Source organism: Vipera berus (genome assembly GCF_964194415.1).
Source record: "Vipera berus genome assembly, chromosome: 5".
NCBI classification, from domain to species: Eukaryota; Metazoa; Chordata; class Lepidosauria; order Squamata; family Viperidae; genus Vipera; species Vipera berus.
The window spans coordinates 35,261,311-35,333,399 of NC_138207.1; the positions used below are offsets into that span (position 1 = coordinate 35,261,311).

Genomic DNA, 72,089 nt, shown 5'->3' on the forward strand with positions numbered 1-72,089 from the left:
TGTATACTTTAGTTTGTTGTCTAAACCATGTGCAGGTATTTCTGTCTTGTCTTCAATGCTGAGCGTGCATCTTTCCATGGCTCTTTGCACTACTCATAGCTTTTGTATCCATTGTGAGTTTAGTGTCGATTTTCACTGGCATATGTTAGAGTAGATAGCACACGCTGAAAACCTTTCTCTTCAGGCATAGGAAAATGAAAGTATAGATTTAATTATGAACGAATAAGGTAAAATACAATGTATTTTCATCTAGATTGTTTTGTTAGCACATAATTCAATAGAATTAGGAAAATTACAAAATATTTTAAAGTTGTTGATTTAAACTAGTTTTTCTGTTGGCTTTCATCTGTATAATTTTTGCCTGTATAGTGAACGTTGATTGGATGAGTTGAGAGACAGAAGGGAAGATCAAGACATGTATAGCATAGGATGAGATCCTGAAATAGTGAGATGGACATGAAATTTTTAAATAACCAAAGACAATAAATGAAGCTACATATAAGTGGGATGGAAGCAAGGGTGGTTTTAAACAACAGAAAGGTATAAATAAAGTGGTGTTTTTTTTGTAAACTAGACTTAGATTTTGTTTTAATTGTCTACTTTTAATTTGTCTTCTTTTCCTCTTTCTTCTTCCAAAAAGAAATAGTGGAATTAAAAAATTAATTTATAACTATGTAATAATTGTAAATATTTCCAATTTATTTGTGTATGTTAGTCTTTTGAAGTAAGTCATTAAAAAGCAAAAAGTAAGATATTAAAAGCAGGAAAGAAAAAGTCTCATGGCATCTTATGTTTTAACCCATCTTTTGCCATATAAAAGCTTATGTAATAGTAAATTTGGTTAGTCTTTAAAGTAGGGATGTTCTTTATACAGTAATAACAGTTTATAGTGGTTGGCCACTAGAGGGGAATCTTAGCCTTTGCAGTTTCAGAATGAATATTCAGTATACTTCAGCAACCTTACCTTTACTACTTTTTTTAAAAAAAGTCTTCTTCTTTTTAACATAAAACCTATTTTATACAATGCATTTGAGCCAGGAAGCGTTAAGGAAAATTGAAATATACTTAACACAAAACAGTCAAACTAGTCATGACTTTCCCTGGTCTGTAATTTTTGTATTGTTAACTTTATTTCTGCTATAGTTTGCATTTTTAAAAAAGTCTACATAAAAACTCCTGTATAGATCTAGCACCAACATTCACAAATATACTGTTGTTTTTATGTGCATTTCTCCTAAATCATACATTTTAGAAATACATTGTTAAAGATATTAACTGAATTTAAATTATTTTCACCAATATAAAGTTTATTGGAATCTTTGTGAACTGTGAACATTAAAAACAAAATACATTATATCATATATTAGAAGTGCAAATTAAAATTTTGGGGAGATTGATATTCAGTCTTCTAAGTAGAAAAGAACTTTCTCTGTTTGGGACAGTATGGAAATTGCTAATTCCATCCCTTTTTTTCTTTTCTATAGCTTGATAGGCTTTAAAACAGAAAACCTCCATCATGTAGACAATTGTCTTGAACATGAATGAATGACTTTTCAGTGACATCAAACTACAACCTCTGGTACAAAGGGGCTGCTAATTGTTACTATGTGCTGAGTGCCATTTTCATATACCTAAATAGGGCTAGACCAGCGGTTCCCAATCTTTTCTATACCCCGCACCCCTAGAATGCTTCTGATATATTCTTGCATCCCTTATAAAAGTTCAAAATAACAGCAGTGAATTTGAAGTGTTCTCTCTTGGTCCAATCGGCAACGGCCAGTTTGACAGCTTGGAGCTGTCAACGGGTTGCCTGTTGTGATTCAGGGTCAGCCTGTGGGTTCGGCAGTTGGGTCGGACGACTCAGAGGAGGAGGGGGGGTGTTGAAGAGCTTGCTGAGGGGGTTGAAGAGCTTGCTGATGAGAGCCCTTAGCCAGGCCCCTCCCACCTGGTCATGACGGAGACCCAGCTGTGTGAGCCTGACAGCGTGGATGAAGATGACCCACAGCTGGCCCTGTTCAAGGACGCCCGACGCAGGAGGCAGTCAATCAGGAGTAAACAGAGGAAGGCAATGGGGCACCTCGGAAGGAGGCAGAGAGAAGCCATGCCCTGAACTGTATAAAAGGGGAATGCGTGGGAGGGCTGGTTTGCTGAAGGCAACCGCTTGAATAGTTCCTGTTTCATAGCTCCTGTTTCATGGTTGGTGTCTTGTTTTGCTCTGTTTTATGTTAATAAATTTGGCAGGCTTAATTCCAGCCTCTTGCCGTTTGTAAAGGGGTTGTCCCTGCCTTTTCTGCAGGGCCGGTAGCAGGCTGGTACAGAACATTGCCGCGCCTGCGCAGTAACTGGCGGCCGCTTTCACAGCTAAGAGCTGTCAAGCTGCTGCGTGTGCGTATTAGCACTAGGCAGCTTTTAACAGCTGTCAGCTGTCAAAAGCTGTCGCGTGTGTACTGTCAGTGATTTTACCTCACAACCATTACATTTTAACATAGTATAACATTCAACACATAACAGAATTATGCATATACACTATAATTTTGAAAACCCAAATTTTCGCATCCCTGGAATATCGTCTCACACGCCTGGTTGGGAACCCTTGGGCTAGACTAACTTAATTCTGAATAGGCTTTCTTTCCTGACGTTGTTATAAAGTTTTGTTAGACAGTAAAGTTCTCCCTTTAGGATTCCCTCCTCTTATTGAATCGGGAATAGGCTTGTCAATGAGGCTTTTGTAGTGGAATATTGGTTTGTTTTGTGGCATTGCAGTTTATCACAATGTGGATATAAACATAAGAGTGTCATTTGACTAGGGGGATCTTGTTGCACTAGACATGGATAGGGTATGCCTAGTGCAACAAGAGTTAAGGTAAGATAAGAATTAGAGTAATATAACAAGATAAATTATGAGTCTGATTTATATATCACTCAAAATTGAAATCAGATAAAAGTATATAATTTACTGTAATCCAGGCTATATATTTTTGATTGTAACATAACTGTTACAGTCCAAAATATCTGTATTACATCCAGAAATGCCAACTTTGCAACCAATATTTTTCATCCATAACTATGGCACCCTAAGGATACCTGCATACATGCAAATGCTTCTCTGGGACCTGTAACACAGCAGGGATTGCTTTTTCCTTCCAGTAACAGGTTGCTGGGAAATACTAAACATGGCCTTGAGAATTCCAATGTTTGTTACAAATGTTTCTGGATGTGGTTGGAAAGAGGTCTAGAAATGCCAGCACAAATACATCACACTTGCTGAGCATGCACACACAACTAATTACAAGCTTCAATTATATGGGATGTATCTAAAATGAGATGGGCTGTCTCAACTGCAACTTGCAAACCGTTCCGTTTTGCGGCAAAACAATCCAGGACAAGCTGATCAGCAGAGCTTAGAGAGGACTCATTAACACAATTTTGGGGAAGGAAAGAAACAGAAGGACAGTTTAACATCTTCCAGTTGATGTTATGTTATGTAACATCTTCTAGGAGTTGAAGTCCACGAGTCATAAAAGAGCCAAGGTTGCCTATGCCTGGCCTATTGGCTTTTGAAAGCCAATCGGAATTGCTGCTGAGCATGCCAAAAGACGGGCCAGCAAACATGGCACAGGCAAGTTGTCTGCAGTGAAGGCAGGAACTTTGCACCCCTCCCTGCTGCCCAACTACACCATCTCAATTAGGTAAGTAAGATATTATTTGCAAATAGGATGGCAATAAACAATTTAGGCTGCATTTACATCAGGGCTTTTCAACCTTTTCAGAAATTGTACCACTTTTAGAACATGACAATATTCCAGCACCACCAGTGCTTAACAAGGTGTCAAAAACTTGATGACTAAAAAAAAGGGGGGGTGTATTTTGGGTTTCATTGGTTAGATTCATTTATTGTTATAGAAATGGCTAGTTAATATTATAGAAAAGCAAAAAGTTGAGGTTCAATCTTAATGCTTCCTTCTACTCCTGTAACAGAGGAAGTCAGAAGTCAGTGCCTTTTTTTCCCTTCTCCCCCTCACTTTTCCCTTTTTCTCTCATCCTTCGCTTGCAAAAGCCCCCCCATTCACTCACACTTTGCTCACAAAAGCCTCCAGTCGCTCTCACTCACTCCTCCGTTTCTTTCAAAGGCACCTCATTCAGTCTCTCCCCCACTCACTCTGTCTCTTTCAAAGGCCTCTTGCTCACTCACTTACTGCCCCGTCGCTTCCAAACGCCATTTGCTTGTTCACTCACTCACTTACTGCCCCGTCGCTTCCAAACGCCATTTGCTCGTTCACACACTCACTTACTGCCCCATCGGTTCCAAATGCTTCCAAACGCCACTTGCTCGCTCACTCACTTACTGCATTTGGAAGCAACGGAGCAGTAAGTGAACAAGTGCCGGTGCCGGAGGCCATCAGCTGTTTGGCACCGGAGACCACTGCCACGGGGAACACAGCTCTGGGTCGGGGTTCAAAGCAGCTCCGGGTGGGGGCTCAGCACGGGCCACAGCGTGGCAACTGTGGGGAGGGGAATTCCCACAGCGGCTGTGGTGAGGGGAATCCCCGTGGCATGTGGCCCCCGACCCGCAGGGGCGGGAGTACAAAGGACGGGCGGTAACGCCGTAGTAAGACACTGGCATTGCTCCCAGTGACAGCACCTCTGAGTTCCGGTGCTTTTTTTTTTAAAGCACTTGTTATAATAAATGAATTATAGTTTGATGGGTTGTTTTCTGAATGCTGTTAGTTACCTAACTGCCACAAATCTGATAAATAACCACATTTGGAACTTTTTATGCAGTTACATTTTTCTTAAAATGCATATTACGTTTAGCACAAATGGACTAGACTGCATATCTACAGGGATAGAATGAACATGTAATATTCCTGCAAAAGAATCAGCATTTTTACTTAAAAAAACAACAATACATAAAGATTAGCATTAAAGAAAGACTACTGCTAAAAATTCTTCCAAATTTTATTTATAGAAACATCTAATTGTAGTATTGTCAAAACGATGCTAAAATGCCAGTAAAGAGTGAATAGAAATCACAGCTATTTTTAATTGCCAGCACCATTTTATCTTAAAACATACACTAAATTATGGTTTCTGGGTATATACAAGCTACTTAAATTACAAAATGTAGCATTACCAGATTTTTAAAAAATATTGTACTGTATGATGAAAACATTTTGAAATGAAACTGTTCATTTTTAAATTATGAATTTATCAAGTTAGATTATTCATAAGATTTCCCCCCATGAATCTAAGTACCAAGATTAAAAGATTATTGTTTGAAACACAACTTTTGTTATCTCTTTACAAAGAAAGTAGAAAACAGTTATGTTGCTATAATGTAAAAAAGAAGTTTCACTTTATAAAATGTATTCCCTAGTCTATAAAAGTACTAATGGGACTACAAAATTAAGCATTATGTTAAATTGTCTTTTGGTCATATGCAACCAAACAGTAAACACAATGGTTGTTGTTTTTTTCAGCACAAATTATTTCAACAGATAGATGCTAAAGAAGTGAAATAAAGATGTAAAATCTTTTTTCTTCATGTCTATATCTTCTATATTTTCTTTTGAATCCTTTTCTAGCATCTGGCACAACCTGTAATTAGTATTCAAAGTACACATAAAGTGCTAAAAGTGCAAAAACAGTTTTTCTTTCAATATAATCTACGGGTTGTTTTGTATATGGCATGGTGACTTTTAACAAAAATTGCTTCCATATGCTTGGGATTCTAGAAAGCTGCTGCAATATTGTAAATGGAGTCTTATGTAGCTTCTGTATAGGTTGATCCACACTGGTCATGTACAAGATACTTTTTAAAATGCTGGTGCTCCTCAACAAGTCACAGATTACAGGCATTGAGATTGTCCACATGTTCCAATGAGTAACTTTGAAATAATACTGCCCTATTTTGAACAATCTTTACTCAATCTATAGTATAAATGAAACACATAGCTTGAGATCAAGTGTATCCAGAACCTGATGTGCAAAAAACATTTGAATCAAACATCTTTTTCTTTTTTCTGATGGTTGCTTTTTTTACTCTTTAAAAATAACTGATTACAAGAATGGATTTGTGAAATGAAGAAATGCTTTCTGCTATGACATTGACTGGGTTATTAATATTTGCTTTCATGTTTCAACCTTTTCACTAGAATGTTAAGTAATCAGAATATATGCATTCAGTTACTCAAGCAATATCTGTTTTACATCTATTATGCAACTAATCATGTTGACCATAAAGAAAACAGCTTTTATACTGCTGGGTTAATGGTGGGATATGGCATTAAAATTAATCTAGAATGAATCTTGGCAAAAGTAAAATAATTTCAAGCTATATGCACTTGCACTTCGGCACACAAGACTTCGACAATATCAAATGTCCTCACAGACTTTTAACAATGCAAAATGAAATACTTTACTCCTCCTCTGTTTAGAATGGTCTTCTGCGACATGCATCATAGTAACTAGTGGTATTAAAGGGTAAAAACATGTCCTTTTTAACAAAATGGACAAATTTCTCTAAAGGACACATCATCTTCCCAAAATGCTTGTTAAAATCCCGGCAGAAGGACGTTTGGAATGTAACATCAACCCCATTGTAAAGGATACGAATAAAGTTTTCGTTATATTTCTTTTCATCTTTCCATAACTCAAAGACTAGTCTAGCAGCAAACCTTGGAAACCTGGCCCCAGTGATGCCTAAGGCACTAAGAACAGGTGACAAGGTAACATCATGAGCAGAGTAAAGAGCAAATAGTTCTTCTTTCTTGCCTTCTGCAATCCTTAGCATCCGATTGATTGTTTGGTTAAGGATTGGATGTGTGGCTAGTAGTGCATACAAATAATAATATTTCTTTTTCTGCCTCTCCTTTTCATCTTCAAGTTGATGTTTCTTGATTACTTTAAAGTGCTCAATGTCTATGCAACCATTCTTAGTACAGGGAAAACTGGCATTATGGCAGAAGTGGCACAACATAGAATCAATGGGATTAGAAGCTCTTAACTGTCGGGTGGGAATGCCAACTATTCTGGCCATATCTGCATATGCCTTTTCCAAATCTATTTTTTTCACACGGAGGCTATACTGGCGACGTTGCTCTTCCTCCAAGTAATGGTTTCTTCTCTGGCATTCACAGTGTCCAGAACAAAAAATTGTGCTCCATTGGTTCCTAAAATTAATTTTCTTCCAATCAAAGTCTGGTAGAAAAGAATAGAGTAATGCTAGTCCACTTTGTAGAGTTCGACTCTTTCCGGTGGTCTCCAAATACAAATGTTTATTTGTCCAATCAATTGGTAGCAAGTTATGCTTCTTTATATATATATTACGTAACACTTGTCCATTTTGTAGGTGTTGTACAATTCCTTTAAAAAGAAAGAAACAAGGTAAGCTTTCTTTCAAGTAAAATCTAGGAGAGGCTGGCCATGTACATTTATTGACATTTGCTCCCTCTTATCTAAAGCAGCATAAAATAAGGTTAATAATTTACATAATAATAAGTCCTAAAGAGATATAAAATGAACACCAGAAGTCTCTTTAAATTATTAGAGGTGCTAGATGAGGCTTCATGGTAAAGTGAAGCAAAGCAATGCAGATGCTTCCTTTATAAAAAGTAGTACACAACACAAATGTATGAGGAGATTTTAAATCACACAGCCAGTGTGGCATAGTATTTAAGGTGCTGGAAACCAGGAAACTAAGAAACTGTCTAGCCCCATCTTAGTCATAAAAGCCAGCTGAGTGATTTTGTTGACAGTCACTCTTTCTTAGCCCCACCTAGCTCATAGGGCTGTTGTAGAGAAAACAGGAGGAAGGAGTATTAGATATGTTTGCCACTCTTGGGTACTTAAAAATTAAATAAAAATCTAATAAATAAATACGGCTGTGTGGCAAAATAAGATTTATTTAATCAGCAATGTCATAATTTCTTTCTTTCTTTTAAGATAAATATATTATTTTCCTGTCAATATCCTCCCATTTCTCCCCACAACCCATGAAAATTATTATACAGAAGTTGTTTCCCATCAAATGAGCATGACCTATCACAACTTCTAAATAATGCATAAAAACATAATGTAGACCAATGTTTTTGAAAACATTTCACAGGAAACTGAGAAATTCCCAGAACCCCTGATCAAGAGACAAAGCTCTGGAAATAGAAAATTAACCGTATAACAAACTTTGTGCTAAATGAAGCCTTTCCATAACAAAAAGGCTGCTTAAGCACTACTGCTCAAAGGGAAGTTCCTCTGAAACTGACTGACTTTGCTTGGCAGAATGGCAGGCATGGATCAGAATAGTCATGGTGGGTGTTTTGATAGAGAATGCTACATTTGCCAGAGAATGCCGTCATGATTGTGGCCATCATTGTTGCCTTTTCCTTTGTACCTTACAAAAATTGCTATTGGGCCCTCTGGGCTGCATATGAATGAACCCACCCAGCCCTTAAGCCCATGCAGTTTTTGTAAAATCCTAGGGAATATATGTTTTTGTTTGCAGATTCATCAACAAAATTCCTACATAGAATGGTTATCAAAATATCCAGCACTGTTTCTTTTTTCTTCTGTTTTATATAGCAACATTTTCTTTTCCTTTCTCTCTTTTTAATTTGTCCTACTATCCCTCTGACTCGTTAATCTTCCTTTATTTTATTTTTTTACATTTCTACATTTATTTCTGCCTCCTTTATAACAAAGGGTGCAATTAACATTTATGTAGACTTTAGTAGAATGCAAGTAATGTAATGGGTACAGCACGGAGACGGCATTGGTCGCGCTGGTGAATGATCTCTGGTGGGCTCGGGACAGGGGTTGTTCCTCTGTCCTAGTCCTATTAGATCTCTCAGCGGCTTTTGATACCATCGACCATGGTATCTTACTGTGGCGCCTCAGGGGGTTGGGAGTGGGTGGCACTGGCTTGCAGTGGTTCTCTTCCTACCTCCTGGGTCGTTCGCAGTCGGTGCTGGCAGGAGGGCAGAGGTCGGCCTCGAGGCCTCTTGTTTGTGGAATCCCACAGGGGTCGGTCGTCTCCCCTCTCCTGTTCAACATCTATATGAAACCGCTGGGTGAGATCATTCGTGGTTTTGGAGTGGAGTATCATCAGTATGCTGATGATAGCCAGCTTTTCATCTCTACCCCAAACCACCCCAGTGATGCCCTCGATGTGATGTCCCGTTGCCTGGAGGCGGTTCGGGTCTGGATGGGGAGGAACAGGCTTCGGCTTAATCCCGACAAGACTGAGTGGTTGTACGTACCGGCATCTCGGGAAATTCAGTTTATTCCATCTAATTATGGGGGGTGAGGTGTTAGCCCCCATAGATAGGGCTCGCAACTTGGGTATCCTCCTTGACTCACAGCTCAGTCTGGAAGACCACGTAGGAGCTGTGGCCAGGGGGGCTTTTGCCCAGGTTCGCCTGGTGCACCAGTTGCGGCCCTCTCTGGACCAGGATGCCCTGCGTACAGTCACCCATGCGCTCGTGACCTCTCGGATAGACTACTGCAATGCTCTCTACATGGGGCTGCCCTTGAGGACCACTCAGAGGCTTCAACTGGTGCAGAATGCGGCCGCGCAAGTTGTGATGGGGGTTTCCCGATACTCCCATGTAACACCTCTTCTCCGCGAGCTGCATTGGCTTCCAGTTGCCCTCCGGGTGAGATTCAAGGTGCTAGTGATGACCTACAAAGCCCTAAATGGCATGGGTCCGGATTACTTACAGGAGCACCTGCTGCCGGTGTCAACTTCCCTTCGTCCTGTGCGCTCCCACAGAGAGGGCCTCCTCAGGGTGCCGTCGGTCAGGGACTGCTGGCTGGCGGCCCCCAGGGGGAGAGCATTCTTTGTGGGCGTGCCAGCCCTTTGGAATCAATTGCCTGTTGAGCTCCAGATGGCTCCTGACCTTCGCTCTTTCCACCGTGATCTGAAGACCTGGTTGTTTGAACAGGCCGACCTGGACTAAGGATTTGGGTTTATTTTTAACTATTTATTGTTAGGGCTAAATTAATTTAATTTTACTTTTAACTTTTGTATGTTGTATTTTATTGCCCTGTACACCACCCTGAGTCTTTTGGGAGAAGGGTGGTATAGAAATTCAATAAATAATTATTATTATTATTATTATTATTATTATTATTATTATTATTATTATTATTATTATTATTATTATTATTTCAACATAGGATGTTTTGCATGAGCGACCAGCAGAGGTAAAAACTCCTTTGAAATTAGCGCAACAAAAATTAACAAGCACCAAACCCACGATTTATTATTCTGAAGAATAACAAAATGGACCTGCTGGTTGCATAACCATATAATCAGCACTTAGACATAAATAATACTTTAGTAAATATTGAAAGTAATTTAATTTGACAAACTATGAAAATAAAATTCAATTATCTTATTTCTTCACAAATTACTTCAGTACTCAGCTCTAAAGGCAATTCTGTTTAGAAAATACAGTCCAGGCTTCCAGTTTGCGCGCGTGGCACTTCCGGACGTGCAAGAAGAGTCCACTCCCTGCCATCCAATCTTTCTTTTTTGGTGGACCCTGAAAAGGGTCAAAAATTGCCCTGGAGGGGCGACTACCATGAGGAGGCCCTCCCTGTGATCGCGGAAGGGCGGCAGCCCTCCGCTTGAATTCAGAGCGGTTCCTTTGGCCCAAAGAAGAGTCCGGCCATGAAGATGGCCGAAATCTAAGCCGCTCCCTGCCAAAAGCCAAAAGCACCATCTAGCACTAAGAAGCAATCTGGGGGACCTGGGTGAGACTTTACCTTTCTTATTCCCCTAACCATTTTCCTGTGGGACTTTTCTGAAAATTTCCTCCCCCATTTTTTGAAATAATGGCAATTATTTACTTGGGGAACAAATTTTAAAGTCTTAAAGCCTTAAAAGAAAATCAAGTAATTCAGCAAAGAAATTAAGCAATTTTATCTATATTTACTAAAAAGCTCCTGGTTTTTTTTGGTGGGGATCTACTACCCTATTTTCTCTTTAAGATGTGAATTAAGGAAAAAAATATAGACTAATGCTATAAAAGTTTTATATTAATTTGGGAAAAAAATTACATCACATTCTATATGTTATTGATGACATCTTGTGGCAAAACTTGCTACAGCAAGTAATTTTTTTTTCTACTGTGAGAGCTGACTGAATAACAGAGCTGTCCTTGACATCATTTTTAAAGATAAGTGTGGGCACTGAAAACAATGCTTTTGGAGGTAGATAATCTTTGACTCTTATTACAATAGCCTCCATGGAAGATTTAGCTGCAAACAACAACAAAATGGATTATTATATTCCACCACTTAACTACATATAGAATATATTAGGTATATTGATATAGACAGAAACTCATCTTGTATTTAACTTTTAAAGGAAATTAGAATTATTAGAATTGATATATATTATAGAATTTAGAAAGATATAATATAATATATTCTGGTATAAGTGGTGAATTGTTAATATATAATATATTTTTATATATATAATATACGTTATTGGAAAAAATAAGAATGTTTCGAAATGAACAATGTAAGTTTTGTAGACAGGATAATTACTCTTTATTGAAATAGGGAAATGTGGGTTACCCAAAAAATATCCTTTCTTCTATTTATTATAGTCTACTCTAGATTATTTTATTGCAATTAGGTAAAACCTAAAAGCAGGATATTGATATGTATTAGTGAAAATATATTGAAAATTCTTTTAATTGACTAGGTCACAATTAGAAATGTATTAACTTGATTAATTTGACTATGTTATAACTAAGGGAAGTGGAGAGGATTTTTTGTTGATGTAACCTGAGCTATGTACAAATAACTTCTTATTTGATATTGTTTACTTTTGATTACCCAACCGCCGTATTGCTTCACAAATATTTGAATGTAAATAGTATAAAATTAATAAAACTTATAGAAAATACAGTCCACAGAAACAAAAAGACTCACCAAACCCACAATATATTAATCAAAGTAATTATATAAGAATACATTTATAAAAAATATGATATAAATTACTGATGGAAACCCAAGTTCTAAGATCAATCTGATCTTTTATCTGATAATAAATCAGGCCAAAACAACATATTACAAAGCAGGCCAGACTAGTGCTTCCTGTTTATTATTTATTTATATTTATACCAAGCGCACCTAGGGGAAAGGAAAGAGATAATACTGACTATTTGTAAACTATAGTCCAATAGAAACAGATCATTATTTTAAAATACTTTGCTAAGAAGACTATAACTGCATTCAAAATTAAGGGACCCTCACCAAAGTCTAATATTTTAAAATCATGTAAAATTGATACTGTTTTCTTTCCTCTTAAGTCCCTTTTTCCTTTAGTGTTGTATTTTTAGATTACAAACCAAATGTTAGGTTTGTCTTCTTTAATTTGTAACTAGGTAAAGGTAAAGGTTCCCCCGCACATGTGTGCTAGTCGTTTCCGACTCTAGGGGTCAGTGCTCATCTCCGTTTCAAAGCCAAAGAGCCAGTGCTTGTCCGAGGACGTCTCCGTGGTCATGTGGCTGGCATGACTAGACGCCAAAGGCGCACAGAACGCTGTTACCTTCCCACCGTAGTGGTCCCTATTTTTCTACTTGCATTTTTACGTACTTTAGAACTGTTAGGTTGGCAGAAGCTGGGACGAGTAACAGGCGCTCACTCTGTTACGTGGCACTCAGGATTCGGCCCGCCAAACTGCCGACCTTCTGATCGACAAGCTCAGCGTCCTAACCCACTGAGCCACTGCGTTCCTAATTTCTAACTACAACAGGAACTTTTTCAAATGATGAACCACATATAAAATGGATTACAAATGGGAATCATGCTAGTTTTAAAGAGTTATTCAGACAAGGGAGGAAAAATGTTAATTTCTTACAGAAACTATATTATGCTGTGGATAGTCATTATTCCCCCTGAAAAGAAATTCAAAATATTTATGAAGTCTTTTGAGAAACTCTAATTAAGAAAAAAAAATCAAAGCATCACCAGTATATTGATTTTAATTAGAAATGAAAATAAACCATTTGTCATAGTTACCTGTCTGTGTAAGCTCTCCCATTTCACACAGTGTGTGGCTTGGGTAACGAGGTAGGCTGCTCAAAGATCCATCCATTTGGGCTTCTGATCCTTTAGACATATGGCTAATAAAAGCTTCAAGCAAAGGATGGGATGGCTTTCTAAAAGAGATTAACCAAAACCGCTATTTAAGGGTATAAAAAAAATGTAAAGATTAATGTGTTCTAATTAAGAGTCTTCACAGAAATTTATGACAAAAGGATACTTCCTACTCAGAAAAAAATACTGTATATGAAAATGAAATACAGAGCTATGTAGATGAACACCTCTGTCTGAAAAACAGATGTTTTTCTGAGAGTAAAAAAGGCAAGACAGTAAGTCAAAAGGTCAACCCTATGAATCTGTTTACATAGCCTTTTGTAATTAACACACATAAATAGCACACAAAACTATTAGAATTATTTATACATCACAATTCACCTTGGTTTGTACACAGAATTAGCCCTAAATTATGTACAAATACCAAAGGTGAGGTCTACTCATCGCACTAAGGTATACAGCATTTTGTTTTGAATTAATGCAATATGTGAGCTCAGTGTAAAAGTGTTTCTTCAAATAATGTTGATGTGCTTACATTGTAGAATTGGATAGTTGTATGAATATTACTTAATGGGAACAATAAAAGATATTCAAATTCCAGGTTTTGAATTGTCGGTAGGTTTGTTGAAGAATTTTGTTTGGATTATTCTTTTAAATTAGTTGGCCTAATACTTTGCAATGCAGTTTTCAGATTATTTATATCTGTATTTAAATGTATTAAATTTGTTTGGCAGTCATCTCGCCACAACTTAAGCACAACTTAAAGTGGGGCAAGACCTGGTTTGTGTGTATGAGAGGCTGCACAAGAGTGCAAGGAGGCATGACTGCAGGACTTGGAGTCTTATATCAGCAACTTGTGTCCTTCCCTGCTGGCTTCTCCCCTGACTCTGGGCAGCTTACAAAAGTTAAAAGGAATAAAACAATACAAATATATATAGCAATAAAATTATAAGATGGTAAAAAGATGGGGAGGGAGGGAATAAGGTGTGCAGGGAATGAGGTTAAAATATTAATATGCATATATTATAAGCAGTTCAAAAGAATGCTTCTATTAGCCTTTATCTTTAAAACGGGGGGGATACTGCAGATGTCCCCAATCTTTTGGGCACCAGGGACCGTTTCCCTGAAGAAAGGTTTTTTCACAGACCGGACAGTGCGTGGTTTTGTGTGATGCCTGCTTCCCATGGATGGGGCTTTGCTTGTTTGTGCGGCTCGGTTGCTGCCATGCTGCGGCCTGGAACCGGTTCACGGATTGGGGGTTGGAGACCCCTGGAATACTGCCTTTCTTTTAAAAAAAATTAACAAAACAAAACAACTTAAAGTGGAGCAAGGCCTGGTTTGTGTGTATGAGAGGCTGCACAAGAGTACAAGGAGACATGACTGCAGAAGGACTTGGCGAGTTTTATACCAGCAACTTGTGTCTTTCCCTGCTGGCTTCTCCACTGACTTTCTAGGGAAGCCAGCAGACAAGGTTGCAAATGATGATTATCTGATTGCAGGGTTTTGCAACTGGTTGTAAATGCAAGATGGTTGCCAAGCAACCAGATTGCGACCACATGACCATAGGAATCCAGAGACAGCTGGAATTCTGAAGACCGGTTGTAACTATTCATTCAGTGCTGCTGTAACTTTGAAAAGTTGCTAAATGAATGGTCACAGGTCAAGAACTACCTGGACTGCTTCTAAAGAAGGCAGAGAAAGTGATTTTAGAAGACAGAAGTAAAAATCTCTAGCAAAGCAATACTCATATAAGGGCCTGAGCTAGGACCACAAAAGTAAGTTGAGAAAACATCTCAAACAAGCTCATCACTAGTTCACACAAGGATAAATGTATGGAGAGGGTAAACTCATTCAGACTTGTAAGATTCTGCTATTATATCTGTTATAATAAAAGTAGTATTGTTGTACATGGCATTGATTTCTTAAGTCCCTCAACTGACAGCATCTTAGACAACTACGTTGGCATTGTGAATAGCACTTTATAAATTTAAGTAGATTAATTATTCCTTACAACAATAAAACACTATATGTAAATAAAATATATGTGGGTTGCTGATATGCAGGCTGGTCTTGAACTTTATAGAAAGAAAAAACAAATAATTTCTATGTATCTTTCTTGGAAATTTTATATACTTATATATTTTTGATATAGTGGTTAAGGCACCAGGCTAGAAACAAGGAGACTGTAAGTTCAAATCCTATCCTATCCTAGCTGGGTGTCTTTGGGCCAGTCACTCTTGCTTATCCCAACCACCTCACAGGGTATTATTGTGAGGAAAATAGTAGGAGAAAAGTATGTTTGATATGTTTACACTCTTGAGTTATTTGTAAAAATAAAAGACAGTATACAAATAAATAAATATCTTGTATTACACAAATACAAAGAAAGGTAAAGGTAAAGATAAAGGTTTCCCTTGTCCAAACTTGTCTGACTCTAGAGGGTAGTGTTCATCTCTGGTTTTTAGCCAAGGGAGTCAGCGTTGTCTGAAGACATTTCCGTGATGATGTGGCCAGCATGACTATACGCCGAGGTGCATGGAATATGGTTACCGGTATCTTCCCACCAAAGTGGTCCCTATTTATCTACTCACATTTGCATGCAGTTGAACTGCAAACTTGGCAGGAGCTGAGCAAAGAATGGGAGCTCACACTGTCGCGTGGCACTTAGGGTCTCAAATCTGTGTTGTCAGCTTTCCAGCTGACAAGCTCAGCATTTTTAACTGCTGAGCCATCTCTCTCTCACACACACACACCCATAGAAATACAGTAATTTTCATTATTTCCATTAATCTAATATAGACATAAATTTATTGATACTATTTATTGATACTATAAATAACTTTAATAGCACTTTTTCAGGTTTTGGACATTTTATGTAATGAAGTATCATTTATTTGAGGTTACTGACTATAAAAACTTTGATGAATTTATTTTTTAATCTATTAATTAAAGAAGAGCAACAAAATGATCAGGGGACTGGAGACTAAAACATATAAAGAACGGTAGCAGTGTTCCAATATCTTAGGGGTTGCCACAAATAAGAGGGAGTCAAGCTATTCTCCAAAGCGCCTGAAGTCAGGATAAGAAGAAATGGATGGAAACTAACCAAAGAGAGAAGCAACTTAGAAATAAGAAGAAATTTCCTGACAGTTAGTACAATTAATCAGTGGAGCAACTTGCCTCCAGGAGTTGTGAATGCTCCAATGCTGGAAGTTTTTAAGAGACTGGACCATTTGTCTGAAATGATATAGGGCAGTGATGGTGAACCTTTTAGAGACTGAGTGCCCAAACTGCAACCCAAAACCCACATGTATCGTTGGGTGCTGGGTGGGCGTGGCCCATTGGGTGGGTGTGGCCAATTGGGTGCATGTGGCCCATTGGGTGGGCATGGCTGAGGTGGTAACGGCAGACTGGGTGGGACTAAAAAGTTCAAACGATCAATTCCAACTTTGCGAGATCTTTTTTTCCCCCATGAGAAGTTGAAATTGATTGATTGAACTTCTTTTTTTTGCACAAGGTGGCAGAGGCCTAAAGTGAAAAGGTTTTATAAAACCCAGCTGAAGGCCTAGGACTGGGGCAATGACGCACATGCCCACAGAGAGGGCTCTGCGTGCCACCTGTGGCACACGTGCCATAGGTTCGCCACCACAGGTATAGGGTTTCCTGCCTAAGCAGAGGATTGGACTAGAAGACCTCCAAGGTCCCTTCGAACTTCATTATTCTATTCTATTCTATTCTATTCTATTCTATTCTATTCTATTCTATTCTATTCTATTCTATTCTATTCTATTCTAATTTGTAGGGAATTTTAAAAATATTTTAAAAAGGAAAAGTAAACTTTGTTTTAAAATAAAATAGGAACAGTGATATAGTTCTAGCACTATATCTTAGTGCTATATCTAACATTCCAAAAGTTAATCTGATAATTTTAAAATGAATTTAATTTCCATGCGACATTATATTAAAATTTTGAAATTACAAGAAGCATTTAAAATAAGTCAGTCCAGTGTTGTCTTGTCTGATCTTTTAAAATTACTTGTACCACAAGGTGGTGCCAAACTGCTTTCATTTCACTTCAGATACTATTATCACATAATTACAGAGAATTTAAAACAAAGTATTTACTTAACTGAAAAGTGGTTTCAGTTTTGCTTTATTGCTATCTTAGCCAAGAACTCATGCATATTAAGCATCCATAAAATATTACCACAAAAATAAGTGTTTCTAATACTCGAAGAAACACATACGTTAGTCTTACTACAATGGATCCTAAATGCTAAAAGAACAGTATTTTGCAATCGTATATGACATATTGGGCTCCTGGCAATTAAAAATTAATACTTATAAAATGTGTCAGAGTTGCCAAAGATTTTCACTATAACAGATTACAGTAACATTTTTTGACATATTGTTTATTCATTTCATTTATAAGCCACCCAACTTTTATATGTCACTTTAGTTTTACAACTAAAAAACCTATCCTATAAAAATACAATAAAATATGCATTGAAGAACATATGCTCTAATGATTCACCCTCCTGTAGGCAAAGCTTCTCTATGGCTGAACAATTGCTTAATGCAGACATGTCAAACACAAGGCCCGGGGGCCAGATCCGGCCCGCGAAGTGGTTTCATGTGGCCCGCGAAGCCACCCTGGAAACAGTGAGGGAATGGCCCCCACTGCCTTGGCCCTGGCCCAGAGACCCTCCTTCTGCCAGAGACCCTCAGATCTGTCCCACTCCTGCCCAGGCCCCCATAGACACCCTTGATGCGAACGATGTAGAGTTGGCCATGCCCACCCAGTAGGCCATACGCACTCTAGCCACGCCTACCCAGTAGGCCACGCCCACCCAGGCCATACCCACCCGGCCCCGAGGGCAACCGCAATGCTGATGCGGCCCTTAATGAAATTGAGTTTGACACCCCTGGCTTAATGTGTCGTCTAAGACAGAGGTCCCCAACCTTTTGAGCACCAGGAATGGGTCTGTGGAGGTTTTTCTGCGGACCAGAGAGGGTGTGGATTCATGTACTGCCTGCATCCCGCTGATGGGGCTTTGCTAGTTTGCGCGGACCGGTTTTGTGGCATGCCGCAGCCCAGTGCTGGTCCACGGACAGGGGGTTGAGGACCCCTGCTATAAGACAGCTGATAGAAGGGCAGGCTGGAGAAGGCCCAATGACACAGGTAGTCCTCAGTTTGCAACCATTAATTTAATGATCATCCAAAGTTACAACAGCACTGAAAAAGTGGCTTATGTCCACTACAATGGCCATGTGATCAAAATTCAGGTGCTTGGCAATTTGCATGTATTTATGATAGTACCTAGGGTCAGATAATCACTATTTAGGATCTTCCCAGGCACTTCTTTTTTTTGTAAATATTTTATTAATTTCAAGTTTTACAATTATAAGTACTTAATAAACAACTCGGTATCTGGGTTCCTTTATCATTCAGTGGTATATATTAACTTTCACTCAAAATATCCAATACTATATCATCCAATATTTCCCTGATCCTCTCTTCTTCCAATAATAATCATTTTCCCCATTATGCAAGTATAATTCTTATTAATACCTATACAATTAAATATAAACATCTTCATCATGTTTCTAATGTTATACATAGTGCCAATAATATCAGTTTATATCTTCTCTAGCCAAAACATATTTCAAATGTATTTGCAATCAGAGTTCCCTTATTCAATCCATATCCTGTTTTTTTTTCTTTTTTCCAATTTTAATTTCCCATCAATATTCAAAATAACTTTATCAGTTATCATTTTTCTCATAATTAATTACATTTGGGTAACTAAAAGCTTCCCTTATACCGACAGCTTATGATAAGAAAAGTCAACGGGGCAGGCTGGATTCACTTAATGACTTCATGAGTCACTTAACTATCTTAGCGATTCACTTAAATGACCATGACAAAAAGTCATAAGATTGGGTGTGATTCATTTAACAACTGCCTTCCATGGCAACAGAAATTTAATCCTAATTGTGATTGTAAGTCAAAGACTACCTGTATTTAGAGTAGCATGTGGCTTTACGTAATTTGCAGGGAAGCATCTTGAAATATTTCTAACAGACCAATAGAACCTGATAATTTGACCAAGTTTACTTTGTAATTCTATATCCCCAATTTACTACTTAGTCACCACTACAATTGTATTGTCCAGGTAAGGATCATGGAAACTATTAATTGGAGATTGATGATACTATGCACAATGAAAAAAGTATTTTGTTAGTATCCTTGAGCTTCCAGAAAGACTCTTCAATTTTAAATTCCATAACTTTGAAAGATAAGGTGGAAGTTATTAAATATGCAATCTGAGCCTTTCTTTCATAAATATATAACTTGATATGTAACCAGGGTTACCTACTTAAGTGCCCCTAAATTGAATCTGACTCCTGACATCTATGTAGATAAGTAACCTCCATCCTGATATATCTCCAGCAGAAATCTGGAGTCATTCCATTTATCATTTTGATCCTTTTATTCACTAGCTAACCTTCTTTCTACTTCTTACAACTTTGCCAAACATAAAATTTTGCTTTTTTGGTACATAATTCTTTGCATTACATGCCTATAGTATATGAAGTTCTGTTTTTTGATGAAATCCATTTCAAGTCCTTATTTAAACCAAGATGGATTGACTGATGCCTCTTGAAGTCCACTGTATTTCAGTAATTATTTCCAAGGTCATAATTCAAAGGCAACTATCTTCTCTCTCTCTCTCTCTCTCTCTCTCTCTCTCTCTCTCTCTCTTTTATTCACTGTTCAGTTCTTAAAGCCATTCATTACTGGCAAAAATAGTGTTTAAACTTTTCTGGCTATGTTGTCATAGAAATAGATAACATGATCTTGTCTAAGTTCATTAATATTTTCCTCCCTAGAATTAAACTTCTTTTTTACTTCTCTAGCATACTATGCATCTTCATTTATTTTTGAGGGCAAGAAAACAAAACTATATATTATTTCAGTTCACTTCATCACAGTCAATTGTCATCTATGGTATTTAGCATCCTTACCAATTGAGAAGTTTGGGAACTCCACAGATGTATGCATGCTTGAACATCTTTGGTCTATATGAGCTATATGTAACCTTGAAACTCCCAACAATCCTAGGCAACCCAGAACAATCAAAATGTGGTAATTACAATACACATTTAAAATATGACAAGAACAACAGACTGAATGAAATAAAACAATGGGTCTTTCTCTCCCTTACCAAAGTCCTAGAAGAATATAATAACCAATCCAAGGTCATGTCAGATCTTTCTCATTCCTCCACCAGGTGGTCTCAAAATGCATCTCCCCACAAATGTTTTAAATAGTCCATCCACCTCATGTACCAAACCTAGAGCTGTAATCCCTGCTTTCTACCCTGTCCTTCTGCTACAACATACATTAATTAAAAGTTGATATAAGTTATCCAACCAATTCTGTATTACTAACCAACTAAACCCCTTCATCAGTATCCACTAGGAGCACATCTTCCACCACGAAATCAGGAAATCTCCACCCTAGTAATCTTTCTCCCACAAAACCTGCTCTCATTCCAGGATGGAGTTAAGCTTTCTCCATTTCCTCATTCTCTGCCTCTCATTCAAATCCTTGCTATACTGTAATTTCTAGAATGCATCTCCAAGGCTGTCAGTGTTTATCATATGTGCCAGGTTCTCCACATGGTTAAAAAAATCCTTTCCCAGAATTTTGGAAATTACTAGCTATTGTATAAACAATTATTGGTGGTAGTGGATTGAACTCAAAAAAATAAAGAAATTTCCACATACTCCACCAATGAATCCAATCCATAACTCTAGGAATTTTATTTTAAGGAAACTGGAAGAAGACAGCAACTTCCTTTATCATTACCAATGTTTGGAGAGGTAGGAGTGGTGCCAAACAAAGGAGAAAGTATATATAAAAACGTTCATGAGTAAACAAAGAAAACACTACCATTTATGAATATTCAAACTCACTTCATATACAATACTTTTAGAATGGTTAAATGTTTCATAAACTGTAAGTTATATGGACAGCAACTCATCTAATCTTACACAATTGCACTGTGAGAATAGCAACTGCATAGGGATAACAGCTAAATTAGGAGATATAAACTCAATATTGTTTCATACTCGTTGAAAAACTAATTTTAACTAGGACAAAAGAACTTTGTATAAATAACAGTTACACTGTAAGTCTCTACAATGTGGTTTGCTGACTTTGGCTTTGTTACTTTTCAACTTTAGAGAAGAAATAAAATGGTGATTTAATTAATATTATCATAGAATACCTTCGACAACTTTGGACATTTTTCTAGTTCTATTATACCAGATATTTTTAGAACTGTGGCTGTCAGGTCTTATAAAATTTCCAAATGGCTTTGAATTATCTCTCTTCAATTATTATTTCATTCCCTAGAGTAAGTTCATTAAAAATCCAATCAGTGCAATTAACAACTTATTCATCACTTATCTTATTACAAAATGTAATTGCTTACTAGAGCCAATTCAATTTACTTCTATTCAGTAAGGCTATTCTCGAAAAATTTATTATGCACAGCTCACTTCAGCACAGTAGCATTCTATTTGAGAAAATGTGTTTATCACAAAAGATTACTGAGTTCTGGTTCTCTCTTAAATGATTTTACTTTACAATTGTATGAAAAAGTTGAGATACTTCTGAATACTGACTCACTGACTGAGACAGAAACTGACACAATATTTACATGTTACAGCATTAAACACAACATACTTCAAATTTAAATGCATTCTATCTATGAAAAGTTATTTACAGATTCAAAATAAGAAAACAGTATAAATAGGCCAGGTACAATGTTTAGATTTTCTTTCAATCAGTACTTGGTATTATCTCCTTTGACATGAATAGCAGCTTCTAAAATTATTATACAATCAGATAAGAATCTGCCTATTCTTGCCCTGAATCCTTTTATCCAGCCTCTTTATAACTTCAAATTAAAACATCCACTGAAATGAATATTTTCTACAGAATTGGCATACTATACTATCTTAAAAATAAAAAAGCCTAGTAGAATGAATGAAATGAGTAAACAAATTAGTAAATGATTGGCTTCTGTCATCTTAAAATAATCTTAAATCAATCTTTACTCTTTAATGTGTTATTATTTTGGCAACTATTCATCCATCAAACTTCAGTGTGATAATGCAACACCCTTTTCACCATTTATGAAAATATAAGATTTAGAATTGATAATATTGATATTATTTTCTTTTCCTCTTCAGCACTACGTCTTTAAATTGTAAGTTTAATGGTAAGATTGTCTCTACTTGTGTATAAGATAATCAGAATATAACATCAGTATAAAATGATTAAGTACTAATAAATCCACCCACTCATCAACACATGCTTTTAGCACTGATTGGAGGAAGACCAGAAAGGCAGCTTTCTACAACTGTGAGTCACCTCTGTTGAAAATTCTACCAATTTTGGAAGAAGTGGAAGAAAGGACATTAAAGACAGAGAATGGAAGATAAGGAATATAAGCTATCAATATTGTGTGAATGAATATGCAGGACACTACAAAAGTAAAGCGTGAAAGAATCCTTTTAGAGAAAGTTTGTGGGGGTGTGCTTAAACTGATGACAATCTACTCCAAAATGATTATGAATTTTGATCAGGCACTAACATTATTTGTGCAGAAATAAAATATACAAAGCATTAGTATAATACAGCAATGTTACCTGTTAGGCATTAATGTACAGTCAATGTCTGGCCGTTTTGTTCTGGGAATGGCATACAGAGGATATCGGTCTCCATGGCGAATTAGTACATGAACAGATATCAGTTTAAAATAGTGAGGTGCGTGACCTATAAGAAAAAGAGCAAGAATAGACTCATAATGGGAATCCCTTTTATAATTCCAATTGAACTCTAACAATTTATAATACATTTACACCTTTAGTTAAACATACAACATTGGCACTGAACAATTTTAAAAGTTGTCTGAAAGGTGCTTTTTCAAGAGACAACTGGACTTCCTTGTTTTTCTTTGAAGACGTTTCACTTCTCATCCAAGAAGTTTCTTCAACTCTGACTGGATGGTGGGGAATGGAAGGATTTATATTCCTTACAGATACAGCTGGTCACTTGCATTCTTTTAGAGTCGTTGAGACCAGCTGAAGGTTTATTTGTGTCCTCAGGTTCACCTGGGTAGTGCATAGGTGTGGATCCTTCTTGGAACTGCTGAAAGGCTCTGTTGTAAACTGGAGATAGATGATGTCTTATCCCTCCCCCTCAGTTGAGAGAAAATTGTTCAATTTGCTCAAAGAAAAACAAGAAAACTCCAGTTGTCTCTTGAAAAAGCATGGATGACTAAGAATCTCCATAGACAATTTTAACAGTTCAGATTCAGATTGTTTTCCACTAAAGATGACTAAAGGTGAATTATAAAACTGTTTGTTTGAGAGACAGATGGCACACACAAAAAATGAAGTGACCCAGTAAGTATTTAGCTAGATCAAGAACTCCCCAACTAAAATCTTCTGAGTAGGTTTAACAGCACAATAAAGAAATGACTGCTGCAATCTTATACACACTTACTGGAAATAATTCTTTCTAAATTCAGTCAGTAGGATTTGGGACCTTTCCTTACTTGTTTTTAGCCTTTACGTGAACGTGAACTGGCATCTTTCTTTTGCTGTCAAGTCCCTATAAAATTGCCTTCATCTTTTTCCCAACCTATTCCTCAGTTTTACTTAGTATTTTTCCTCCTAAGGCAGCCAACAAGCCATGACAAGGGCCTTTCAGCTCAGAATACAAGAGAGTTATTTCAAACCAGGTTCTCCTCCTAAAATGCTCAGGTCTCTAAGCTGATCCCAAATACAGCTGACAAGTATTTGTGGTGGGAAGACATTAGAGTTTTATTTATATATGAGAATAATGATCTGTATTAGATGATTATATATATAGAATTGGAAATGTTCATTGTTCTAACAGCATATTTATACTTTTAAGTTTTTCTGTTGCATTTATTTTCACTTATTTCTATAAACATCTGTTATGCGGTTTTTTGGATAATGCTTGAATTCTTTTGCTTTTTCTGTTATTATTTTAAAAACAATAAAAACTATTTTAAAAATGTATCCATGGTGGGACTTTATATGGTTAAGTAGGAGAGAGACAACTTTTTCTCTGTGGTTTCAAGCACAATGACTCCAGGATGCCTTTCAGCTTCATCAACTTTGATTATCTTATAAAAAGCAGCTAATAAGGGGACTGTGACTGAAATGGCACACATTTCATGCAAGCCCTACTTCTCCATATTCTATCTCAGCTGCGCTTCAGGGTGTCAATAATTTGGGCTGATGCAGGTCATTGCTCTGGATGAAAAGCTCCTTTCCCCTGCCATCTTCTGACTTTTGCACCAGGCAGCTGGTGCCCAGGAAAAAAGAGGGGGTTGGGTGAAGGGAGGAAGGGGGGAATTCTGACAAGCCAATGGATAGAGCTATTGATTGGTTGCCTGGTGATGTTGAGAAGGTCTTCTGGCTGTAAGCCAGAACTGAGGCAATTGATACTGATGAAGGGACAGCAAAACTCATTTTTCTTTTCTACTGGTCCTGACATTTTAACTGATTTAGGGGGAAGAACCCTGATTCAAACTTAGGGAATCACAATGGAAAAGGTTTGGGGTAATCGAAGAACCTATTTCCCATAACTGTTTAAAATATTAAACTGCTTCTGTATGAAGTACAGATCTAACAGAGACTACTGCTGTACTACATAAAAATAATAGCACTATTTTTTAAAATACATTTTCTAATTCTTGGTCAGATTCAGAAGCTGCATGCTTTTCTATAAAAACTATTAATTCTACCTACAGCCTCTAAGGGTTTTAAATGCAAGGCATGACTAGATCAGTCCTGTGGGGGAGGGAGAAAACTATATTTGAACAGCTGTTCCAGTTAAGCTAAGCTAGTAGGTAATGTTTGAGGGTTGCCTTTATTTTTATATTAAATGCTGCTTTCTGTTTGGAATTCGAGAGCATTCTATTAGCAATGTTTCAGAATGGCAACAGAATTAAGCAAATAAAAATAAAAGAGCAGTCAACAACACAATCACATAGTTACCTTCCATACTGCGTTCAGGGATGCTGGGAACATTACAATAAAACTGGGCTTCATAAATAGGATCGATAGCAGGTGGCTCTGTTAGTGGATTAGGCATTATTCTCTTTCGATTCTTGGAATGCAGACCATCATCTTTAATTGGCTTAACAGGAATCAAATGTACTAAACATACAATATAAATAACCAACATGCATTGTGAATTGATACTGATTAGTCTAAGGCTAAATTATTTATTTGCATAATTCAAAATACATAAATAAATATGGAAACAGGAAATAGTATAAAATCTATTTCTACACCACATTAATTAGTGATTTCTTAGTAGGTGGTGGTATGTAATGCAATGATATAATTTTGCTGATGGAGTAGTACTCATCAGCAAAACAATTTCTTCCTTTTTTATTATACACTGCTTTTGATCTTCATAACAGATTTGGTTTAAGTGCAGACAATGTATGATATATAGTACCTAAACAAAATTCTATTGACAAAGAAACCGCTAAAATAAAATCACAAGGTTTCAATTAAATGCATAATCAATCAATAAATAAATAAATAAACTAACATTGCTATTTTATTATAGTGAATTATGTTTTCTTAAAAAATATAGTTTTCAATGAGAATGCATCTCAGCTTCCATAAATATATTTAAATTCCATTCTGCCTACAAAAGAAACTCCTTTGAAATAAATGATTTTTCCAGGATTATTTTAAATGCATACAGCATATTCTATACACAACATAATATGAAGTAAGAGACAAGAAAAAATAAACAGTTTAGGCTACAGTTTAGCCTAATAAATATTCCTCTTTAAATTTTAAAACTATTACTACTGAAAACAGCATTTTGTTACAGATTTTACATTTATCCTAATTTTGCCCCACCTTACATTATGGGTACAATATGTGCACTACTGCTTTCAGCATAATCACTTCTGAAAAGTAAAAGAAACAATATAAAATAAAGGTAGAATCTCTCGAGTTGTACTAAATGTGTCCATCTCTTTTTTATCCGTTCAGAAGGCTCTAAACTTTTTGTTTTAATTTAGAACAATTATTAGAATATCAAACAATACAATTAACACTAAAGTAACTAAAAGAAGATCCAGAAGAAAAATAATATTTACCAAAAAATATCCAACATAGAAGCAAACCCATTCCTTTTTTTCTTTCGACTTTAAAACTTTGAATAGATATTTTTCCCCCCTGAATATTAGCCTTAAACACAGTAGGTTCTTTCAGTTTTGCGCAACCAAATTATTTCAAAGCACTTTTATAAACTTGAGAAACCACACAGCACACTTTTTTTTAAAGGATCCATGGTAAATTTTCATTGGCTTTAAACATAAAATAGATATACTAGAAAAATTCTGCCAAGAATGCAGATGGAAATTTTAACTCTTTCATTCTTCAGTAATTATTTAGAAAAAATGATGCTAAAATATTTTCTAGCAAGATTATTTCTCCTTTGTGTAAACAGAGAAAAGAGCTCTAATTCCGGACTTCCTCTTTTGCTAATCTATGAAACTGAGCAATATCACAGAAAGCTTTGCTGAGACTGTTATACTGAGCATGATAAAAGAGAGTAGGAAATTTTCTGGAATGGGCTATGTGGAAGTATGCCAATCTGGCATCATAAATTAGATTTATTTGATTGGAATAAATCAGCTTTTCCCCCAAATTGGTACTTTTCATGTTTGGAAGGTGTAAAGTTGGGGAACACAGGGCTAAAAAAAGCTTCACTCCCTTTATTGACTACTCACCTCACTGAATCATTGCTCATATTCTTTCCATAAAACTGACACAACTGAAATATGGGTTTTTAGACAAGTAGTTTTGTTTCTAGCAGGGGGACAATATCTTAAGAATTACCTAAATTGTTACATGTCAAATTTCTGTTACTAGCATTGTCCTATAAATGAGAAAATATTCCACAGAAAGAATATGCTAAGTACAACAGAAGAGATAAGGAACAACAGTAGCAACAACAATGATATGGAGTGAGAAGAAAAAGCTTGGAAATATAACACAGAGGCAGGCAAATATATGGTAGATTTATGCATTCTAACATCTACACTTAAATTTCACAGATTTTTCTTACAGTAAAAATCCAGGAAATCTATTATTGGTTATTTTAATATGTGTTTCTTGAGGTGTTACTCATCAAGAATTCTTTCCCACAAAATTAAAGTCAGGTAGTGTTGTTATATTTTATATTAAGTCTATTCATGAAAATATAACAATCCAGAAGCAGGAATCTCAGTCCTCAACATGTAGTAACAAGAAAAACAACAACAGGAAACTGCCACTCCAGCTATTCCTTTTAATTACCTCTATAATATTTGTCCAAGGGTCTATACCATGGGTAGGCAACCTTGGCTCAGGAATTCTGGGAGTTGAAGTCCACAAGTCATAAAAGAGCCAAGGTTGCCTACCCCTGGTCTATACTGATTGTACATTGTACAATGACACAAGTTAACAATCACAGGGTTTCTGTTTCCATACTTCAAATTGTCCTTTTCAATAACCTTATGTATGTAAAAATGAAACAGACCAGTAAGAAGATGGAAAAATAATTATATAGCTTTAACTAAGTCCAAGACTCTCATTAAATATTTGAAAAACTTAAGAATAATGAATCTACTGCAACAATATTGTAAATTGTAATATTTTGTACTTTGAGAGCTAATATTATATTTCTGCTTTCCCTAGCCTAGTTCAAGAAAAGAGTACTAGTTCTTGATTAAATTGGATTTAAAAACCCTCCAAAACACTGGCTTTTAAGAGTGAATTATTACCCATCGGACCACAGCTGTGTTTCATTTATGAATCCAACAGTAAGTTCATAATATTGATTTTTGTCCCAGAACAGACCTGTCTGAAATGGCCTAAGGTAAACAGCATTAGGTTTGATTTTTAAGGGCCTTCAACTATAACATATTTCGCAGTATTTTCAAAGAAACAATACCTGCAACCTTGTCAGCTGCAATGTTGTCTAAGGGTGATTTTTCCCCCTCAAGGGAGGTGCTGTGTATCCCTCAAGAGAATATGCACATTGTACGTGCATAAATTCCACACTCCTTCCAGAATAAGAAATGTTACAGAGCACAAAAAGAAATAAGAAATAGTAAATCAAAGAAAGGAAACATAGCTAAATCTAGCTTACAATTACCCTATTATCTTTCTATAATATAACTTTCTAGCCTTGAAAATCTTTACTTCCTCTACATCCCATATATTTCATAAACTGCTTTGTGTTCTTTAAAATTCTCACCTTTGTCTTTGAGGATAGAATATCTATCAAATCACAACTTTCTAGGTTGGTTTAGACTTATTCACTCTTCCTTACGTTTTAGTTTTGAGAGTTTTGTCCTCATTAATTTTCTCTATATAATCAAAGTACCCCCATGCTGTGAAAACCGAGTTTATTTCAGAAAATCCAAAAATAAAAAATTATAGTAACAAAGTGTCTGTTTCAGTACCAATAATGTTTCTTCAGATTTACTTTTTCCTCTATGAAAATCATCATATATACCACCCAGAAGGATTACAAACCTAAAACAGTATATAATCTATCATCTTATAATGACAAAGAGCTCCTTTCTTTATACAACATATATAAGTCACCCTTTGTCAAGAGTTATACATAACTCTTCTGTTTGCAAGGATGGTGTGTATTTTAAATACATTTACAATAACTTAAATAAAAAACACATATATACAATAGAATTCAATCATGGTATTTAATCTAATGTGGGCTGCTTAACATTAATATTAACAGACATTTAAACATAAGTTTGGAGGCAGAATTTTTCATCTGCTAAACTAATTCATTAGATTCTTAGAATCTTATTCATAGATTCACATTCCCATGTTATAAGAGTATTTTGCTATGGGTAATAGTTATTGCTAGTTATTCTGAAACACTATTTTCCTCTTGCCTTGAACAGAGCTCTGCAATATGCCATGCCACTGAAGTATATTTGTTGGGTACAATGGTAAAATCAGGCAGATACTCATATAATAGTTGCATATTGTGTATCCAACCCACATTTTACCATCTTCACTATACACTTTTCCTATGGTCCATTGAACACCACTTTATCAAAAAAAAAGAGACCCAAATTTTTTGTACAACTTTTTCTTGATAAATTCATACTGGCTTCTGCCAAACAATGCATTCTTTTCTAAATGCTTAATAGCCTGTACCAGAAGTTTGCAAAGGACTGATATTAAGCTGACATCTTTTTTTATTCAGGTCCTTTTTATTCTTCTCTTTTTGAAGATAGGAACATGCACCCTACACCAATCATTTGGCACTATATGGTTTCTCAAATCACAATGGTATCTACTAAGTTCTTCAAGTTTTTCAGACATAACTGATCTATTCCTGAATGCTTAAATTTATTATGGTAGTAAGACTGTCCTCACTATCTATTAACTTTGGGTCACCACTCCCTCTTTCTGTCAATTGAGCTTTTCCATGTTATCATCTTCTCCAAATAGCAAACACTCTAAGTACTCAGAAATAGATCAGTTGACCCACCAACCTCATTATTAATGGCATAGCCAAGAGAAACTCTTTTTTTGCATTTACTTTCTTTTGTTGAGCTTCGGTTTTGCCAACTTTCTACAGATATTAGCTATCAGTTTTATATGTAGAATTTTGTATGTACCTTGCACATTGAAATTAGATCTCTATTTTAATTTGATTCCAATTTTCCATTTTACGTACTTTGAAGCACAGTATGTGAGATTCTTCCAAGTTCCAACTGTTTTACCTCTTCAATCTGATCCACTAGATTGATTAGGATTAGGTCCATTTTAACCTTTTGGAAAATAAAACAGTCTGAAAGAACACTGAGAAATTTTGGGGACCATGCAGCGTGGGCCGAGTTGGTTTTCCAACAGTTGTCTTTTGGTATTTAAGTCCTCAAATATAACAATTAACTTAGGGCCTGAAAAGCATCACCACCACCAGCAGCAGCCACCATAAATGGTTGCAGCAGCCCACCCATTGTCATGTTGGGAACTTTCAACCGATCACCTTTATGACTGGTTGCAACATTCTGCAGTCATGTGGCTACAATCTGAGACTTTTTTTTACCAGTTTCCGGCATTCAAATAAATAGATTCACTTAATGATCATCACATTTGTTTAATGACCACCATGTTCGTTTAAGAAACACAGCACTTCCAGTCATGTGTGTGCCTCGACTCATAACCATAACAACTTATGATCAGATTTCTGGTCCCAATTGCAGTCATAAGTCAAGGGCTATCTACATACACTATTTAGCAAAATTTTAATAGAATAGTTCACTGTTATACCAAAGATTAGGGAAGTGGAACCCTAATCCTTCAAAGGTTTGTGGTTTAAATTTCAATCTAGAAAAAGCTTGTCAATAACAATGACTGATCAGTAAAAGTAATATTTGCTTGATTTGTTTATATTATAGAAATATAAACCAGTTTATTTGACCAATCTCAGCCCCGTCCGGCGGAGCAGGAAAAAATGCAGCCGGAACGAGTGCCGAGTCCACAGGAAGAGTTTATTGTAAAGCAAACAGCAGTCCAAAGGAAAACGAAGTCAGCGTTGGCTGCTACCCGCAACCAACGCTGCTAAATACCCACCCAAGGCAGACACCCAGACCCCACCCAAACACGCCTACATCCGCCCATCCCCTATTTACACCCCGCCCTTTCCCGTCAGTGTCTTTTGCCCGAACCCTGACACCCGACGCTCTCCGCCCGCCAGGTAAGCTCCCACCCAACCCTGAAACCACAACCCTGCGACCCACCACCTTCCTTCACCACACCCATTTCCCACCCAAGTATGGCCCCCACCCGACCCCGGTCCTCGGACACCTCTCCACCCCCCACGGGCCCTGGTATTGCCACATTTCCAGCCACGCTGGCAGGCTCAATGGGCATAGCCCCTTGCCATGCGCTCCAAGGAATGGGAGCCAGCAGCTGCCCCTCAGCAGGCCTGCCGACGCCGTGCTCTCCAGTCTGCACCATGTTCAGTTTCATTGCGGCGCAGACGAGTCCATTCCCTGACGAAGAGACCACTGAGCCTGCCGGTACCGGGCGGGGCCCGGCAGAGCTGTCCTGCGCATGCGCGCGCCGACCAGCTGACGAGGAAGCTCCGGGATGTCGTAGGGAAAGCGTAAGTGCCAGCCGGCGCGGGGAAGGCACGCTCACGGCGAGACGAGAAGGGTCCGTGTCCGTGGTGAGCTGGGAGAGCGCGGGAGGTGTCCGTAGTGTGGGCGGCGCGTCCGCGGAGGGCCAGGTGGGACCTGTGCACCTCGCCACGAAGAGGGCCCGTGGGCTCAGTGCTGGACATCGGGCCCCTGCTGAATGTCGGGCCCGCGGGGCGCGACAATTTAGCATTAATAATTTTAAACAACAACATCCATTATCTCAGAAGTGTTCCTCATTAGTTGACATCAAAATTTCAAATTTATGAAGGACCACAATCTTAATAGAAAAGGGAAACTTTCCTGGTACTGCCTATTAATATGCTGAATGGACTGAAGGAACTATAGCTACAAGTACTACAATCAGATTTTAGGTACATAACTTTCTACCCCATCAATACAATTTTTTCCTGAACCTGACATTAAGACCATATGTTTGTGTCAGAATTCCAGTTGTTTATTGATATTTTAAGATTGTTATGTTAGAGAAAGGTTAAAGAGTGTTATTATGTGAAGAGGATGATTGGTGGTAGTATTAATAGGGTGGCCAAGTGTGGATAGTTTTCAAGACTTTTGCCTTTAAACTTCTGTTTAAGAGCTACATGAAAGCATTAGTGAGATCATCTATCAGCATGGGGTCAAGAATCATTAGTATGCTGATGATAGGTATACATTTTTGCCTCAGACTATCCAAGAGTTGCCATCAAGATATTTTCCCAGTGCTTGGAGGCTGTATGGGTCTAGATGGGGAAGAATAGGTTTTGGCTATAGATTCTGACAAAATTGAGTGGCTGTGATTTAGGGCTATTCATATGTAGTGATCTTCCATCACTAACTCTGATGTTGTGACATTCTGTGGAACGTAAAGAGGATGGTATTGAGGTACCCGTTACCAAAGCATTGAGGAGAAAAATACTGCTTAAGCTCAAACTGTCAATGCTGCAAACATTGACATGTTTTTGCAGCCTTTTGCTTTAACTGTTTGGCTTTGAATCACTAAAGTGCGGGAGGAATTCAACCCGGATGTTTTGAGAAGATAAGAGCACGCTTCAGAAGGGAAGTGAAACTTCCTGTGTTAAACTAATTGGTGAATGTGATTCATGACATATAATTAAGGGAGGGAGATTCTATATGATATGATGGGTTAAGGGGAGGAGAATTCAAATTCTGGCATCCATCCATGAGTGCTGATGCTCCGTTCTCATTATTATAGACTTTTTTGGAGTCATCAGTCATGCAGTGTTTTTTGATCTGTCTCATTAATTGGAACGTTGACACAAACAATGAAAAAGGAATTAAGTTATGTGCAAATATCACAGATAGACACACCTATACAAACCCCTTCACATTAGTGGAAGAAAAGGAGTAGGTAAAGCATAAAACAATATTAGCCTCAAGAGGTAGATCAGACCAAGAAATCAACTCTACATCAAGACTAAAAGTATATTAAGATTGGATATAGTAACAGAATCTTGCAAGTCTAATTATGCCTTATCTCTTAACTTTTTAAAAGTCATGTTCATGTATTTGAGAATTTGTATAAAGCTCATGCTTTAATTATATAATTATTCAAGAATTCTAACATGAGAAAAGTAACAGTTAATATGCATTTGTTCTTCAAATCTATACATATGAAATAAATTAAATATTTTGCAGAAACTGAGGGGGGAAAGAATTCTCTTTCCCCATTTGTCATAACATGTCAAACAGATCAATCATTTTCAGCCCGCACAATCATAATTAATATGTTTGGTTTAGAATATGTTCAAAATTGTATCATTTTATAAAGCAAAAAATGATTCCTCATATTGTACCCACAATCATTCTGACATTAATTTGATTTTACTTTGTACACATACATTAAAAATGCAATAAAAAGAACATGGTATTTACAAATCTCAGCTATGATATAATATTATACTTACAGAATTGGAGGCTAAGGCTCAAAAAGGCTAATAAGGCAGCTAAAGCCAACAGAAACAGAAAACGATTTCGGAAAAACATTATTCTTCTTTCCACTACTTCTTCATGGTTTTACCTCCAGCATACTCCCTTCAAACATAAATATAAAATATTAATTAAAAATAGTTTTAACATACTACATATACTTACAAGAAATATATTAAAAACTTAAGAATTCTTCAGGAAACTTCTATAATACGTTATCTCTCTGTCTATGTTGCTATGGTTGATAATTTTCTTAATAATGTTTGCAAGGTAACATTGTTACGTGGAATATTATGCTTCATTATTAATAAATATAATAATGATTTATTAAAGCATACTAAAAATTAAAGCATTATTAAAAATTAAAATTTAATAAAGGTGACATTAGCATTTTAGCCTGGTATCCATGCTTTCTTTTGAAGTTCAGGACACTTGAGTTTTCTTTTTGTCCAAAGACATTTCTTTTTTACTTGCAAAAACTACCTTAAATCATAAAATAAACAATAGGGTTGTATTCTGGAAGAACTTGAAACAGTTGCAAGTATAATGATACTAATTCAACTGAAAAAGGGGGTGATGTAACCCATAAATTTGCCATCTGTGGAATATTATCAAGGATCAATGTTTTCTATTGTCTACTTCTAACATCTAGTTGCTTTATTTATTACTTTCTGACACTGCTCTCTATATAAGAAATTACTACATCTCTACAGAAAGAGCACAACAATGATGAAAACTGTCTTGAATGCATTTGGGTCAATATAAAGGGGGGGGAAATGACATTGCCATAGGTGTATACTATAGGCCACCCAACCAGACAGAATAAATAGATGAATGTTTTGCTAGTCAGCTAAGGTATGTAGGAAGGACATCACAATAGTAATGGCGGACTTTAATTACCCTGACATCAACTGGGAGACAAATTGCACCAAAACAGATTCCTAACAAACCTAGCAGACAACTTTTTCTCCCAAAACATAGAGAAGGGAACTAGGGGATCAGCCATATTGGACTTAATTCTCACTAACATAGATGAAACAATAGAAGGTGTTGAAGCCACAGGAACCTTGGGGGGGGAGTGATCATGCAACATTGGAATTCAACATTACGCAAGCACAAGCAATAGAACATATATATTGTATTTTATATATTGTATTTTATTGTATTGCCCTGTACACCGCCCTGAGTCCTTCGGGAGAAGGGCGGTATAAAAATTAAATTATTAAATTATTATTATTAAACATAGTCAAATTAGAGTCTTGGACTTTAAGAGAGCTAATTTCAATAAACTTGGAGGGAACTTTGGAAGTATTCCATGGATGAGAATCCTCAAGGGGAAAACAACTCAAGAAGCTTGGGAAATTTTGAAAAGTGAAGTTATAAAAACCCAGTCTAGCACAATACCAACGAAGAATAACAGTACTCAAAAGAAACCAGCATGACTGCATAAAGAACTATCTGATAAATTGAAAGTTAAAAGAGACAAGTATAAAAAGTGGAAAGAGGGACACAATAACTAAGGCCTAATATCAGGAAATAGCCTGAGCCTGCAAAGATGAAATGAGGAAAGCTAAGGCTCAAAATGAACTAAGGCTTGCGACAAAAGTAAAAAATAACACACAAAAAAGTTTCTTTCAACATGTAAAAAATAAGAAAAAAGATAAGAAAATGATTGGTCCATTAGTGGGAGAAAGTGGCAAGAAGGTGACAAGCAACGGAGAAAGCAGAACTATTTTACTCGTTTTTTGCATCCATCTTTACACAAAGGAGAAAAAACAGTCCAACCTATCAAAAACAGTACCATAAAAAACAGATTAGAAACACAAGATAATCAACAAAAACGTAAGTGAGCACCTGTCCAGCGTAGACGAGTTAAAATCACCAGGGCCAGATGGATTACACCCCAAGGTTCTGAAGGAACTGGCAGATGTGATTTCAGAACCACTGAACTATATTTTTCAAAGATGCTGGAGCACTGGGGAACTACCAGAGGACTGGAAGAGAGCTGATGTAGTTCCCATCTTCAAAAAAGGGAAAAAATAGATCCAGGAAACTACAGACATATCAGCCTGACCTCAATACCTGAGAAGATTCTGGAAAAGATAACAACAAATCAGCGAACAACTAGAGGCAAACAAAATCATTACCAAAAGCCAACATGGGTTTGTCAAAAACAGATCATGCCAGACAAATCTTATTGCATTCTTTGACCAAGTGACAAAATTGTGGATATAATTTACTTGGACTTCAGTAAGGCATTTGATAAAGTAGATCACAACCTACTACTTGATAAGATAGAAAAATGTGGTTTAGACAGCATCACCACCAGATGCATTCGTAGCTGGCTGATCGGCTGTACTCAGCATGTGGTCCTCAATGGAACTGCATCTACATGAGGGAAGCATGTAGTGGGGTGCCCCAGGGCTCTGTTTTAGGCCCAGTGCTCTTCAACATCTTCATCAGTGATTTGGACGAGGGGATAGATGGGGAACTCATCAAATTTGCAGATGACACCAAGCTGACAGGAATAGCCAACACTCCAGAAGATATGCTTAAGATACAGAAGGATCTTGACAGACTTGAACATTGGGTGCTATCTAACAAAATGAAATTCAATGGTGAAAAAAGTAAGGTTCTACATTTAGGCAAAAAACCCCAAATGCACAGGTATAGTATAGGTGGTACCTGGCTCAATAGTAGTAACTGTGAGATGGATCTCAGAGTCCTAGTGGACAATCACTTAAATATGAGCCAGTAGTGTGCTGCAGCTGCCAAAAAAAGCCAACACAGTGCTAGGCTGCATTAACAGAAGGATAGAATCAAGATCACGTCAACTGTTAATACCGATTTACAATGCCTTGGTAAGACCACACTTTTCTAAGTTTTGGTCACCACAATGTAAAAAAGATGATGAGACTCTAGAAAGAGTAAAGAGAAGAGCAACAAAGATGATTAGGAGACTGGAGGCTAAAACATATAACAAACAGTTGATGGAATTGGGTATGTTCAGGGGTCGGCAACCTGAAACAGTGAAAGAGCCACTCAGAACCGGTTCCCTCACAAAAGAAAAAAACTGGGAGCCGCAAAGGATACACATGCGCGCGCATGCGCAAAACAACAGGCTTGACTGACAGAACAGTGGAGCCTAAGGGGATACGTGCAGCCGCCCTGCCACCTCTGCTCTCATTCACTTGCCTTTGCTTGGAAAAGCTTCTCTCTCGCTCTCATTCACTCATGTTTTGTTTGCAAAAGCTTCTCTCTCGCTCTCTCATTACCTCACTTTTGCTCTAAAAAGTCTCTTTCATGCTCTCATTCACTCACACTGCTCAAAAAACATTTCTCTCTCACTCTCATTCACTCACCAACTCAAAAGGCCAGCCGCGGCACCTCCATTGACTTCCATGGGGACGCTTGGCAATTAAAACCACTCCCGCTACTGCTGCTACTGCTAACTTTTTCACTTGCTGCTTGGTTCCGATTTAACCTGAGAATCCCCAATGTCACTGCTGGGGGTGGAGGAGGCTGCCCAGATTCGGCCTTAGCGGAAGCCAACGACAGTAGCGGTGGAGGCGGCGGTGAGAGAGACACGCTGGAGTTCTGCCGCATCTCCATCAGCCTCCGCCTCTCCCGCAGAAACAAATCCCCATGCCAGCTCTCATGGCAGCAGCAAACCCCAAGGAGCGGGCAATCACTCTGCCGGCGGCGGCTGCTGTTGGGGCGGCCTAGTGCAGTCTCCTTCTCTTTGTTTGTTTGCTTTCTGCATTTGGAATGAAGACACGAGATTTGGTGTTTCTCTGTGCCCGCTGATCAGCGGGCGCGGAGACCCATTCCCTCTGCTGAGCCATCCCAGTTGCTTGCGTTGCAGAAGGCAAGCATTTGGAAAGAAGATGCGAGATTCAGCATTTCTCCGCGCGCGCTGATCAGCAGGCACGGAGAAACGCCCATTCCCTCTGCTGAGCCATCCCAGTTACTTCCCTGGAGCACCTCCATATCTTGCAAGGGCGCACAGGGAATCTGTGTTTCTCCGCGTGCGCTGATCAGTGGGCGTGGAGAAATGCCCATTCCCTCTGCTGAGCCATCCCAGTTACTTCCCTGGAGCACCTCCATATCTCGCAAGGGTGCACAGGGAATCCGCGTTTCTCCGCACGCGCTGATGGGCGTGGAGAAACGCCCATTCCCTCTGCTGAGCCATCCCAGTTGCTTGCGTTGCAGAAGGCAAGCATTTGGAATGAAGACTCGAGATTCAGTGTTTCTCTGCGCGCACTGATCTCGCGCTCCTTACAGTCTCCCTCTCTTGAGTCTTCATCCCAAATGCAGAAAGCAAGCTGAAACAAAGAGAGGGAGACTGTAAGGAGCGCGAGATCAGCACACACGGAGAAACACCGAATCTCGAGTCTTCATTCCAAATGCTTGCCTTCTGCAACGCAAGCAACTGGGACAGCTCAGCAGAGGGAATGGGCGTTTCTCCACGCCCACTGATCAGTGCGCGCGGAGAAATGCTGAATCTTGTGTCTTCTTTCTAAATGCTTGCCTTCTGCAACGCAATCAACTGGGATGGCTCAGCAGAGGGAATGGGCGTTTCTCTGTGTCCGCTGATCAGCGGGCACGGAGAAACGCCAAATCTCGTGTCTTCATTCCAAATGTAGAAAGCAAACTGAAACAAAGAGAAGGAGACTGCATTGGGTCGTCCCAACAGCAGCCGCCGCCGGCGGAGCGATTGCCCGCTCCTTGGGGCTCACTGCTGCCATGAGAGCCGGCAGGGGGATTTGTTTCTGCGGGGGAGGCGGAGGCTGATGGAGATGCGGCAGACCTCCAACGTCTCTCTCTCGACGCCGCCTCCACCGCTAATGTCATTGGCTTCCGTAAGGCCGAACATGGGCAGTCTCCTCCACCCCAGCAGTGACCGACTCACTCACTGACCGACCCACTCACCTTTCCAGCAGTCCTCCTGTCTCTTCCTGCGCTGCCGCCATGTGCAGTCTGAGGAAGAAAAGAGGGTTGTGGGCAGTCCCACAAACCAAAGAACTTCAACCAATCAATTCAAGCTTCAATTTTTTTTTCCATGAGAAGTTTGAATTGATTGGTTGAACATTTTTAGTCCCAGGTTGTTGGGGTTTTTTTGGACTGCACATGGCAGAGGACTGGGAGCCGCAGGGGATGGCTGAGAGCCGCATGTGGCTCCGGAGCTGCGGGTTGCCGACCCGTGGTCTAGTTTAATGAAGGAAGGACAAGGGTGACATGATAGCAGTGTTCCAATATCTCAGAGGTTGCCACAAAGAAGAGGGAGCCAAACTATTCTCCAAAGCACCTCCAGGCAAGATAAGAAGCAATGGGTGGAAACTAACCAAAGAGAGAAGCAACCTAGAACTAAGGAGAAATTTCCTGACAGTTAGAACAATTAATCAGTGGAACAATCTGCCTTCAAAAGCTGTGAATGTTCCTGTTCTGTTCCAGCCTACTACCGGCCCTGCAGAAATGTCAGGAACAACCCCTTTTCAAAAGTCAATAGGCTGGAAGTAAGCCAACCAACTTTATTTACACAAATGAAACGAAACAGATCCAAAACAGAGCAAAATACTAACCACGACTAAATCAGAAGCTGTTCAAACGGTTGCCTTCAGCAACCAGCACCTCCCACACATTCCCCTTTTAAACACAGTTTCAAGGCGTGGCTTCTCTTTGCCTCCTCCCAAGGTGCCTCATTGCCTTCCTTTGTTTACTCCTGCTTGTCTGCCTCCTGCTTCGGGCATCCTTGAACAAAGCCAGCTGTGAAACATCTTCGTCCAAGCTTTCAGGCTCACACAGCTGGGTCTGAGGAGGAACCAGACGGGAGGAGCCTGGCTGAGAGCTCTGCGATGCCTCAGAACTTTCCTCTGCAGGCTCTCCAATCCCCTCCTCCTCCTCAGAACTGTCCGATTCAGCTGTCGAACCCACAGGCTGACACTGAATCACAACACTTCCAACACTGGAAATTTTTAAGAATAGACTGGACTGATATAGGATTTCCTGCCTGAGCAGCATGGGGTTGGACTAGATGACCTCCAAGGTCCCTTACAACATCATCATCATCATCATCATCATCATTATTTCATATATATTGAATGTATGTATCATTTGTTTTTGTATCCTATATAAAGACTTATCCTTCCTGAAGTCTCCAAATTTAGGAACTGTTTTTTTATCAGTTCTGCACTAATCTCAGGTGCCTAAATTTTAAAGACAACACAATGAGAAATACAGGTAGGAGTATAAATATTTACAAATATAAATATTGAACTATTAATGAATTCATTCAACATTTTTCCAAAGCATTCTAACTACATGAACCTGAACATTAACAACCATACACTAAGTGAAAAACATACATTTTTGTTAAATAATGTTAAAACACGAAGGAGAAATTCTTATTTAAGAGTATATATGATAAGGAAATTTTCCAGAAAAGAAAAACATACAAAAGCAAATTAACTAATTATTCAGATGTATAAATTTAAAGTAGATATATAACAGCTTATTAGAGAAATTCAATTATATGACTGAACAGTTTACACACACGTTTTTCAACTGGGTACCTTCTAATAGAGTGCCCCCAACATCTTGGGCACCAGAGATCGGTTCCATGGAAAGAGGTTTTTCCGCGAACTGGAGGGGGCATGGTTTTGTGTGCTGTCTGCATCCCGCGGATGGGGCTTCGCTTGTTTGCGCAGCCTGGGTTCTGGCATGCAGCAGACTGGTGCTGGTCCGGGGACCAGGGTTTGGGGACCCCTATTCTAATATATATTAGATGGATACTACAGAATTTTAAATTCAATACATACTGTCAGCAACAATTTGGAAAACACTAAATTACACAAAGAAGAATGGTTATTTTTTTCAAGCATATTGTGGAAAAAATGAGGAAATATGAATATTATGAATGTAGCTCTATGATCTTTAGAAAGATATGCCAAAATCAGAATGCTCATTGTCCCCATCACTTGTAATTAGAAGCTTCCTCTATCCCAGCCTAGCAATTGTAAACTGGAGGTATAAAAAGGAACTCATAAGGGAGGGAGACACTTCTTCAAGCGATCTGGTCTCATGAAGCTAATGGGTGACCCTAACAAAGGTTGTCTTTCGTTGCTTACAAATGTATGTGTATGCACAAACTACTCATCAGCTAATACCACAAGAAAACTGAACTCACATGCAAACATTTAGTCCCTCAACAGTCAGGAATGCCTTCTAGAATACATGGCTGCTTTAATGAAGGATACATCTGTTTTACAAAGTCCCCAAGTTGCTACTTTTAACACTTTTTAATTGAAACAAAAGCCTAGATCATATAGAGCACTCTGTATTGAAGGGAGAATGTTATAGTCACATAGCTTTGTATATTTAAATAATTGCCAGACCTGTGGTTGATCTAATCACATCAAAGATGTCATAACTAGATTGAAGCACACAGGCATGGAAAATTACTATGTTACGAAAGTAGATAACAACACCCACTTTCACTCATCATGTAAAAACAGTATTTGACATTTTCAAAGAGCCCATTCATTGTACAACCACTTTAAAATATCAACTGCTGGTCTCAAACAAAAGTTAAACATATTATTATAATGAATCATTGCAACAACTTTAACATATTGGCTTAGTTCCAAAATAATCCTTTTTTCAGTATACCATCTGAAGTAATTGTACTTATCAGGGATGAGAGCTCAAAGTGTTTGTCCAGGATTATTGGAATTTAAAAAGATAAATGGTAGCCCACTAGGATGTACTGAAACTCTTACTGGAAACTACACACAGTTGCTTTATATGCACAGCACCTAAAAATATCTTTTAAAAACTTTAGGAAGGATTCAGATAGCTCCTGAATTTTCCACCATCAGGACAGCAAGTATGATAACCAATGTGCAGTAATCTTTTGCTGACACAGTAGGGCTGTTTTATTTCATAAGCTTATGTAGTGGGGCTAGGGAAGAAATGTGAAGGATGACCAGAGAACATTTTTTCCAAAATATTCTCATATGTACTAGCCTGATTACTAAATGGGAAAATTTGAACAGAGGTCTTGTCTCAAGCATGGATTTTAGCACATATCCTCAATCCTTACCCTTTTAAAGACAGAAAAATGGATTTCTTTCTTTAAAGGACCAAAGCAAAATTCTGGAGAAAGAGTGCAAGTACCTGACTTGGGAAAGCAAGTGTGGGTACTATCTCTCCACCAGCTCTGTTGAATAAATATAATTATTCCAAGAAACTAGGGGAGTCAAGGGGCAAAGAAGCAGAGGACTTTAATTTGGGATTTAGGCTATCTCTAAAATTCAGATTGCACATTGGTTAGAAAACAGCCAGGAGTTCGATCCTGACCAGCTCAAGGTTGACTTGGTCTTCCACCCTTCTGAGGACCCAGATTGTTGGGGGCAATATGCTGACGCTGTAAAGCTCTCAGAGTGTGCTATAAAGTTCTATGAATAAGTATATGTGTAAGTGATATTGTTATCGCTACATGTTGCATACATTTTTAATTTTTTCATCTCTGTGTGCAACATTATTCTAATTTTGATTTTTCTGCACATGTAGGTCATTCTGTGTAATTTCAGGCTGAGTTCAAGATTTACTTTTCTCTTTTGGAGGAGATGATATATAACTATAGGGTTTCCTGCCTGAGCAGGGGGTTGGACTAGATGACCTCCAAGGTCCCTTCCAACTTCTTCTTCTTCTTCTTCTTCTTCTTCTTCTTATTATTATTATTATTATTATTATTATTATTATTATTATTATTATTATATTATTATTATTATCTTAAAAGTTCTATCTCTCCCAAGTTGCTAATTATAACAAAGTATCATCTTCTTTTAGTCTGCAAATATCTTACACATTAGGCTTTATATACATTTTGAATTTATTTATTAAAGTTTTATTTTATGCCCACTTTGATGTCAGAGTAGGGGTAATGCCCAGTCACATATATTTACACTATAAGAACTAGAACTGCATTACAGAAATTATTTTTTCCTATTTTATGCTTGATTTGCCAGAAAGACAGTATATAATGTAGACCTCCTACAGTATATTTCTCATAAACTAAGATTAGGGGGGAATACTAGATGAATTATTCATCAACAGGTGGTTGCAGCAGTAACTACATCACACAGGAGGCAGGCTTAGTTTAGACTCACTTTAGCTTCTGGAAAAAGTTATCTGAAAGAAATAGGATTAACTCTTAAATATTAATATCCCATAATGATTTGTCCTATATCATCAGCATACTGTTATTGCTTTTAAAGGATATGCCTTTGGTTCCAATGCATTTATTAGAACTGTTCCCCAGAGCATCATTGACCGTTCCAGAAATACAGTATATCCATTCCACTACCATCCATATTATTTTCTTTTAAGTCATATTTAGATAGACAATTAATCTACTAAAGCCATCCTACTTATTATTGCCAACAGACCACACAATTGTTGTACATAGATGACTGCAGATGTATGAATCAAGTCAAAATAAGATCATTATTATTTCTGTATTCATACAGGAGGCCAATTGATTGGGAAGAAAATATTAACGACTACAGATAAAAGTCAGTTTGGTCCAGTAAATTAAGGTACTGAATTAGTAGGGGGAAAGCCCTAATTCTAGTCCTGCAGGACTTTGGGCCAGTTAGGAAGAAAGCAATGGTAGACTATTTCTGAAAATGCTACCTAGAAAACTACATGATCCTTGTAGTTGCCAGGAGTGTAATTTGCAGGCAAAAAAGAAAAGAAAATTTACAATTTTTTCTAGTCAGACATTAACAGTTTAATTTTTTCCTACTGCAACTGAACTTAGACATTGTGCTCTATGTCATTATTCTGGTTCTATGCCAGGGGTAGGCAACCTCGGCTCTTTTATGTCAGCTATGCTGACTCAGGAATTCTGGGAGTTGGTCCATGAGTCATAAAAGAGCTGAGGTTGCCTACCCCTGTTCTTAGATAGTTCTTGACTTAAAACCACAATTGAGCCCAAATTTCTGTTGCTAAGCGAGACAGTTGTTAAGTGAGTTGTACCCCATTTTACAACACTTCTGGGCACAGTTGTTAAGTGAATCACTGCAGTTGTTAAGTTAGAAACATAGTTAAGTGAATCTGGCTTTCCCATTGACTTTGGTTGTCAGATGGTCGCAAAAGATGATAACATGACCCTGGGACACTGATCACATGACCATGGGGATGCTACAACAATCATAGGTGTGAAAAAATATTAAGTCAATTTTATCAGTGTCGTTATAACTTCAAACAGTCACTAAATGAACTGTTGTAAGTTGAGGGCTACCTGTAATGTACTATAAGTTGTTTTGTATACTTAATGTCCTTAAATATCTCAGAGCACTTCCAGCATATCTTTGATAAACTCATATATTTAAAGGTATTCCTCTTTCTCATGATTCCATTTTCCTTTCTCATACTATTATTTGTATTTGCATTTCTCATCTTTAACCACAATGTCCCATAAATAAATTTCCTATAGATTCAAAACCCTATAAAATACCTTGTATGCACCAGGCACCTTCAATTAAACAATATCATCTCTCTGGATCCCAAAACACTTTCTCTGTAGCAGTCCCCACCCTCTAAAATTAGGTTCACTCTGAAATCCAGACAGTGCCCATTGTACTGTTGTTTAGAACAGCTGTGGAAATCTTTTCATCCAGACTTTCCATAGGATATAAGGCAGACCTCTCACTTCATTGTGCTTGCAATGTATCTTTTTAAATACAATTTCTTCTTTGTTGTGAGCTATCTAGAGTCATTAAAAATGTAATGATTTATTATCATAAGATATTATGGTTATTATGATTATCTCTTTGTGTAAGAAAAATAATAAAACACCCAGTTGCAAAAGGACAAAAAGCTTTTTTTCTGCAGGTAAAAATTCAAAAGCTATGATACAAAGGACTAAAATAACAATAACAAAACAACCTAGAGAACATTCTTAGGATCATGTTATACTTTTCCATAGTACATCCTCTACAATTCTGGAATCACACTTTCATGGGTCTGTGAAGTTTAGCCTAACGCAAATTCTATTTCCAATTTTGAGAAAAGATTCAATACATAACAAGTAGAGAAAAATTTCTTATGGTGAAGACATGTAAAATGTGTGGTATTTTAATATAGCTGAAGAGTAGCCATATTTCTTATAATGACAAAGTAACATAAGGATTGTATAATAGTTTGAAAGTACTATTTAGTAACTGGATTCCTAAAATACCAAGCTTTAAATCTTTTTCTATTTCTGGTTTTTTTGTCAGCTGACAATACGGTCATGTCTATGATCAAGTAACTTGTTCAAGCTGGCCTTCTCACCTTGATTCTACATCTCAAATTTCCTACATATGAAATATTAACATATCATAAATCTCCTGAAAAGCTGCTTTTAAAATCTAGTGAAATATATTTTCAATGTTCATTTCCAAAGGCTCCTCTGTGATTTCCTTTCATCTTCATTTTATAAGCTACTGAATAAAGTCCATTGTTTCATTTGCACTATGGAGAGCGCAAATTTATTGGGGAAAAAGTTGGATGATTAAGGAGAAAAGTTGGAAGTTGGCCATTTTCCATAATAAAAAATATTTGTAGTTTTTGCCTACAGTACAATAAGTGAAAGGTTAATGTAGTTCAGCTTTATTTTAAATCCTGAAGACATCACAAATATAAAATTTAAGGGATTTGTTTTTTTTTCTAAGTCAGTAGTAAGAGGCCTCAAAATCAAGAAAATGATTAGGAAAAAAGATAAAAAATGAAAACATGCTATATTTTTTCTGCTACTTTGATAAAACATAATAAACACATTAGCCAGGAAATGAGACACAGAAAATGATGAGGTGATTTCTTTTTTCAAACTTTGAAAAACTATTTCATCTTTTTATGATTAAATTGAAAAAAATAATTATACTGCTGTAAGCTGTAAATTCAATTTTTCCCCCTCCAAATAGTTTACTAACATAATCCACTATCACTGTTGAACAAAAATAATGTATAGTAACACAAATCATTTTATATCACACAACAGAAATTTAACGAATTCTACCTGCATTACCTGACCCACTTCAGGGTTGAAACATTACCCAAACTGAAGGAGAATACCTGAACAAATTAATCCAAGAGGGAAGGGAAGGAATGGAAAGTTTGATAGAGATCAAGCAAAAATTGATCAATAAAAAAGGGAAAGAGAATTATGTCCATTATAATTGTAGTAAAACAACTTGTCAGTCTATGTTTGATTTGGAACCTTATACTAATTAAATATTCGTCAAAGCAGCAGTCTGTGAAAAAAGAATGCTGCATAACATCGATTTCCCATTGTAGCTGTTAATATCACTCAAAATATATCTGGGATAGAATGTTTATTTTTTCTTTGTCTCGTTTCCAAGACAAACACAATCTCAGGAAATGTAAGGTATTAATCAAGGGTCTAGTTTTTGCTCTTCAGGTGAAACTGGTAAGAAAGAGTTAAGTAATTCAAAGTAAAGCTTCCTTCAAGTTGATCAGAATAGAATAGAATAGAATAGAATAGAATAGAATAGAATAGAATAGAATAGAATAGAATAGAATAGAATAGAATAGAATAGAATAGAATAGAATAGAATAGAATAGAAGCTGGAAGGTACCTTGGAGGTCTTCTAGTCCAGCCCCCCCCCCCCCCGCTTAAGCAGGAAAACCTATAGCAACTCAAGACTGTCTAGCCTCTTCTTAAAAATCTCCAGTGATGAAGCGCCCACGATTTCTGGAGGCAAGCTGTTCCACTGGTTAATTGTCCTCACTGTCAGGAAGTTTCTCCTTAATTCTAAGTTGCTTCTCTCTTTGCTCAGTTTCCAACCATTGTTTCTTGTCCTGCCTTCTTCTGCTTTGGTGAATAGTGACCCCCTCTTCTTTGTGGCAGCCCCTCAAATACTGGAATACTGCTATCATGTTGCCCGTTTCTTTTTTTCTTTAGACTAGCCAAACCCAATTCCTGCAGCCATTCTTCATATGTTTTAGTCTCCAGGCCTCTGATCATCTTAGTTGCTCTTCTCTGATTTTTTTCCAAACTCTCAACATCTTTTTTGTCATATAGTGACCAAAACTGGCTGGGGTATTCCAGGTGTGGTCTTACTAGGGTTTTATAAAGCGGTACTAATACTTCACGTGATCTTGATTCTATTCCTCTGTTTATACAACCCAGGATTGTATTAGCTTTTTTGGCAGTGGCTGCACACTGCTGGCTCATGGTTAAGTGATCGTCCACTAGGACTCCAAGGTCCCTCTCACAGTTACTGTTTTTAAGCCAGGTCTCACCCAGTCTATACTCGTACCTTTGATTTTTCCTGCCTAAATGTAAAACTTTGTTTTTCTCCACACTGAAACTCATTTTGTTGGACAGAGCCCATTGTTCAAGTTTGTCAAGATCGTTTTGGATCCTGAGTTTGTCTTCTGGGGTATTGGCTACTCCTGCCAGTTTGGTGTCATCTACAAATTTGATGAGTTCCCCTTCAATTCCCTCATCTAAGTCATTTATGACGATATTGAAGAGTACTGGGCCTAAGACGGAACCTTGTGGTACCCCACTGCTTACTTCTCTCCATGTGGATGTAGTGCCGTTGAGGACTACTCATTGAATAGAGTTTGTCAGCCAGCTACAGATCCATCTGGTGGTGATGCTGTCTATTCCACCTTTTTCTAGCTTACAAAGGAGTAGGTTATGGTTTACCTTACCAAATGCCTTACTGAAGTCTAAGTATACTATGTCCACAGTATTTCGCTGGTCTATTAGTTTAGTCACTTTATCAAAGAATGTAATAAGACTTGTTTGGCATGATCTGTTTTTGACAAACCAGTGCTGGCTACTAGTTATAACTTTGTTTGCTTCTAGTTGTTTGCAGATCTGTTTTTTGATTATCTTTTTCAGGTATTGATGTTAGACTGATTGGTCTGTAGTTTCCTGGGTCCGGTTTTTTCCCATTCTTGAAGATGGGAACTATATCAGCCCTTTTCCTGTCCTCAGGTATTTCCCCGGTGCTCCAGAGTTTTTGAAAGATATGGTGCAATGGTTCTGAGATAACATCTGCCATCTCCTTCAGAACTCTGGGATGTAATCTGTCAGGTCCTGGTGATTTATATTTGTTAAGGTTGGATAGGTGTTCCCTTACCATTTTGTTGCTTATTTTAATTCTTAATCTTAATGAGTTCATGGACATATCCATGTAATTTGCTTGGCAACAATATAGAAAAGAATTACTATGGCTTTCTACCACTTTCTTTCCAAAATTTCTAGTGGTTTCCCATCCAAGAAACAACCATTCTCAACACAGATTGCCTAACAAATTGTGATGGAATATACACCAGAATGGGGTGGGATTCCGGCAAGAGGACCAAGGTTTTTCAGGGAGGCAGCACAATCCAGAGAAAAGCCCAAATTAAGAAACTGAGTAGTATGTATTGGGCAGGGAAGTAGTAGTTCAGGGAGTCATATCCTATACATCTCCCAGGGGTTATCTATTAGGTTAGAAAGTTATATCTGCACTGTGACAAGATTCTATCCATTAGGTATAAACAAATAAAGAACTAGACTCATTTGGATTGCACTAGGTAGTCTTTGGGCATAGGCTTGACACAAGCCCAGTCAAGACTGTCATAGAATGCTCCTTCCTGAGACAATAAATACAATTATTATAATAAAAAGAGCTAATGTGGAAATTTATCAATCAGCCAAAATCCAAAATCATTTTCTTTACAAAGGGAAAGCCAAATGAAGAAATACAAATGTAAATCTAGTTCTTGGTTTACTATCCAGGGCCTTTCAGGTTTCTTGAAGTTCATTTCCTATTAGCCCCTGCTATCATGACTGAAGGAAAAGAATTGTGTAGGTGGTAGTTAACATCTAAATGATACTGTATTATTATTATTATTTTTGTTATATGCATTGTAAGATATCAAATAACTTGATGCTGATTTAAGAAAGTCAGCTTTAATAAAGGAGTGCCATTTAAAAGTTATATGAAAATAGCACACAAACATTTTAAATTACTAAAATTTTAAAATTAGCTGAGCGATAGTCTCAAATAAATGAAACAACTATGTTTAGAGTTTGTAAAAGGAATTACCACAGCTAAATTGCTATTGCAATGCATTCCTAAGAATCTGCTTTGTAAATCATTTTAAGCATATGTTCACAAGTATGCTCAACAACTTCAAAGGTCTAATAACTATGCAGTTATACATACTGTGCATATCCTTGAGAAGTATTAGGATGCTTCCAGGAGAACCTTCAAAAAGCATTGTGAAGAAATTCTGTTTTTTTCTTTCATGAGGAAATATGAAAAGAATATAAATGGGGAATATTGCCTGAAACTGATACTGATATCTATGAATAAGGAATAAAGAAGGGTGACTGTACAAGTGTCTGAATTAGTTATAATTAAGTAACTTCCTTGAGTAAATGTGATTTATTGCAGAATTCACAATGTATCCCAATGAATAAAAGTAAATAAATAGGAAACCACATTAGACTATTTAAACAGAGAATATGTGAAATATGTTCTCCAAGTAGTGCCTTTCACCTGCTTTGAAAAATTATAATTAAGGCTTGACTTGCTGTCCAGTAAAAACTACCCATTTTTTACCCTAATCCTCCTTTGTGTTACTGAATGAGACATTAAGAATAAAGACATTCATCAATTCTATTGTAGACATGAATTTGTAGACATGAAGCAGACCAAGAAAGGAAATTAGATGATAATATGGTCTGAATTACTTCAAATTACAGTACCATAGTGATATCATATTTTTATAGTTTCCAGGGATCTTTAAAAAACAAAAAAACAGCACATTCTGTTTTGAGAAGAAAACTATTTCTGAATGCTATCCTATATGACATCTTATATAAAGCCCATATCATCAAGACAAATGTTAATTCAGAACAAATATATCTAGACCAGGGGTGTCAAACTGCCAACCCACAGGCCAGATGTGTCATGCCAAAACTGCGCCCACCCCATTGCCGGCAATGGAAAACAAGCCGTGATATGACACCAGTGGTCTAGACCATTCCCTGTAGTAAAAAATAATACAATCCATAATCGCATCATTCTTGTTCAGCATAAATATGTATAATAGTTCTTAAAAGCACTGCCAGACAGAAAGTGTTACTCATACATTCAGCACAATAATTGTTATCAATTGCAATGCTGTTTACTACATCCATTGAGTCCATTGATTTCTTCTAAGACCAATAAAGGTTTTAAAAAATGAAGCAAAGCTAAAAGCAGGAGCCATACAGTCTCTTTTTGGAAGACTAGCATAACCTGAACTATGTCACTCACTTTTAAGTACTTCCAAAAGCTTTTTTGGACTTTTGCACCAAGTCCACACATATATGAAAGGTGTCACTGGTAATGGATTATAATTGTGAGGACTGAAGCTTGGAAGCAAGGAGCCTAGGCAGACAGTGCCATGCTCAAAATACTGTACATGTGTCTTCAATGCACAAGGCCAAAAGACTTTAAATCTCTGGATCTGATAAAAATAAGGTTTAATTCCTAGCTCTTATAGTAACTTTATTTCCTAATTTTAGATTCTTATCTAGTCTAGTTTTGTCCCTGAGTCTTAACATAGCTACTACCAAATGCATGTTTGGGTTTCTAGAGAGTTTATACTTTGGACTTTAATAAAACTCAGTCATCCTGATTGAGATCTTTGTATGGTTCAAAATAACAATAGTAATCCATCCGTCTAACCATTTCCTTGTTGATAAGGAAATGGGTGATTTATGTTATCTTTCTTTCCACATCATTTTTTTCTATTTTATCTATCAATCTCTATCTCAGGTATTAATGAAGGTTGTTTTGAATAATTTGATATTTTTAAAAACATAGTTTTCTCTGTGCCAGTGATATATCATGAAATAAATTGCCCCTTTAATTCCAAGAATTAAAGCAAGAAGCCTTAAAGAAGGCTCAAATTTTGCCATAACCTTCAATAACACTGTTTCAGTTTTCTTGTTTTACATCTCTTATTTTATACATCTCTTATTTTTATATGATATCTTTACTATCCTTTATAAGCTGCCCAGAACCATTCAGAGTGGGTGACATACATATTTTCTATATATTTAAATAAAACTCAATTTTTATATAGAAACAATTTATGTGTGATAGATGGTAATAGAAATTACTTATATTCTGAAACTTCAGAACCGAGAATATCAATCACCTCAATGAGCAAACTGAGGAATAAAAACACAACTAGGCTATGGAACAAGAGTCCTTATCATGAAACTACTTAACCCAGTTAAAACAAAAAGCTTTCAGATACCATCAGTAATAAAGCATTTATTAAAACATAAACATAAAAATAAACTATTATGCTATAGTTTATAGCTTAAATGATTTCCCTGCAAGAGACAAAGTCTCCTGCAACCATGGCATTGATGGGACTCTGAATAAATGTTTGCTCCCTATCAGATACTGATTGCATAATTTCCCCTTCGGCAAATAATCTTACTACATCAGGAAATTCACAATAACCTGGACGACACCGCTGCAGAGTATGTCAATTAAATACTAATTTGATTATTTTCTATTCACTTGGGTTACCTATACCCAACCTGAAAGTAACTTACATTTCTTGAGTCAATTGTAGTAAAATGTGAATAGATTTCATGAAGGCTTTTATAGCATGGTAAGACAATTTGGGGTATGCAAAGGGGGGCAGACAAAGAGGGTTCAGTGCAGGCAACGGTAAAGTCCACCCGCAGTGATCCGATACTCTACGAAGTATCACCAGAAGTGCGGAAGGATGCGCTTTTCTTGGTGCTTTTTTCTCCACCCAACCCGTAGTACCTGTGGAAGGAGATCCTCACCGGGTAAACGATAAAGATGAGCTACGTGGGAAAGACGGATCTGCAGAAAAGAAACAGGCGGTTTGGATGGCGCACAATAGGGCATACCAGTCAGAAAACAACGAAACGGATCGGAAGCAAGGGAACGCGTAGCCGCAGCTTGGCACAGCGGACAGAAAGCGGCTGCCTCCGGAGGCGTGGGAAAGAAGGAGCCGCCGCCACGCTGGAGCCCAAACAGAGCGGGCTGCCTTTGCGCTCAGCTGGAACGGAATTGGCCAAGCTATCCTGCTTCGTGGCTGCGGTGGGACGGGCGAAGGGAAAAGCCGTCGATGAAATGTCTCGCCGAGCCAAGGGATGGCGGGCACCGACTGTTCGCATTCCAAGAAGCGAAAAGGACCTCGGGTATCGGCACTTACGCTTCGGCTTCTACCTACCTTCCTCGCTTCAAGATAGGATCCCGCGCCGCTCAGCCAGCGCCGCCGCTTCCACCAGGCAGCTGCTCTTTCCCGCCCTCCCTTCTTGGCTCGTGGTTTTTCGGCTTTCTGTTCCGCCGCCGCCGCCGCGGCGCGAGCATTAACTTGAGGCAGCCTTGTTGCTTTGCACGCCGAGCTTCGCCTCTTCCTCCCTTCCATTGGTCGTTTTCCAAAGTCCTCGACAGCGCCCCCTAGTTTGCATCCACGCTGTGGCAAAGAATGACGTATGCCTCCGCGATTCTCTTTCGAGTTGCTTTTGTCAGAGATTCTTCGCGCGGAAAATGGGGGAGGCGTGTCACGCCGAGATTGGTCCGTACAGGCCCCTGTCTGCCAAGGCGAAAGTTCCTGCTTTATGACGCGTCAATGCTGAGGACGTTGGCGTCGTTTTAATGCAATAGTTTGGCACAAAGGAGTTTAATCCTTGACGTTGAGGAAGTGGGCGGAGAAAGAGAGATGGACAACGTGGAAAAAAATTGGATTAAAAACAGAAAAACCTGGCCATAAACGGTTCAAATTTTATTATTTATCAAAATACAGAAATACAAAGAGAAATGAAAATAATAGGAAAATAGGGGAGGAAGCGGAAAAAGTATAGGGAAAAGAAAAAAAGAAAAGCATTGTCTTACAACTCTTTTTGGCGCAATAAAAATATATAATCTCAACTTTTACATAATATATACTAACCATTTCTATAACAACAAACCTGTCTAATCACAAAACCCGAAATCAACATTTCATTTTTCCACCTCAAGTACAATGTTGAAAAGCATTGCCAGGTAGAAATAAAATTAATTGTATTCTTGGTTTTAATCAAAGCAGTCAATTTCACCATCTCTGCTAAGTCCATCAACTTTTGCAGCGGTTGTGTGAATCAAGGATCCTTCCATTTTTGTGCAGCGTATCCTTGCTGCTGTCAGCATATATAATCAAAATTCCATTTTTTTTCAAGTTCTTTATCCATTAAGCACAAAAGGAAAGTCTCTGGTTTTATCTTTATATTCACTTTAAGAATCTTCTGTATTACTCCAGGATTTCTTTGCTTTATCCCAAGTCCATCATAAATGAACGTAAAGTTCCTTCTTTACGTTTATATTTCCAAATTCATTTGGAGTATATTTATACAATAACCATTTATCTGGTGTTAGATACCAATGGTACATCATCTTATAAAATTTTTAATGTAAATTTTAAATCTTTCATCCACATGTTTACCTGTTGTTCAAGCATTATATGAAAAATACCTTGCCCATTGAATCATATATATTGCTTCACATACTCATTTTCCAAATTTAATTTCAATAACAATTTATTAACCTTAGAAATGTGTTCATCTTTACCACACAATAGTTTTCAATTCATTTTTTTACAAAATGGAATCCATAGCTTTTTAAAATCTAATTTAAACGTTTCTTTCAATTGTAAATATGTAAAACAATGTCAAATACATCCTTCTATTTCCAACTGCTCTTTAGGATAGGGTCAGCATAATTGGAAAAAAAAAATTGACCATAAGTTCATCCATTTGGCCTTATCACCATTTCTTTGTAAAAATAGGTTCCTGGAGTGACACCCAAAAAGCATCTTTGCAGAGAAACGTATATTATATTTATTCCAAACTCTTAGGATGGCTTGTCTAACAAAGTGGGTTGTTTATATCAACATTTACTTTAATCTTATCATACCTTAAGTAGGCATGCCATCCAAATCTTAATTCATGGCCCTCCAGCTCGAGTAATCTCTTATTTTGGAGAGTTACCCCTTCTTTGAGCCAAACCAAACAACAAACATCAAAATACAATTTCAAATTTGGTAAACCCAAATCTCCTCTTTCTTTAGCATCTTGCAATAATTTATAACTAATTCTTGGTTTTTTTCCATATCCATATAAAGTTAGAGATGTCCATTCACCATTGTTTAAATGGAATATCAATATATTAATAGTATGTTTCCTTGATCTTCCCTTTTTCCAATGTTATTCTCCTTTGTCAACATTAGATAAATATAATATTTTCAATACATACAAGGTTGGATGTAAATATTTTTTGTGTTTGTACAAATAACAATAATATCCATATATAACTTATTTTGTAATTAACTTATGTTTCAATTGTATTTGTAAAAGTCATCTTGTTAGGTCACTATGTGTCCTATTTTCAAAATTCTTATTTAAACTTAATTTCCCCTCAGTATTCAAACCATTCTTATCAGTCATAGTTTTCTCAAAATTAATTACCTAAATATCCAAATTTTTCATTTACATACCCCATCCCAATATTTTAATATTTCATATATTATAAAGATACCATACTACTTATATTTCCTATAACATCCACACATAACATCTTTTCTGAGCAGTTTATATTTCAACTATATTTATAAAAATCATCTTATTCAGTCACTATATGTCCTGTTTTCAAATTTCTTATTTAAGCTTACTTTCCCCTCAGTATTCAAATCATCCTTCTCAGTCATAATTCTCTCAAATTTAATTACCTTTAAAAGTCTAAACTTTCTATTCACAAACATCATCCCAGTATTTTAATTTTATATATTATAAAAAATACTATACTACTTATATCTCTCATCCCTCTTACTATGGGGCCCCTTTATATCCATTTTGTTCCCCGCCCCTCCAAATAGTCTTTCACCATTACCATACTCTCTGTAATTAGCCTTATTGAGCCAGCCAATCTCAAAATCCAACCACCAAATCTTATATAGTTCTTAATTTTATATATGGTTTTTGAAATCCAATGCATTTCTAGTTATCAAGGTATCAGTGAAAACTATTTTATAACAATTTCTTCTATTCAGGGGTCAGTTATCAACTAGTCAGAGTTGCAATCCAGAGTATTTAGCCACCTTGCCTTCTACTAAGTTCCCCCCTAGAAGATTAGCCAAGAGACAAAAAATTTCTTTTTTCTGCAAACAATTCCTGAGCTTAGACAACAACAACAACAAAAGAGAAATTACATTTTGGATTGCAACTCTAAATCTAAATTAAGAATAGAAAATGTGACTATAATTGTTTTAAAGAAAAGTTCTATCAGAATTTTGAGAAAGAGAACAGATTACTTTTTCCTATCAGATATCCTGAAGAACAGAAAAATTCCATTTTACTGAAACAAACTTGAAAGAGTGATATTACCTACCAAGAACAAAGATTCAGACTGAACTCTACAGAGAAACCAAAGAGTTCATGAAACTAATATTGGGCCTAGCTGAAGAAATGGATACAGACAAACAATTGGAAGCAGATCAACTTCAAACATCTGATAAGGAAAGGCTGTAGAGATGACTGCACAGAAACTTGATATATTATCCAAAGATGGAGACTAAGTATATAACATGGAATATTAATGGGGCAAGTGCTCCACTGAAAAGAGAAAAATATATCTGAGAAATTGAATGTTGATATAATTTGTCTTCAAGAGATACATATTAAGATACATGATAAGAAATATCTAATAAATAAAAGAACAAGAGGGGGATTCATATCAGCTGGTTTAAAAAAGACTAATTGAGTTGTTTTATGGAATTAATGGAATAAAACCAATAGTAGTTGGATTCTATGTGTCAGCTGAAAGCAAGTTTTTTAAATATCAAATGAATCAACTACTATCTTTTTCTTTATGAAAACTGGGTTATTTTGAAGAATTGGAATAGAGTGATCTCTCCAGCGTTGGATAGAATATCTACTAAAGAGATTAAACCCTCTCGGGCTAAATTACCAAAGGCTTACTTCAAGATGATGGACAACTTAGCACTGGTAGATTCGTGAAGGCAAAAAATTGTTTTGCTGGAGAATATACTTTTTTTCCAGAAAAACCTGGCATATATTCATAAAGACCTCTCTTCTTCCAACATAGATTTTATTGGCTGCACTATACTGTCTGCTTTAAAAACATTCAGCAAACAACTAACAAGCAATGTGGAATATATTGGGAACAGAGGTTTTCAACAAATCAAAAATTCTTTTTTCTATTTTTCTGTTACTAATAGTCAAACCATTTAGTGCTTAAATCAAAATGCAACAGATGGATACCACTCAGCAATACTAATGAAGAATATAGTATTGTTTATTTCTTCCAGACAAAACTTAATTTTAGCCTTGCCAAACAAGGCATTTATTCTGCATTTGGACTCCGATATTCTGTTTCATTCACTGATTTTTGCACATGATTTGGGCTATTTTCTTGTTGTTAATCAGCTCATGTATTCCCTGTGCTGCATTTGTTTATTTGTTTAGTTTTTTCAGTTAAAAAAAACTGAAGAGGGAAAACAATATTTCAGCAGGTTTGCACACAAAAAAATTCATATAACCAAGTCACAGTTAGAGGGGTTATCCTTGGGGAGGGGTGGCTAACATATAGGAAATGTACATTCTTTATTATTTTTTGTGTATACAGTTGTTAAATAGTTTATCACCTTTTGAAAAAGATTGATTCAACAGAGCAGGGTTAGAATTCCTTGAAATAGTAGTTCAAATTTCTGAAGAAACATAGCTATGATCTTGCTGAAAAACTGCAATATTTCTATTGCTTTGGGGTGGGGGGCAGATGAAGTCTATTTCTGAAATTGAGCAAGAACTTCCTTTTTCTTGTAACTAGATAGGGAAAAAATGGTAACTTTCTATCAATTTCAGTGACAGCTTCTCTCTCTTTTAAAGAAACAGTATTTGAACAAATGAAATGAAAGAGCCCCAGAAGATTCAGGGAAGAATAATGAAGACCTAATTACAATCTACATTTTCTACCTTCTTTATGAACTGAAGATTAAATCTGCAGAAAATATGAACTTACTAGAATGAAAGTCAGATGGAGAATTTTTTTAATTTCACAGTAACACTGCAATCCATTTGTCTCATATTGCTACAATGTTGTTCTTGTAGTTATTATTTAAATATATTTAAAAAGTACTGCTATATTGTGCTGAGAAATGAAAAGTACCATTTGAAAAAAGCAAGAAATATCAAGAGAAGCACCACCTAAATATTAGTTATGAGTTAACCTGAAAAGTGACGCAAAGTGTAAGTAAAATCTATAGCACCTAATCTACCTTAGGGCAGAACGGTGGCTCAGCAGTTAAGATGCTGGGCTTGTCAGCTGACAAGCTTGCAGCCCAGGTTCAAAACCCAAAACCCTGTTAGAAAACATGCAAATACGAATAGATATATAGGGAAGGTAACAGTGCTTCAGGATATCATGCTGGCCACATGGCTGTGGAAATATCTTTGGACAGCACTGACTCAATGGCCTTGAAACAGAGATGAGCACCGCCCCCCTATACAGTAGTTGGCAACCACTAGCGGAGTAAAATCTGCAAGGACTCCTTTACCTTTGACTTTTACTCTGCCTTCTCTTCATTTTGATACAGGAGAAATTCACAGGCTGCACACCACATGCAGGCAGTTACATCATTATTTGCCTTGGCAAACTTTATGATGCCTCTAGACCATTTGTTCTTTGATAAAACATGTTAGCCAATGAATAAACTCCAGCTGGCAAAAATATCAATAAGACTTATCAACTGTGTCACTGGCACTACAATAGAAGCTCTGGAGAATCATGGAATGTTACATGATTGCAGAACCTGATCCTAAAGAACCAATAGCAACCTTACAGCTGTTTGTGAGCAAACTGTGCAGAAGTGAATGTTGAAAAAGACAGTTCCAGGGCATTACCTGCTGGAAAACACTGCTGTTTGGTCTGTGTTTGTATGTGCAGGGATACATATATGCATTTTCTGGAATTTAGTTATCTGTTTCTTATGCTTCAGGCCAGAGTCTGCAGTGCCTGCCACGGCCTTGTTAATGACTAGAAAATTCTAGCCTGACACGGTGACCTTATCTAATGGTATCACAGCAGGAAATCAGATAATATAAGCATGCTTCTCTCATCAACATACATAATGAGGGCTAAAGGAAATGCAAATCTCCTCTTCTGAAATGGCAGCATTGCAAGAGAATGAAGGATCAAATTTTGAAATACATTTCCTTGCATTCAGTCAGCTATTAACGATTGTTTTCCTGAAATAAATAGTATAGTTTCTATCTATATTCCTTTTCTGTTTGGATGCTAAATAGAGCCAAATATTATTTGTCAGAATTTGCTACATATTAATGTCATCCTGATAACTTATGCAATTATCTCTAGTACCTATATGGATGAAATCATCTATCAAAGTGAGCAGCTTCTGCATGAAAAGAGCAGGTGCTTAATAGTTTGACTTGGGTGAAGAGAGCTATAACAGCTGAATGGAAAATATTTCAGTTTACTTCTTCTCAAACAACTACAAGGTGTTCATCACTTTTGAGTGTTTTGGCTAAGATCAAGTGTAGAAACAGTGATCAATACCTCTATGGAAAGTTGTCTATTAGAAAGCCAGGTTAACAGAAGTCAGTTGTTTTATAGGGATCATTGACCAACATTAGCTTAGAATGTGGCTCTCTAATTCCTGTTTATGCAGATTGTAAAAGACACCATTATTTACACATAATGAAAACTATTCTTTGAGCTGCCTTTGCTTGTAGGTGAAAAGTATTACCTGCAAAATAAACTGTTTAGCAAAAACAAAAATTAAACTTCTACAGTTTGTTTCCCGAAGTCTGGATAAAACAAAGCTGTCAAGTAGAAAGCAATGTGGAAAAGTTGGCCTTAGAAGCACAGCCTAGTTTAGAAACTAAGTATAGTTCTGCACTTTACTATATACAATTACTGTATTACTGTGGAAAATACCAATCCAAACTGGTTCAAGCATCCTTTAGAAGAAGATTGATTATTCCAACATTGTAATAGATTATATACAATGAGAGACTGTAACATATTATTTCATTTCTATTACATCAAACATAACATGAGACACATTTTCTCATTCTTAAATTATTTTAAACTACCTAAGTTTAAGATTACACTGTGCATCAAAATATATTTGAATCAGTAGTGGTATTTACAATAAACTTGCAAACAAAAATACCTGAAAAATCTCACTGCTGTCATATTTATTCTGTACAGCACCAGCACATTTGAAGACATCAGAGAAATGGAAGTCTGTGTTACAAAGAATTATTTGGTAGGTAAATCACAGTTAAGTAACCATTAGCCTTTGGACCACATAATCATATTCAGTTTAATCCCTGAAATACCAAAGATCATCCTTCTAAATTTCAGCATCAGTATTTTGTGCAGACTATTTTTAAGCTTTTTTCTTAGATACAATTAAAATTGCTTGGTAAATATTTTCAGGACTTATTACATATATCTTCATTAAATTCCTTTCCCAAGACCCAAATCAGATTTCAACCTTACAAAATCCATTGCCATTATTCTAAGAAATTACCCAATTGAAACAACAATTCAGCTTCTGGTCATTCCTGAGATCAACTAACAATATAGTCTTATGCATCAGGAATACAGGAAAAACTTACCTTTTTTAAAGTCATATATTTATTCAGTGGAGTTAATAGACACAAATTCATCTTGAAAAATATAAAAATGATAATTAAATGGCAGACATGCTTGTCTTGAAACAGCACTCAATTTCTTCCCAACAAAAGAATGCTCATATGGTACATTTTATACCAATTAAGCCAATGTTATGTCTAAGAAAGCAACCACAATTAAGACTAGCTGTTTCATTGCTAAGTGTTGTGGTTGTTAAATGAAAAATCATGCAACTGACTTACAATAGCACTCCCCCTTCAGTCGTTAAGCAAGTCACCATGGCTTTTAAGTAAAACATTATGTGACTGCAACTTGCAATTTTACTTCATTAACTCTACTCGTCACAAACTTGTTGGGAAGCAAATGGTGGTCACAGGACACTGATGGTCGTAAATGTGCATCAGTTGCAAAATGCCTGAATGGCAATCATGTCACTGCAGGACACTGCAAAGCTCCTAAATACAAAGATGGGTCACAAAGTTGTTGGTTTTTTTTACACTGCTGTAACTACAGATGGTCATGAAATGAGGCATTTGGTAAGCCAGATCTACTTGTACCTTTTGATCATACCTCTATTACAAAAAGAAACAATCAGAAAGCTATTCCATTCTCAGTTTTCAGTTACACATTGCATTGAGGAAATTATCTTTCCATCACTCAGTCTTTCCTCCAATGAGTAATTGCTGATTTTGAAAGGATCAAATAGCAAAATGCAGGTCTTTTTTGATTAACAATGATCATTTGGACCAGAATTTATATTGATAAGCTAAGGTCATAAAGCATAACTGTAACTTCATTATGTGGCAATAACAATTTGTCAAGCACTGCCAGTCTGGGAAGATTTCAGTGAAATAGTTATAGAACAATAAAGTAGCTAGTTTGAACTCCACATGTGTAGAGTTCAAATTAGCTACTTTATTGTTCTATAACCATTTCACTGGAATCTTCCCAGATTGGCAGTTTAGCCTGAGAAAAATAACATAAGGCTCAAAAGCATTCAAGGGGAAGGAACTCAGACCTTGCCCTCTTGTGTTTATGTAATAAGTCCATGCTAATTCCCCATTTGATCCCTCTTCTCACTGGGATGCTTGCTGTCCAGCATAAGCCCAGCAATCCTTGAATCCCATTTATCATTAGGCAATTACCATTCCTCACTTGGTTTCTCCCAGCCCCACGCCTTGGTAGGTTAATGGACTAACTCCTCTTGAATGATCCTCACCCATCAATCATCTTTATGGTTTTGGCTGCCTGCCTACCTGCTGCTACAAGCTACCATTGTCAGTCAGACTTGCCCACCACTGCAGTACCTGATGCACCATGCACCAGTACTATACTGGCTAGGGTCTTATTTTATGTTACCTTCTTTTGAGCTAGTACAGCTGGGATTTCTCTAGTGCCCTACTCATGGCCTTCATTCATGTACCAGCCAGGCCCTTCTTTTGCAAAAAAAGCCAGCACATGAAAAAAGGCCCTGGATATGCCAGCAAGAGGATTTCGCTAGAAAGGTCCTTCTTTCATGCCGGCACAGTTGGGACTTTCTTTTATATGTTGGACTTTTCATTAGGACATGAAATTTGGCCCTTGGCTACACTGGTACCAAAGACAGACCTGGCTAGAAGGCTCTGTGTAGAGCATGAACAGAGACTCTGAATTGTGTGCCAATGGAGGCCTTAGCTGACATGTGAAAGTTGGCTTCAGCTGTACCAGTGTGAAAAAAAGATCCAGTTAAGAGGGTCCTTTTGTTGTGCTAGTGCATTTGGGGCTTTCTTTCACATGCCAAGGTTCTTTTGTGAAAGAAGGCCTTGATTGGTACACAAACAAAGACCCTGGGAAGGATGTGACAAAAGCTCTGGTCGTATCATCGTGAAAGAAGGCACAAAAGAAAACCCTAGCAGAAGATGATGCAGCAAGCACGGCAGGGCTAAATAGTAGGGTGATCTGGCAGTAGCAAATAGGCAGATAGTCAAAAGGTAGTCATAAATGCAGGTGGGCCCAAACAGGCCCAAAATTTGTTTATGTGACCTCAGGGCACTACAGCAGCTGGAACTCCAAGGACTGGTTGTAAATCCCTTTGTTTAACACCATAGTAACTCTGAACAGTTGCTGAATGAATAGACATTAAGTGAGGACTACCTATGCGTGGGAGAAGGAGTGGCAGAACCTGGGGGCAGTGTCAAAAAAGGAATCAGCCAGAGTCTCTACTTTAAGTCCAACCCCTCTTGAATTCTGTTGACCCTTACCTAGTGCCAAAATAGTGCTAACCATTAATTTAGTATATATCTGTGCCTAGGCATGAGTAATAATAGCTTTCACGCCTGACATTATATGCTATAATATTCATTTTCATTTAATTAAAAACAACTATATATTAGAGATACACTTCGTATCAAACTGAGTTTGATTCAGAGGAAATACAAACAGACAGCTCTCTAAAGTATAACAAAGATAATCCTGCAGTGTAAAGAATAAAAAACCATATACAAAAATCACACAGTGATATAATAGTATATTTATACAAATAAACAGTCCAGCAGTCAAAGACCTTTGCTCCCCCATCCTTAAAAAATGAGTTTAGCAGGCAATTGTCCTTACTAGTATACAGCTAATCTTTGACTTACAGCAGTTTATTTAGTGACCATTCAAAGTTACAAAGGTACTGTAAAAAGTAACTTATGACTGCTTTTCACACTGTTTTTCACCCTTATGACCGTTGCAACATCCTCACAATCACGTGATCAAAATTCAGATGCTCGGCAACTGACTCATGTTTATGACAGTTGGAATGTCTCTGGGTCATGTGATCCCCTTTCGCGACCTTCTGACAAGCATAGTGAATGGGGAAGCCAGATTCATTTAACAACTGTGTTACTAATTTAACAGTGATTCACTTAACAACTGTGGCAAGGAAGGTTGTAAAATGCGACAAAATTCCCTTAACAACTGTCTCATTTAGCAACAGAAATTTGGGGCTCGGTCATAAGCCGAGGATTAACTGTACTGTAGCTGGTTGTTTGTACTAGTCTTCAGTCCACTTTTTTCTTCTTTGTCTCATGATAGCATCTTTCTTGATTCAAATTTTCACATTTCTCTCACTGTGCCCCACTGGGTCAAAGCTTTAGAGACACTTCCTTACCCTAAACCAGGGGTCTTCAAACTTGGCCCTTTTATGACTTGAGGACTTCATGCTGGCTGAGGAATTCTGGGAGTTGAAGTCCACAAGTCATAAAAGGGCCAAGTTTGAAGACCCCTGCCCTAAACAGAAACAGAATGCCCAGGGATGGGCAAAAAAGCAGTGGGAGCAAAAGCGTCTTCCAACTTCCTGCCAGATTCCCTATTGAGTTTCCTTGTGGGAAGTTGGCAGGGAGCATCAAAAATCTTTCCTTCCTTCCTTCCTTCCTTCCTTCCTTCCTTCCTTCCTTCCTTCCTTCCTTCCTTCCTTCCTTCCTTCTTCCTTCCTTCCTTCCTTCCTTCCTTCCTCCCTTTCTTCCCTTGCCAGCAGGTAAGTAAATGACTACTGGGTAGGGGAGGGAGCAAAGGGTAGGGAGACTAGCTGGGAAACTGTCACAGAATACTTAAAATGAAGATCACATGACCACACCAACAGCCCAGCGGTGCCAAAGCCGTTAGTAGCACAAAGCAGCCACAATTTCCCCACATTTGATTCCCTCACGAATCATGGACCCCAGATTTTAGACACATTCAGAAAGTTAGCCCATTTGAGGTACTTTGGCTCAAAATCTGTTGTCCTACAATACACTGTTTTGCTCAATTAATGGTTATGACCACAAGAGTTTTAGTACGGCCAGTATATACAGTAGATATGTGTTTCTAGGTGCTAACTCTGCTCCTCCCCAAATAATTTTCTTGTCTCTATTCTGTCCGCCTCTTTCTACTGCCTGGCCTTTAAAGCAGGGGATAATTGAACTATAATAAATTATCAGCCTGTCTTGCAGGGAAATGTTCTTCTCTCTTCTCAAACTTGTCCTCCATTTACAAAGCTGCCCATCTTAGAACATCTTGTTTTCTGTATCCTACAATCTAATTATTAAGTTTGCAACTTTAACCTTTCTCATCTTCCCTACAAACTAAATTGGCAAGAATGTATGAAAATAAACATTTATGTTGATATTGTTTTCTTTCTAAATGAAACAGCTGTCATTAGTTTTTTAAAAGCACATGCCGTTTCTGTGTTATTGTGGATGTCAGATTACTTTCACTTGGAAGAAAACATAATAAAGATCACAAACAAACAGGATTTATGTGGCTATAGTCATCATATGTAATTTAATAGTAATAATGTAAAGAAATAATTTATTTCCATATCTTGTTTTGAAAGCTGCCTATTCATGCTGATTGGAATGCAGTTCTTTTCATATTTAAAAGTAATAATAATAATAAAGTTGGAAGGGACCTTGGAGGTCATGTAGTCCAACCCCCTGCTCAGGTAGAAAACCCTATACCATTTCATACAAATGGCTGTCCAGTCTCTTCTTAAAAACTTCCAGTGTTGGAGCATTCACAGCTTCTGGAGCCAGATTATTCCATTGATTAAGACATTTCTCCTTAGTTCTAGGTTGCTTCTCTTTTTGGTTAGTTTACATCTGTTGCTTCTTGTCTTGCCTTCAGGTGCTTTGGAGAATAGCTGGACTCCCTCTTCCTTATGGCAGCCCCTGAGATATTGGAATACTGCTATCATGTCACCCCTCGTACTTCTCTTCATTAAACTAGACATACCCAATTCCAGCAACCGTACCTTATGTTTTAGCGTCCGGTCCCCTAAACATCTTTGTTGCTCTTCTCTGTACTCTTTCTAGGGTTTCAACATCTTTCTTACATTGTGGTGACCAAAACTGGATGCAGTATTCCAAGTGTGGTCTTACGAAGGCATTGTAAATTGGTATTAACACTTGACGTGATCTTGATTCTATCCCTCTGTTAATGCAGCCTAGCACTATGTTGGCTTTTTTGGCAGCTGCAGCACACTGCTGCTCATATTTAAGTGATAGTCCACTAGGACTCTGATATCCCTCTCAAAGTTACTACTATTGAGCAAGGTACCACCTATACTATACCTGTGCATTTAGTTTTTCCTGCCTAAATGTAGAACCTTACTTTTTTCACCATTGAATTTCATTTTGTTAGTTAGTGTCCAATGTTCAAGTCTATCAAGATCCTTCTGTATCTTAAGCCTGTCTTCTGGAGTGTTGGCTATTCCTGCCAGCTTGGTGTCGTCTGCAAAGTCTATTATACTATTACTTTCCAGCTAAATTTCTACTGATATTGCCACCAGGTTGTTGTTATTATTTTGAAAATCTGTATCTATGTAAACTATCTTTATTCAGTCTGTACACATATAACTTTAAGGGATTTGCAGCAAAGGGAAGTTACTGTTCCCTCTCCTATTGTTGCATGGTTTTTTTTAAAAGATAAAAGTACAATGGAGCACATTTAACTATTTCCATTCCTATTGTGACCTTAAAGTAGCTTTCATGCTGAGGAGAAAATCCTTCATTGGCAACCAAGGATCATTTCTCCCCTCTCCCTCCTCCCCCCTCAAAATAAATACTAGCTTCAGAAAATGGACTGAGAACTACTTCTGAAGCTGATTTTGCTTTGGGAAATAATAGAACATTCTTAATTTTGTTTCGCACAAGTCATTGTTACATCCCTGTAGGTGGATTTTTTTATAAAGTGGTACTTCAATCATTTTGTAAGACCACTTATCCCAAACTCATTCTGCATTTGAAGAAGATACTTACTATATACAAATATATGAACTATCTTATACTTGGTAGTTAGGAAATATAAGAAAAATTATCCAATCATTAGCATAATTCTAGACATAATTCTGGATAGTCTAGAATTATTCTAAGATGCAAAGAATAACTGCTGTCATCTTACTTTCCACCTGTCACAGAAGCCTTGACAATTCTGTGCTTTTGGACTCTTAGCCTTCTGTGTTTCTATTTGTAGAATGGACTGGAATTAAGAAATATCAGTTTAAGTGTTTGATCTGTACTGTATGATGCCTAAGAACTTTTCATTTTCCCAGTGGCCTCCTTTGGAGATAAGACCATGTACCTGGACAGGGAGAAGTATCCACATCAGTGGCCAACTTTTCTTGTCATTGAAGTGGGAGAAAACGTTAACCTGAAAACTTGACTAGAAAGTTAGACTCCAAGCGAGTAACCTTTTCTAGCAGAAACATAGCCAATTTTCTGAATAACTTTGAAAGTATCTAGCAGCCAGTTCCTAGTAGTTACAGCACTTTTATGATAATAAAATATGCCCAGAAAAGCCAATTGGCCTATTTCTGGTGGGGTTTTCTCTCAAAATAAACTATGGCAGAAAATCAGCAAGAGGGTCCTGTGCATGATAAATGAATTATATAATTAAGGGTGGAGTCAGGATCCTTGCAATGAATGAGTAAAATGAAAAAATAGGCAGGTTCAAGCACTGAGAAGCCATAAAGTGATTTGTTTGCCTTTGCTTTAGGATAGTATGAGAACCTACCCATTGACGTCAGTGAATCATTAACACCATATATAGAAAAGCCTACAATTGGGTGGCAACCACCAAATGAAATTTATCTTTGAACATAGAAAATTATAAAACTCATTATCATTATCACCCTATAATTGATCTAAAATAAACATCCAACATCAACTTTGAACATTTACCCTACAACATTAACTGACCACCAGCAGACTCCTACACTATTAGTAGTTATCACTAAATTTTTGAAACAAAGAAGTCCACATTAATTTTTATCATTATTTGTTATTTATAATTTGATAGGTGGAATTTAAAGACTGGAGATCCTCATTTTTACTAAAAATTGGATATCTTAAAATCTGCATCAAAAATTTCAGTTGATCATAGATACAGCTTATTCAACAAAAATACAGTATTTCATTCATATTTGACTCCACATTTTACAGAAAATGAATGAATAAAAGCATTGTTTTGTAAGAGATGCTATAATAATAGCAGTTTTTTTAAAGCATGATGCTATTACATTGCGGGAAGGTCATTATCTCTTATTTATTTATAATATATATATGGCCACCCATCTTATACAATATAATCCTAGCAGCTAACAACAATGAGAGCACTATAAATATATGAAAAAACAAAAACCATAAATCAAAATTTTTAAAAACGATATTGTTTTTAATATTTTGGGGCATCCATATTTTTTTACAACTATATTCCTATAACCTGGAAACAGCTGGTTTTAAAGACATTTGTTAATACTTGCCCCAAGTGAATTGAAGATCTGATATTCCTTGGGATTTTTGAAGGAGATGCTTACGGTACCTGCATAGATTAAGTACATTATTACTTACTTAAATAATCATTTACACACAAAGACATTTACAACTATGTTTGTGTGTAAATTATTATTTGTGTGTGTTCTGCTTTCACTTCCCCTTTCGTTCTTTTGCAGTTCTGTTCAGTTAAACAAAGGCCAAATAAATAAATACTAGAAAGGAGAAAAATAGGAAAGCAAGCAGGAAGGGACAGGTGACAGAACAAGTGAGGATATAGACTGGGGAAGCAAAAACAGAAGAGTAGACCCTGACTCAGGGAGTGGAAGTCATTGTTTGTAGTAGAGAAAAGATAAATTGAGAGAAGAGAGGGACAAATGTTCAGGAAAATGAAAATGAAATGTAGCACTGCATACTTTCTATGCTTGTAGTTTATATGCTCAGTCAATTTGGGGGGATTTTTTTCAGCAATACATAAGGAAATAAACTATGACTTGAGACTGTTAAAAAAAATCAGCATGTGTATTTACTGTAGTTTCAATAATCAAATGAAAAAGATGTACCAAAAATGACTCCAGTCTAAGTCTTACATAGGAAAGCCGCTAGCATTGCACACTTTTTGCAGATAGCAGAATATTTTGCTGCAAGGCTGGCCATTTTTGTATAGATACTTTATATAATTCAGCTTGCTGTTGGCTGATTTAATGTACAGAGATGCAGTTTCCAGGCTCCAGTTTGAAAAAATACCAAATTTCTTTGGAATAGAAAGGAGATATTGTGAAATGCATTTCCTTTTAAGCTGAGCTCTTTCTTTTAGCTGTTTGAAAGGAATCAGAATGAAGGCTGCAGCATCACTTAATGCAGTGATTAAATGAGAAAATTATATCTGTCTCAGTAGGTTAAATGGGAGGCTGCAGAATGCCATTTAATTGAAGTGGGATTTGGGTGCACATCAATCTGAAAAAGAATGACCCTGAATATAGACCCTTGCAGAAGAGGTTTCTCTCTTTCTGCCCAGAAGGCCACATGGGAATTCTGCAGAATATGCAAAGGCTGTAACCCGTGGCTTAATAAAACTGGTAGACAATCAAAAGATATTTACCCACCATCCCTGGGTTATTCAGAAGTTCATAAGCCTGCTAACACTTTCAAGATAATTTGCAATCTCCCCCATGTACTGTTGTCCCAAGGAAAGATTAAATTTAGATCTGTATCCCAGCACCAAGCTCTACTAGGTGTTGTGAGCAGCTGCCCTATGTTGAAGAAAATGGAGCTCTTTGCTTGCACTTCATTGTCATTCATTAATTAATGTGAGCAGAAACCATAGTAGGAACCCATCTCCTTCTGGTATTTCAAGTCTTTTACTCAGTCTTCTCTCTGTCATGGAATTTTTGCCAAAGAAAGGAGCACAAGATGAGGAGAAATGGCCAGCTCTTTATTCAACTTTCTTTGGGTGTCTGATTTTCAAGAAAGAGGGACCTGAACAATAGAAAGGCAGAGATTCTTATACAGTACACTATCGAGGTTGAGGAGCAGAAAAATGAAAAGTGAACAAGATTTGGGGAAGTGGGATAAATACCAATAGAAGAAAATATTTGTAGTTCAGGGTTGAACTGTGGGGTCCTTTTGTGTTTTAGCAACTTAGTTGTTTTCTTGCAGATGTTTCATTACCAAATTAGTAACATCGTGAGTGCTAGTGCTGATGATGTCACCTAGTTTGGTAATAAAACATCTGCAAGAAAACATTGAAGCTCAGAGAGCACCAAGAATTCCAAAGTGAGATAAACGTTAAACAAAAGGAAAAAGTATTTTCTGTTGTACAACAAAAGCCACACTTTTGTAACAAGGCAGGTGAGTTAAGGATTCCAGTGTTAAGTAGGATTGAACAATGAGATAAGCAGGTACAGCATTTGATTAGAGTACAGTGCCCAGGATTTCTCATTAACAAGACTTCCTCATGGAAGCTGCCACCTGGGCAAATCTTTAGGTAGACAGATGCGGGCATTCAGTTCAGGTCAGTCACTGCGACCAGAGGTTTAATCTTCTGAACTTTTGGACTCAGGCTGGAACCCATCCTCGGGGAACTTCTCTCTCACCAGAATAACAACAAAGTCCTTTCTGTTGCAGAGGCAACATGATTGTCCCCATAAAGGTTTTCCCTTCTAGAGCTGCTTTGACAATTTCCAGCAGAATGAGGGCTTATAGCTATGAGAAGTAAACCAAAATAGCTCTTCTGTTTTAGAAGAATTGATGAACAGTCCCTTGCATTGCACAGACCTAATTGAAAAAGTAGAGTGCCTATCCTTCAAAAATGGCTGAGAAATTATTTTAGGTTTGTTTCCTGAAAAATAAGTTACACTGGGCTCAATGAACTCAATTACAGCCTTGAATGTTGATAAGTTACCTAAATAAACTGAGGCATAAAAGAAAAAAAAATGTAAGCCCTAATATTGATTTGGGTTTGTTTTTTTTTGAAAATGTCATCCATTTTTATAACATGGTTCTTTAAGTGCTACAACAGCAAAAAAAAACCAGCATTTTTTTAAAAAAAGAACTGTCTTAACATAAGTATTTCAACTGATATAAATTATCTTAGTAATTGAAACAATGGATTTTTTAAAAGATTGAAAGCAGGAGGCAGGACTGCCCATTAGATTAGAGGAAGTAAATGTAAGAATAAATGAATATTGCAGAAACATGTATTTATTCTTGTTTATATACAAAACAAGAAAAGGTTTAAGAAGATATATATTAAATTCAAATTCTACAGAAACTAAGCCCTAGAATTTTTATCGAAAGTGAAGTAAGCCTCTATAAGCTGTCTAATCTCTTTGTTCTGGGAAATATATTCACCTACAAACATTACAATGGCAGCAATAACATCAGATCTTTTAAAATCTTCAAACAAAATTATTGTGAAAAACTGAATTACTGAAACATAGCCCAGTTCCTGTTAAGTTAGTAGCCCACAGGGTACATCAGCTACATGCTAATGTTCAGCCCAAAGTCAACATTTTGTGCAGACACAAAAAGAATTAATTACTTAACATTATAATAGAAGAAAATTGCTTCCATCTTGGGACCTGAGAATAAGCTTTATTTACATTAGTTTGTAAGGTAAATTCTTTTTTTTTAAGAAACCAACCTACTTAGAGTTACATTTCTGATGGAAATCAGCCACATCTTAGTGCATTTCTAGGCAGGATCTTTTAAACATTCACTCATTTGAAATATGAAAACTGTTATGTACTGGGCTTTTGGTACCTCACCATGTGCATTGCTGGAGAACTAATGGTTCTCCAGCAACCCAGACAGGACGTCTCCAGTCCTGCAATTGGTCAGCTTTGGGCGGCAAGCATGGGTTCAATCTGATTGGTTGCTACCAGAGGGTCTGGCTATATATTGTGGCAAGGTGCACCCAAGTCCTCAGTACAGTTCCAGCTTAATAAAAGAATGAGTTTCTCTGTACTCAGCTGTGTGTCTTCATTCCTGCTCATCAGAGCCCACGACATAATAAAAACCACATAACAGAATCCTTATCAAGAGTGCCTTATTTCATTTTTTTGATTTAAATAAACAAAGCTCTGAAAACAAAAAAGGTCTTGTTTTCTACAGTACTTTCAGCATATTTTTATCCTCTCCCATTTGTATCAGTCAGTGCTTACCAAAGAATAACAAGAAAATAGTTTTAAAAATGATTCAGTATAAGTAAATTATTTAAGAACAATTGAGACAAAAATATTAGTTATTTCTTCTTTAATTTCATGTTTGCTTTGCTAAATAAAAAAGAGAAATGTTAAATACAGAGAAGTTGCAAACAGTCACTGAATCATAAAATCCTGATTGTGCAGTATATACTTTAATTGTTGCATCTAATTATTCCTTTATTTCAAAGGGGAATTTTAAAAGACGTATCAGAGATTTGTGTCTCCTTTTAACATGACAAGACATGTAATGACACTATGGAGAATAATGGTATTCTAAAAAGTGTCTCTTACACTGCAGGCTCTGCATTATTCTTCATACTACCTTTTTTGGCACCATAAAAAACTGTATGAATTAAAACAACTGTATTCATGAAAAATCCATTGTGTTTTTCCATTCCCAAGGCCAAATCTGGTTTCCTTCTCAATACCTGATTGTGCTCCCAGATACTGCAATTGGCAAACTGAGACTGGGTTTCTCAGGGCTTGCCACAAAGAACAGGGAGTCAAGCTATTCTCCAAAGCACCTGAAGTCAGGATAAGAAGCAATGGATGGAAACTAACTAACCAAAGAGAAAAGCAACCTAGAACTGAGAAGAAATTTCCTGACAGTTAGTACAATTAATCAGTGGAGCAACTTGCCTCCAGAAGTTGTGAATGCTCCAATGGTGGAAGTTTTTAAGAGACTGGACCATTTGTCTGAAATGGTACTATAGGGTTTCCTGCCTAAGCAGAGGGTTAGACTCGAAGACCTCCAAGGTCCCTTCGAACTTCGTTATTCTGCTATTGACTCCTGCTTTTGAATAATTATTCAAGTGTGATATGGAAGCCACTTTTATCTTTCTTAAATTAATTATACTAGCAATGTGTAATTCCTGCCAGAGATAGTTTGCTTTGCAGCATGCATGCTGACAGTGGTAGGACAGAAGCTAGTTTACAGAGAGAGGTTTTGGTATTCTCCTATATAATTTTCTTTCCTATCTAACCTGCTATTGAAAAGAATATCAGTCTATCTTAATAGAAACCTAAACTGATTTCTTGCATAGGGTTTTTCTTTTTTAAAACAATAGGCATGCAGTCCTAGGGTCACTAGCTGCCCATTCCTGGATTACATTTAAAATAATCAATTATCTTAATAAATGTACTATACTCCAGGAAGATAACACCGCTTGCAAAATAGGCCTACTTAATTATTCATTCCATGTTGTTTCATTTCATCTAATGTGGAGTTCAATATGAAATTGGAAAGTATATAATCCAAATACATAGCGGATCTAGTTTAATGTCTTTTATGCTTTCCACATGTGGCTAGTTCCCATTCTTGCTTCAAGGCATACATCTGAAATCAGATATTCCTCTAAAAGCATTTATGTAGGGAAAGGGGTCCTCAAAATAAGGGGGTGATAGTGACCTTTAAAGACCTCAAAACCTAAGACATGTCTGAGAATTTACTTTTCCCACTATGAACTACCAGTTACTTAGGGCAGCAGGAGAGACCCCTATAATTTTGACCCTACTATATAAGCTCACCTACTGGCAGCTGGGTGGCAGACTTTTCCTATATGATTCCCAGACTATGGAATGTATATTACAAGGGAGGATATTAGGCCCTCATTCTCCTAATACTTTCCAAAGTGGTTAAATGAATTTCATATTTTTAAATTATTTTAAGAGTCCTTGAGTGTTTATCCCAATAAAAGCTTGGTTAATTGATAATACACATACCGTACACACATAGTTACACTTATGAGAAGAGAGTAAAACACCTGAAATTAACTTGTTATAATTTGATTCTGAATTGGATTCTGTACTGTTCACTACATAAGCAGACATCCATTTTACCTTCCTCAGTCTTCATGCATTTTATTTTATTATAAAATATTTCCAGTTATTCTTCAGCCCTTGCAAATGCATATAATGATTATGTGCATTGCCATGATCAAAGTAATCATGAAATGTGAATTAAAAAAAAACATAAAA

At 37.1% G+C, this 72,089-nt stretch overlaps 1 protein-coding gene across 3 annotated transcripts; it reads right to left on the bottom strand.

Annotated features, from left to right (window-relative positions):
• Positions 1-4,997: 4,997 nt before the first annotated feature.
• Positions 4,998-51,835, bottom strand: PXYLP1 (2-phosphoxylose phosphatase 1). 3 transcript variants are annotated; one of them, XM_081328919.1, is made up of 7 exons: positions 51,221-51,282; positions 48,605-48,681; positions 33,347-33,473; positions 25,222-25,383; positions 22,837-22,963; positions 13,033-13,172; positions 4,998-7,365 (listed from the first exon to the last, which is right to left on the bottom strand). In XM_081328919.1, exons 3-7 carry the CDS (start codon positions 33,423-33,425, stop codon positions 6,434-6,436), a joined length of 1,440 nt encoding a protein of 479 aa, XP_081185045.1. In that variant the 5' UTR covers positions 33,426-33,473; positions 48,605-48,681; positions 51,221-51,282; the 3' UTR covers positions 4,998-6,433. The 3 variants fall into 3 exon arrangements, with proteins under 3 accessions (XP_081185045.1, XP_081185047.1, XP_081185046.1); XM_081328921.1 differs by lacking the exons at positions 48,605-48,681; positions 51,221-51,282 and adding an exon at positions 51,636-51,835 and having other exon boundaries at positions 33,347-33,469; XM_081328920.1 differs by lacking the exon at positions 48,605-48,681 and having other exon boundaries at positions 51,221-51,257.
• Positions 51,836-72,089: the final 20,254 nt, after the last annotated feature.

Excerpts from the sequence above, each read along its gene's own strand:
- PXYLP1 (XM_081328921.1), bottom strand. The coding sequence starts at position 33,425 with ATGTTTTTCCGAAATCGTTTTCTGTTTCTGTTGGCTTTAGCTGCCTTA. Across the intron at positions 25,384-33,346 it reads GAGCCTTAGCCTCCAATTCT|TACATTTGATTCCTGTTAAG; the intron begins GTAAGTATAATA and ends TTGTATGTTTAG. Across the intron at positions 22,964-25,221 it reads CCCTGAACGCAGTATGGAAG|GTCACGCACCTCACTATTTT; the intron begins GTAACTATGTGA and ends TTTTTCTTATAG.